We start from the raw sequence: 72,089 nt of genomic DNA, 5'->3' as shown, positions 1-72,089 counted from the left end.
AAGGTTTATTAGTAAAAAACTATGAGCAATATTAAAAATATGAGATATTTTGGGAATAATGATTTTATTATGACACATATGTAAGGAAGGGGAGTCCCTTAAATGCTCACATGAGATGAAGAGTTGAAAATGTACAAGGTTTATTAGTAAAAAACTATGAGCAATATTAAAATGATTCCATTATGACACATATGTAAGGAAGGGGAGTTCTTTAAAGGAGGTGCATATTTCACATAAGATGAAGAGTTGAAAATGTACAAGGTTTATTAATAAAAAACTATGAGCAATATTAAAATGATTTCATTATGACACATATGTAAGGAAGGGGAGTTCTTTAAAGAAGGTGCATATTTCACATAAGATGAAGAGTTGAAAATGTACAAGGTTTATTAGTAAAAAAAAAACTATGAGCAATAGAATTTTGACACATATGTAAGGAAGGGGAGTTCTTTAAAGGAGGTGCATATTTCACATGCTTGAATGAGTTTTAAACTCATAAAAATTGAGATATTTCATCGCTCCTCTCTCCTCATTCAAGTCTAGCTCCAAAAAGTTAGCTTAACTGACCTAAAAATGGTCAAAAAGTGACCTAACTGACTTGGAAAATTATAGAATCAGTTTGTTTGGTTAGGAGCTCAAATTTTCCTATAAATAGAAGCCTCCCCTTGTTGAAAAACATATAGTGTCTTATGCTTTGTTACTCTACTCCACCTAAGCCAAACATATAGTGTCTTATGCCTTGTTACTCTACTCCACCTAAGCCAAGAACTGTGAATTCTTTAATAATTCACTAGTTTCTGATACTTCTCTCTTTCTTCAATCCCCATTGGTGGCTCCATCAACATACTAAACCAATTGATTGGTTGGGGGCCTCTACCGTGAATAAAGAATCAAGCAAATCATAAGGTAAGTATATTGAATTTTGATCTTTTCTATAATTTCTCAATGATTCTCTCTTCTCAACCCCTCTCAAGCTTGAGAAGCTTAATTGGTATGGTTTTTTTTAAATGCTATTGAAATTAATTGGTGAATAGTAGTGAAGAGTTACATAATTTAATAAATGCTATTGAAGTTAATTTCCATTTATGTTTAAATTCTAATGGTTTTTATGTAATTTCTCTCTCTCACTCAAGAAATGGTCATACTCATGACCCCTTTCTCAATCCAAATGAAGCTTTTCATAAAGCTTTTCCTTAATCCAAGATTAAGCTATGCTTGAGGCCAAATTAATGGCTTTTTTCTATACTTTTAGTTTATGCACATTGATGATTCAATCCCTTATGGATTGATGACCCAATTAGAGACCATTCTAATTATATCCTTAATGATAAGCTTTGTCCCTTAGAAAAAAAAAATTGAGATTTATCAGTCATAGTAGCGGAGCTATGGCAAAATTTTTATAGAAATTATGCATAAAATAAATTCATTCAAAGCATAAAAAGAGGACTTCCTACCATATTCTAGGAACTATCATCCTCCTAGATTAATTAAAAGAATTTATTATGCATGGAGATGTGGATGTATGCATGTAGATGTAGATGTATGGATGTGAGTGTGAATGTGGAGGTGGATGTATGCATGGAGATGTGGATGTATGCATGTAGAAGTAGATGTATAGATGAGGATGTAAATAGAGATGTGGATGGATGCATGTAGATGTAGATGTATAGATGTGGATGTGAATGGAGATGTAGATGTATGCATGTAGATGTAGATGTATAGATGTGGATGGGGATGTATGCATGTAGAAGTAGATGTATAGATGAGGATGTAAATAGAGATGTGGATGGATGCATGTAGATGTAGATGTATAGATGTGGATGTGAATGGAGATGTAGATGTATGCATGTAGATGTAGATGTATAGATGTGGATGTGGATGTATGCATGTAGATGTAGATGTATAGATGTGGATGTGGATGTGGAGGTGGATGTATGCATGTAGATGTAGATGTGGATGTGGATGTGGAGGTGGATGTATGCATGTAGATGTAGATGTATAGATGTGGATGTGAATGTGGATGTGGATGTATGCATGTAGATGTAGATGTATGAGGAGAATGTGAATGTGGATGTGGATGTGGATGTATGCATAGAGATGTGGATGTATGCATGTAGATGAGAATGTACGCATATAGATGTGGATGTATGGATGTGAATGTGCATGTAGATGTGGATGTATGGATGTGGATGCATGAATGTGCATGTAGATGTGGATGTGAAATTAGATGTATGGACGTAGATGTGGATGTGTGGATGTGAATGTGGATGTGGATGTGGATGTGGATATATGTATGGATGTGAATATACGATATGTGATGTGAAGGAATATGAAGTGTTGAGATGGAAAATGATGTGATGGGATGAGTATACATATAAATGGAATATGGAATAAGTAATGTGGATTGATGAGGGATAATGCGAAAAAATGAAAGTAAAAATAGAAACTGTATTGTAAACTGTTTGTAAATGCTGTTTGTAAATGACTGTTTTATGTCAAGATTGCTGGGGGAGCATTGTGACTATCTTGTGATTAAGGTCGTGAGACCTAACTGATAATGTTGCAAGTGCTGACGGAGAGTCAATGAAGGACGTCTCGCGTAGCAAGGTCGGCCGAGGTCTTGACCAGCCTCGGTGCAATTAAAATGGTGAGCTTCCGGTACGGTGGATGAGGGGCCAAGGAAGCGGCCTATGAGTGAAGCGCTAGGTCACCTGCGAAGGATCCTAGAGGGTGCTGACCATACGGTGCTCGGGCTCTGGGTCGCCTAGGATACCCACGCGTGCGTCGAGGAAGATATTGGAACAGAGTTGGAGTTGTTTTCTGAAATCGAGCATGGATCTGGTTGATTGACCTTGCTGGTCTTCAATGGATGAGTCCATGGCTCCTTATATGGATCCGTTGGTTGATCTTGCTGATCTTCAACGAGAGTCCATCTTGATAAGTGATTATATTGCCGAGTATTAAGGGCTAGGAACTAAGAAACGGCCCCTGTGTGGACAGGTGGTGAGCGTCCTAGTTGCCAATGATGCCATAGATACTCTGATGAAGGAATGATGGGAAAATTAAGAATCAACTGGAATAATTGGAAGATGGTGATCAGAGATACTATGGTTTTATTAAAGGATTGTTTTAAACTGGTTGAATCTGTGAAAAGGTAATTTCATATTGGGTGTGTGAGTGGTGTGACTAGTTTTATTTTGCATGAACATCCGGCTAGGGGGCCTTGGAACTCTTTTCCTTGGTACCCGGGACAAAACCTAACCAAATTCTTAATTGGATCCCATCACTACAGTGGTTGGGCGGTTGGCTAACCCATGGGATCGGATGGGGTTAGGCTGGACTGATGGATCCGTAAATCAAGACTCAAACTTTTGTTTTTACGATAGATAAAATAAATCTTGGACAGTAACTGTTCTATGGATAGGAATCAACGGCTGTGCCTCTTGAATGGGGAAAAAAGCGTTGATCCCAATGATCCAAGTGCAAGTTTCTTCCTTAGTCTGACCAAATATCTTATAGATGTAATTGGCTCAGCTCGATCAGAAACGATCTTGACTACGTTAGAGTAAAAAGTTATCCTGGTGGAATCGCCCGTGCTTTCCGGTAAAGGAAGTTTTTCCGGGTTCGGTTTTGGAACAACCGACGGATTAGTCTCTTATCCGGATATCCGTGGGCGAGGCCCCGAATGTGGGACCCTTGTCCCGCGCGAGAAGTGCTACTTCCGCTGCTAGTATCCCGAATCTGTTGCTCGGTGGGAACAGGGATCTTACTATTGGTATCAGAGCGTTTGGTTAATAAAGATCAACTGAGAAGACAAATATGTCAAAAATTTATCAAGAAACACAAAAAGGTTATAATTGTGTGATATAATTCATACAATTTGATATTCAAACTGAAAGTCGTAATTTAGTAATTGGATCTTCAAATGGAAGTTTTGCAATTATATAGAACCCTGACTTGCTTGAGGCCTAAACATGATGGTATTTACCTTATAATTCCAAGGGCCGTGACTACCCGTATATACCGAGAGTATATTGCAGCTCTTCACTGACAGTATATACGAGTAAATCTAAGACTTGAAATTATAAGCGTTAATGCTATCTAGATGATGATTTCGAATGTGATTGATATGATTTTAATTTTGTTTGAGAATTGATGAATTGATTTGGATTCTGATTGAAAATGCTGATTGGAAAATGTTGATTTCTAAAAATTAGTTGAAATATAATGAAACCTCAATGAGGGGGAATGGGACGAGTTCCTGTGATGATATTCATAACTAGAATGATGATAATGAATTCAGCCAATCACTATGATGTTAGTGGGTTGTGTTGTTAGATTGCTACTGTTAATACTTGACTGGTAGATCAAGTTAAGGGATGTCAAATTGAGGACTAGCTTAACTAAAATTCTCGTGAAGGAATGTTCAGAAGGAAATTTTTCGGTCTAATGGACCATTATCATGTTAAAGATATGAATGATAAGATCTGAATGAATTGATATTTAATTATGAGTTCTATATAAGGGATATTTATCCCAGTATTCTGTTGGGTTGACCAGAATATAAGGAACCCCAGAATAAAATTGGATCTTAAGAAAAAGAGTTGTCCTCTACCTTGCGAGATGAGGACATCTCGCACTTTTTAAGTGGGGTAGGATGTAAGATTCCTCCCCAGCCTTCGAGGTATACAGGAGTAAGAATCTCCCTTTCTGATCTTATAATTATTCCCTCTCTAAAATAAAAGAAAGTTTCTGTTAAAAAAAAAAAAGGAAGACCCTTTTCCTAGAATACTTCTCAGGAGTCACGCCTATTTTAAGGATTCAAAACAATGAGTTCAGAAGTGAAAATCGGTGTTTTGGATACCAAGATTTTGGTTTTCATTCGAGTACGGTCCAAAAGAAGTTCTTTATCTCTTGGGGAGTATAAGAAGTTATCCCCCAGATATTGTGATCCTTATATCTAAATTCAATGAAAGTAGGTGACTTAGCCTACAAGTTTCTTTTATCTCCTCATCTCAAAATTCTTAATGCCTTCTATAGAAAAATGTGTCAAACTCAAATCATGGAAAGACGGTAAAACTTTAGTGGCAAGTTACCGATGGCTTCTAGGTTACGCTAGCTCCTTCCTCTATATAAGTCGTAACTTTTACTTGTCGCTCACAGTAATCTTACTCCCATCAATCTCCTTTCTTTCTTAATCTCCTTCATGGCTTGGCAACAAGAACTAGTTTTATCCATGATGATTTCTCACCTTCAAGACGCAAGAGAGTCTGTGAAGAAAGACTTTATAGAACAGTATGAGCGCTCACTTTTTCCTCACCTAGGAACTTCTGTAGCGCAGACCAAATGGCGGACCTATCAAAACATAACTAGGGTAACACCCTGGGGTCAGCAGCACTTTCGTAACAATGTCCGCTTGGCCATGGTTATCGAAGCCTTGGGTTTGGGTCCCCGATACTACTGCGTCATGAGATCAAGGCATCTTGGGTTTTCTGAGCGGGTCTTCTTACTGGCGTGTTTTCTTCCTCATGAGAAGATATGCCTTTACCCCGTTTTTGGCTTGCCTCTCAGAGGTCCTTTTGTTGGATCACCTCATACCACTAAGATAGGTGCGGCAATAACCAGCAGAATCATTCCCATAGATGAGTTACCCTATACTTGTGCAGCTTGTGAGGACTGCTTTTGTGACCATATGATGGACGGGCTTATGGAAGTGTAAAGAGTTCTTCTATCTTTACTGTATAAGTTCCGAGAATGAATAAAGTTCAAATCTTGTTCTTATCTTGCCCTCTTTAAGACTTTTCTTGGTGGTTAATCTTGATTAAAATTTTTCTCTAAGTCTCATATTCGTGCATCTTGCGAAATTATCCCAAGTTGCGAGATGAGGACATCTCGCGTTTTTTAAGTGGGGTAGAATGTAAGATTCCTCCCCCAACCCCTTTTTGATGTCTAGTATCTTCCCCTGTAATCAATCCCTCTTCAGAAATATAAAGACCTTGTTTCTAACTGTTTTAACCTAGAGAGAGAAAATATTCTAGAGAGAGAATATTCAGATTTTGAATATTTTTGGATAGAAAAATATCTCTTATAATTCAGATGAGTTCCCCTGAAACAGAAATTTAAAAAGAATTTTCCAATGTGCAATTGGAATTAATTGGAAATAGGTATAAAGAACCTTAGCCTAAGGGTCTAGATTTTCAGAAATCTTTAGACTATGGTCCAATTAAGGTTTCTATGGGCCAATAGCATCAATCCATGTGTAGGGAGGAGATAAATCCAAATTGTAAAAAGAAAATACCCAAAAATGAGTAAATGCTCACATGAGGTGAAGAGTTGAAAATGTACAAGGTTTATTAGTAAAAAACTATGAGCAATATTAAAAATATGAGATATTTTGGGAATAATGATTTTATTATGACACATATGTAAGGAAGGGGAGTCCCTTAAATGCTCACATGAGATGAAGAGTTGAAAATGTACAAGGTTTATTAGTAAAAAACTATGAGCAATATTAAAATGATTCCATTATGACACATATGTAAGGAAGGGGAGTTCTTTAAAGGAGGTGCATATTTCACATAAGATGAAGAGTTGAAAATGTACAAGGTTTATTAATAAAAAACTATGAGCAATATTAAAATGATTTCATTATGACACATATGTAAGGAAGGGGAGTTCTTTAAAGAAGGTGCATATTTCACATAAGATGAAGAGTTGAAAATGTACAAGGTTTATTAGTAAAAAAAAAACTATGAGCAATAGAATTTTGACACATATGTAAGGAAGGGGAGTTCTTTAAAGGAGGTGCATATTTCACATGCTTGAATGAGTTTTAAACTCATAAAAATTGAGATATTTCATCGCTCCTCTCTCCTCATTCAAGTCTAGTTCCAAAAAGTTAGCTTAACTGACCTAAAAATGGTCAAAAAGTGACCTAACTGACTTGGAAAATTCTAGAATCAGTTTGTTTGATTAGGAGCTCAAATTTTCCTATAAATAGAAGCCTCCCCTTGTTGAAAAACATATAGTGTCTTATGCTTTGTTACTCTACTCCACCTAAGCCAAACATATAGTGTCTTATGCCTTGTTACTCTACTCCACCTAAGCCAAAATATATAATGTCTTATGCTTTGTTACTCTACTCCACCTAAGCCAAACATATAGTGTCTTATGCCTTGTTACTCTACTCCACCTAAGCCAAGAACTGTGAATTCTTTAATAATTCACTAGTTTCTGATACTTCTCTCTTTCTTCAATCCCCATTGGTGGCTCCATCAACATACTAAACCAATTGATTGGTTGGGGGCCTCTACCGTGAATAAAGAATCAAGCAAATCATAAGGTAAGTATATTGAATTTTGATCTTTTCTATAATTTCTCAATGATTCTCTCTTCTCAACCCCTCTCAAGCTTGAGAAGCTTAATTGGTATGGTTTTTTTTAAATGCTATTGAAATTAATTGGTGAATAGTAGTGAAGAGTTACATAATTTAATAAATGCTATTGAAGTTAATTTCCATTTATGTTTAAATTCTAATGGTTTTTATGTAATTTCTCTCTCTCACTCAAGAAATGGTCATACTCATGACCCCTTTCTCAATCCAAATGAAGCTTTTCATAAAGCTTTTCCTTAATCCAAGATTAAGCTATGCTTGAGGCCAAATTAATGGCTTTTTTCTATACTTTTAGTTTATGCACATTGATGATTCAATCCCTTATGGATTGATGACCCAATTAGAGACCATTCTAATTATATCCTTAATGATAAGCTTTGTCCCTTAGAAAAAAAAATTGAGATTTATCAGTCATAGTAGCGGAGCTATGGCAAAATTTTTATAGAAATTATGCATAAAATAAATTCATTCAAAGCATAAAAAGAGGACTTCCTACCATATTCTAGGAACTATCATCCTCCTAGATTAATTAAAAGAATTTATTATGCATGGAGATGTGGATGTATGCATGTAGATGTAGATGTATGGATGTGAGTGTGAATGTGGAGGTGGATGTATGCATGGAGATGTGGATGTATGCATGTAGAAGTAGATGTATAGATGAGGATGTAAATAGAGATGTGGATGGATGCATGTAGATGTAGATGTATAGATGTGGATGTGAATGGAGATGTAGATGTATGCATGTAGATGTAGATGTATAGATGTGGATGGGGATGTATGCATGTAGAAGTAGATGTATAGATGAGGATGTAAATAGAGATGTGGATGGATGCATGTAGATGTAGATGTATAGATGTGGATGTGAATGGAGATGTAGATGTATGCATGTAGATGTAGATGTATAGATGTGGATGTGGATGTATGCATGTAGATGTAGATGTATAGATGTGGATGTGGATGTGGAGGTGGATGTATGCATGTAGATGTAGATGTGGAGGAGGTGGATGTATGCATGTAGATGTAGATGTATAGATGTGGATGTGAATGTGGATGTGGATGTATGCATGTAGATGTAGATGTATGAGGAGAATGTGAATGTGGATGTGGATGTGGATGTATGCATAGAGATGTGGATGTATGCATGTAGATGAGAATGTACGCATATAGATGTGGATGTATGGATGTGAATGTGCATGTAGATGTGGATGTGAAATTAGATGTATGGATGTAGATGTGGATGTGTGGATGTGAATGTGGATGTGGATGTGGATGTGGATATATGTATGGATGTGAATATACGATATGTGATGTGAAGGAATATGAAGTGTTGAGATGGAAAATGATGTGATAGGATGAGTATACATATAAATGGAATATGGAATAAGTAATGTGGATTGATGAGGGATAATGTGAAAAAATAGAAACTGTATTGTAAACTGTTTGTAAATGCTGTTTGTAAATGACTGTTTTATGTCAAGATTGCTGGGGGAGCATTGTGACTATCTTGTGAATAAGGTCGTGAGACCTAACTGATAATGTTGCAACTGCTGAGGGAGAGTCAATGAAGGACGTCTCGCGTAGCAAGGTCAGCCGAGGTCTTGACCAGCCTCGGTGCGATTAAAATGGTGAGCTTCTGGTACGGTGGATGAGGGGCCAAGGAAGCGGCCTATGAGTGAAGCGCTAGGTCACCTGCGAAGGATCCTAGAGGGTGCTGACCATACGGTGCTCGGGCTCTGGGTCGCCTAGGATACCCACGCGTGGGTCGAGGAAGATATTGGAACAGAGTTGGAGTTGTTTTCTGAAATCTAGCATGGATCTGGTTGATTGACCTTGCTGGTCTTCAATGGATGAGTCCATGGCTCCTTATATGGATCCGTTGGTTGATCTTGCTGATCTTCAACGAGAGTCCATCTTGATAAGTGATTATATTGCCGAGTATTAAGGGCTAGGAACTAAGAAACGGCCCCTGTGTGGACAGGTGGTGAGCGTCCTAGTTGCCAATGATGCCATAGATACTCTGATGAAGGAATGATGGGAAAATTAAGAATCAACTGGATAAATTGAAAGATGGTGATCAGAGATACTATGGTTTTATTAAAGGATTGTTTTAAACTTGTTGAATCTGTGAAAAGGTAATTTCATATTGGGTGTGTGAGTGGTGTGACTAGTTTTATTTTGCATGAACATCCGGCTAGGGGGCCTTGGAACTCTTTTCCTTGGTACCCGGGACAAAACCTAACCAAATTCTTAATTGGATCCCATCACTACAGTGGTTGGGCGGTTGGCTAACCCATGGGATCGGATGGGGGTAGGCTGGACTGATGGATCCGTAAATCAAGACTCAAACTTTTGTTTTTACGATAGATAAAATAAATCCCGGACAGTAACTGTTCTATGGATAGGAATCAACGGCTGTGCCTCTTGAATGGGGAAAAAAGCGTTGATCCCAATGATCCAAGTGCAAGTTTCTTCCTTGATCTGACCAAGTATCTTATAGATGTAATTGGCTCAGCTCGATCAGAAACGATCTTGACTACGTTAGAGTAAAAAGTTATCTTGGTGGAATCGCCCGTGCTTTCCGGTAAAGGAAGTTTTTTCGGGTTCGGTTTTGGAACAACCGACGGATTAGTCTCTTATCCGGATATCCGTGGTGGGCGAGGCCCCGAATGTGGGACCCCTGTCCCGCGCGAGAAGTGCTACTTCCGCTGCTAGTATCCCGAATCTGTTGCCCAGTGGGAACAGGGATCTTACGTGTGTGTTCACCGTCCAAGAATTATCGCATGTGGCGTACTATGTTTTAAGGTCAATGGAAAATGTTTTGTGCTGTGGAGCATAAATAACGTTCCATGGATGTACAAGTATATGACTACAAGAAATTTCATGTGTTTTATATTGGGCACCCCACTACACAATTAGGGATCATGATTGTAGTGAAATATCAGTTTAGGCCATCATTGGTTATGTAGGATGTCCGAGGGTCATTGTTGTGGAAGTAGAGTTTATGGATGAAACATTATGGCTTATGGGACTGTATGCACCTAATGGTGTTGCACAATGTCATCGATCATGGGACTATTTATTGTGTTTGTGCAACGCTAAGCCTGGCTTTGTGTTGGGCGATTTTAATGTATGTGAATTGCCGGAGCATGCCTCTACACCTCACTCTATTATGGATGGGCCGGAGAGGCTCAACTGGAATGTATTTTTGCCAATAAATTTTTGAAACAAGATATGTGGTCATGGCTACACCTGCATGAGAGAGGATTTACATATGCGTCTCAATAGTATGTGGGTATAAGAGCTTGTCTCTCTGGACCGAATGTATATTTTCCAACATGATTTGTTTCTCCTAGAGATATTGTCCATGCAAGTGAAATACAATCATATTTTGTTAGATCATTTCCCTTTGGTATTGAAGATGCATAGGCATATAGGCCATTATTGGGAAAGGCTCCTCTTAAGGTTAACCAGACTTTCTTGGAGCATACATGTCACGTAGGCTGTAATGCCTGTGACCGACGGCGGCAGACCGGATGGCCATGTCCGGGGTTCAGTGGGAGAGGACGCCCATGCGGAGTCATGGGCGGCCAGGCTAGCGTGGACGGCAAGCCACACACTATATAGCCTGGGGGATGAGGGGCAATCCTCATTCTTCCTCTATGGCTGGGTGGTGAGCCAGAGGCCGTCCCCTCTTGTGGTAACGCCCGTAGCGGCGTTACGGGAATGTAACACTGGTATCAGAGCGTGGTTCGAGGGAATCGTGAGAGTCCGCGCATGAACGGGGGACAAGAGCCCACTCGATGGTTTTCATCCACAATCTTCTCACCCTTATCTCGAATGGAGGGTGTGGAGGGAGGCAGCCATGGAAGAATGGAGGGGAAGAACTCTCTCTCTCTCGATCTCTCTCCTCGTCACACAGCAAGCAACATTGGAGGTAAGCAATTTGTGTATTTTGCTGCGTTGAAGCTTGTGTGCAAAAGAATTAAAAAAAAAATCGTTTTCTGTGTGGAAAGGGCAGCACAGCCCCGCTGTCTGTGAATGGCGTTGAGTGTGGGGGAAGGCAAACAGCAGCCCCGTACCTCACAAGGGGGGGGGGCTTGCCTTGGCCACACGTAGACTGTGTGTAAAGGTGGGGGGGCGAAGACCACTAACCCACGAGCCCCACGGCTGCGTGGAAGAGCCTGGGGGGGGCGACTTGCATTGTGTGCGGAAACGCGAAGCAGCAGCCCCACGGCTTACTCCAGCCCCCTCACGACTTGAAGATGCTGTGCCCACGACTGGCATGCTGTGAATGACCGACGCTACCAAACAAGGCTGTATAAGGCTTGAATGCCAGGCGCCGCCGGCAAGCGTGTGGAGAAGGGCCTGCGCCAGACTCGAACTGTGCTAGAGCCTGCTTTAAGGTGGACATGGCTGTGGAGGAGACGAACTGGCAGGCGTTGACTTGGCTACTCCTACAGGCAGGCCAGGCGGCCCAGCCTTGAAGGCCAGCCAGGCGGCCAGCCAGCCAACCAGGCGGCGGCCAACCAGCCAGGCGGCGGCGGCGGCGGCGACCAGCCAGGCCGGCCAGCCAGCCAACCAGGCGGCGGCCAGCGGCGGCCAGCCAACCGGCGGCAGCGGCCAGCCAACGCCAGCCAAGCCAGGGACCGGCCCGCCAGCAGCAGCAGCCAAGCAGCGCTGCAACGGCCAGGAAAATTTTCTAAAAAAAATGTAAAAAAAGGGTTTTAAAAAAAACCATTTATTTTTTTAATATATTTTTAATTATTCATTTTTATGAATAATGAAAATATAGGCGGCCAACCCTTGATACCACATATGGGCATGCCCAGCGAGCTGGCACGGACGACCGGCCAGAATAGGGCCTGTTGTGAGCACTCCCCACGGCGGGCGGCCACGCCCGAAGCGGCGAGGGCCGGCCCGGCCCGTTATTTTTATTTTTATTTTTTTATTTTTTTTATTTTTTTAAAAATAAAAATAACACCCAAAACAACGGCACACCCCACGAAACCAACCCAAACGACCGTCGTGCAGTGTGGCCGTAGTGCCTGTTTTCAACGAGAGAGACCCACCGCATACGGCCGTAGCGCCGCGTGCTAAGAGAGAGACAAATCCCACGGACGTAGTGCCGAATCCTTCGAAAGAGAGCCGTTCTATGGCCGTTGTGCCTAGTGAACACGTCTATGACCGTAGCACCTCGACAGTAGCACATGTGGTGATCACACATTTGGTTCAGAGAACTAAATTTAAGCTGAGCATAGACTTAGTGTTGACCATCAAAGTCACGTAGTTTGACTAGTGTAAATCAAAAACTGAGGTGTGTTTTACTTGGGCTAAGAAAACCAGCAATGGCGTCAGTTGTGCCCAAATTAGACGAAGTGCTTATCACGAGAAATCAAGGTAAGCCTAATTGAGCCGTAGTGCTCATAACCCTTCACAATCTTTTCACAGATGCTAGAAGATTGTGATAAACTTTGGCAAATGAGAACCATGTACAAGCGTAGTCTTGATGTGGTTATGCCTCGTGTCCAAACAAGTTGCTTACTGTTTGTAGCAACAAAAGGCCTTGGCCCGTAGAGGCAAGCTAGCCCTTGTTAAAAGTAACACAAAAGTGTCACTACTTGGGCCTCGAGATTAGTGACTAGTTTGATTTAGTCACATACATTGCCTGGTAAAAGTAATCCCTAAGGTGTGTATTACTTGGGATAAAGGGGCTAGCAGTGTTGCTAGCAGTACTCAATTTGGTTTATCTACGAGTACTAATCTGAGTGATTAGTACATGCCTAGATATAATAGCAGATTTAAGATTGATTTTGTAGGAATCAAAGGTAAATCTGAAGGGGTATAGTCTTGAGATGTAATGCTCAATACCCTTATACAATTTGATCGAAGAGAACTGTTCTTAAACTTACAAGCATGGTTTTCTCTTCTTTTTATTGCCATGCGTTGACATCCCACTGCTCGAGAGTTTGTGGTGATCTTTCGAGGAGGGAAAGAGCCTTTTTATATGTCACATCAGTTGGTTGAGTGGTAATTTGATGGTATGGGACATCAAATTCTCACGGAATCAATTGTAGTCTTGGTGGAATGGGACGCCAAGGCTTTTGCATGTAACTTGACTCTTTGGCAGGTCTGTATGTACACTTGTCTGTAGTGATAAAGTGTGCAAGATAAAATTTGAACTTTGAAAATTACCAAATATAGCCATAAGTTGGGATAAAACCCAGTTTTACAGAGTTCGGAGAAGCTCTAGGTAGCAAGACCATGATGGTGTGCTAGTGCTAACAGAGTGATTTAGTTCCGGAGTGATCTAAATCTAGAGGTTAGCAGTAAGACTAGTTTGGTTGGACAGTTTCATGCATGGGGGACGCCCTATAGCATTTTGCAAGTGTAGTCTTGCCTATGTTCAACATAAGTGTGCGATTGTGAGCACATTTTAGTTGCTACCATATGAATTTGGGAAATATATTACTTTCCTACATAAGCAATTGTAATATTGCATGACCGGCTATTTTGCTTACAAAGTTCATGTGCGTGTAAACCCTATGAGTCGTATGACCCCTGGGAAATGAGTGGAGCATTTCTAGGATTTAATAAGGTTTTACATGGCAATAGTGAGTAGTATCTCACTCCAGATTAGCCTGGTTGTTTTAATCGGATCCGACATCTGAAGTGTACAAACTCGGGCTGAGTTAGGATAGAAAGCTAAGCCGGAGAGCTTAGTGGTAAATCCTACTGTATCTGGTGAGTTTTGACTTAACCGGAGTGTTAAGAAGTAAACTCAAAGTCTGGGGCTGAACTGGAATGTTCGGAGGCAGACATATCTTTTGTTAAATCGGAGAATTTAGCAACAGATGAGCTTGGGGTGAACCATGGTACCCAGGAAAAAAGCTCTTCACACTAAAATAGTGCACAATGATTTTAGGGTGATAAAAATCCATCTCGTAGGAATGTTTTACAACTTTCCATAGATGATAGATGAAGACCATGTACTTTACGGAGTTAAAGTACATAGGTGGTGACTTCGGCGCCACATTTTTTGTAGGAAGTCACCAGTGGTGTGGTTAGGTCAGCCGATACTCCACAAGACCTATGCACTGGTTTTTAAGTTGACCTCTATGATAAGGACGTCCAAAAATTCGTGTTATAATACAAAAAATTGTACTGCAATGTGCAATGGAGGGGTCAATTTGTGTAGTCACTTCTTAGCAGCAAGTGACTTAAGCATCTTGTTATAGATGGCTGTATATCGTACTCCCACTCGGGGGAGGTACGCCATTGGGTACGGAGTTACTCACAAACTAGTATGGAGCTACTAGTGTGATGATAGTGGGTACGTAGTTACTCACTAGTGTGATGATAGTGGGTACGTAGTTACTCACTACTAATACATAGCTGCTAATAAAATTAAGATCCTCGAGTGAAAGATACTCTAGATCAACATTTTAAATTACCGAACCACAATCCATGAGTATCGAGGTACTCATAAATATGTTGACGTTGCTCAAATCGAGGGACCGATTTGTTCGATGGTATGGAATAAGCAAGGAGAATGGAGTAACTTAAAAGTTACACATCACTAGTCCTAGTGAGTTGTCGAGGTCATCCGTAGTTTGATGATCCCCTCTACCTATCAGATAACATTCAATTTTGCAAGCCCTGGCATTTAATCCGTAGTGATTATGAGTCTGGTGTGAGATATGGTTATGAAGTTCTTACAAGAGTACTCGCTTATTTGCTTGTCATTGATTATAGCTTGGTAGAGATTGCCACCTGTGATGGGTAGGTAGCTTTGCCGCTATAATGAGGAGGCAGCAAATAATGTTCTCATAGTTATACTTCATACCAACACCAAACAGGGACAGGATGAAATTCCTAAGTTTATCATCACGAGTACTGTGATGTTTGCATTTATATTGAATGTATGATGTAATGAGACATTGAATTGTGTAATTACCATCAATTATCTAGCAACCTATGGCTTCGCAGCAAGCTCAGTCATTATTTGTGGATTGATAATGTGGTTATTAGTAGTTTGGAGTTTTCTTGATAGATGGTACAACCCACCCAAATGATTCATAAGTGTGTAACCACTTATGAAGGGTAGTAATATGCAACAATTAAGCACTTTGTTACAAGTGTGAAACCATCGATCTGTTGCAAAGCAGTTTATCAATAGTACCACTATATGTGCATAGACATTATACCACATCTTCGTTGCAAGATGTTTAAAAGTTTCTTGGAAGGACTCAAGAATATAACATATGATATTAAACACGGTCTAGATTTGTTCTTGGACCTATGACACTAGCGCGTAGTCCGCTTGAGAGTACAGTTTTTGAGGACAAAAACCTTTCTGAGGGAAAGGAGGGATATCCTCAAATATCACATAAACTGGAATAGTTGTGTGAGTCCAGACAATACCTGAAAAGATGTGTCTGGTAATAGCAACAAAAAGTTGTAAGTGATTGGATGTAACTCCAGACACCCGTAGTGGTGCAAGAATCCTTATCAAACATCTCCACATACTATATGGTTTGCTCGCATATATAGTATGGCATAAGAGATAGGAAGTTTGATTGTTATATTTGAATGGAAATTTTCAAAACTTACATTTACTCTGAGTTGGAGTGGAGTTTAACCATCCGTAGATTGATGGTAGTTAGAAACTCAACAAGATTCTAGAGCATATGCTTGTGCAAAGATGTTACTCTGAGAGGAAGTATCTCTCAACTGTGGAACTAATCCTTGTGATGCATGATTAGATTGGCTGTAGAGCTTTCCAAGGAGAAGTTTTAACAAGTTGGTGAAGCAACATGGTAGCGTAGTCTACAAATATCTAGTAGCATGGTCTAAGAACTTGCGCTACTAGAGTGCTCTCCAGTACATTAGCTTCTGTGCTAATGACATGATGCAAAATCAAGGCATGAATTTGCCTTAAGGTTTTGGTTGAAATACCAAATCATGGCTTGTGTGAGCATGATCCTATCTTTACAGAGGTCTGGCGTGCTGTACGCGTACGCACTTTGTCACAGCCGCGCCCACCTTCCTCGCCGGCACGTAATGCTAGTCGGGAGAGACTGGCCGTAGGTGCGGCGGGTAGCGAATGGAGAGTTAGTCCGGAGAGGCTAGCCGAGCCTTCGGGGTATAGTTTTGATAGTCCAAGTATGGGTCATCCTGGGATTCAGAAGACCTATGCACTAGTAAAAAAGACAGTTTTATTGGCCTAGTTTGTTTAAGAATGTCCAGACTTATGTGCTGAAATGCAGTAAGTGCGAGGTCAATAAACATGAACGTCTTAAGGTTGGAGGACTACTCCGTCCACTGGAGATTACTCAAGGGAAATGGGAAACATTTCCATTGATTTCATTACCGGTTTACCCAAGACGAGTCGAAGGAATGACTCGGTGTGGGTGGTAGTGGACAGGTTAACTAAAATGGCAATGTTTATTGCCACGAAGAAAACTGTAAAAACGCCAGAGTTGGCAAAACTCTTTATTGAACATCTCTACAAGCTATATGGCCTGCCCGCAGATATAGTGTCGGATAGAGAAAGAAAGTTCAACAGTCATTTTTGGAGGGAAATCTTCAAAAAGCTGGATACTACTTTGAGTATGAGCATGGCAGATCATCCGGAGTCTGATGGTCAAACTGAAAGAGTTAACCAAATTCTAGAGGATATGTTGCATTCTTATGTTAGTAAGAAGCAATCTAATTGGGAAGAGTACTTGCCCTTATTGGAGTTTGCCTATAATAGCTCCAAACACTCATGGATTTACACCATTCATGTTAATGTATGGATTCCAGCCCAGATCTCCGATGGTTGTAGGCCTAGAAAAGGAAAAGATTCAATCTGTCAAGAATTTCCTTGAAGATATGAATGATATGCTCAAAGCTGTACGTGAGAGCATTCGTAGCGCACAGGATCGCGCTAAAACATTTGCCTATAAAGGACGCAGACAAGTGACCTTTGCAGAAGGTGACTTTGTATTTTTAAAGGTTCCTGCGTAGTCAGCAACCATGAAAACGGAAAAGCGTGATAAACTTTCTTCTAGATATTGCGGTCCTTTCAAAATCCTTAAGAAGATTGGGGACGTAGCCTACAAACTTGAGTTACCGGAGAGTTCTCAAGTTCATCCTGTCTTCCATGTTAGTAAACTGAAGAATCAGTTCGCGGGTTAGAGAACGTAGTTTCTCTAGATATTTTGGTGGAATTGATCACTCCACCACAGATACCACATGAACCGAAAAGGATTCTTGGGTATCGAGACAGACAAACCCGACATAAAGTGTACCAGGAGGTACTTGTTAAATGGATAGATAGGGATGAAAAGGTAGCTACCTGGGAATGCCGTAGTGCAATTTCCAAAAGGTCTCCCCAGTTTGTTTTCGAGGACGAAAACTCTTCTTAAGGGGGGGGTAATGTCACGTAGGCTGTAATGCCTGTGACCGACGGCAGACCGGATGGCCATGTCCGGGGTTCAGTGGGAGAGGACGCCCATGCGGAGTCATGGGCGGCCAGGCTAGTGTGGACGGCAAGCCACACACTATATAGCCTGGGGGATGAGGGGCAATCCTCATTCTTCCTCTATGGCTGGGTGGTGAGCCAGAGGCCGTCCCCTCTTGTGGTAATGCCCGTAGCGGCGTTACGGGAATGTAACAATACAGTTTTCCATCAGTTTATGTTTCAAGTGCTACAAAACTTTTGAGGCCATGTAATCTACATTGGGATGTCAGATTGGGAGTTTTGTATATTTAATATTTAAAAGCTTTCTCATGAATATGGGATTCATAACGCATCATATTACAGGTAGAAGTTGCGAAACCTAGAATCGTTATTGGTTGATTTGAGCCAGGTGATTCAAGAGGATAGTTCTTGCCCTAACATTGAGATAGCTATTGATTGGTTGTCCCATCAAGTTGCAACATTGCATGATAATCAATATGTGAGATAATCAACATTGCATGATAATCAATATGTGAGATATAAGCTTATGGCTCGAATGGATACTGATGGCTATGCAATGGAATACAAATCTTAGCTTCATTATTCATTGCTTCCGTCATCTCGAAGTGGGGGAGTAACTTGAACCTTGGTGATCAACGCCCCAATGATCCAGCCACCACCATCATGCCACTTGGTCTAGAGGGATGGATTTAATTCATTTCCCTCAAGTTTATTTTTAAATTTAAAGACAAATGTGTAATTTCCAAACATCCAATTTCAAACATATACATCGTGATGTAGTTTTTGCACTTGAGGCAAAGTCCTCATTGTTGTACAAGTTCATTGGTTTCCCATACTAGATTTTTCTCTAGATACCTTGGCTACTTGATTTTGGTGTATGACCATCACATAAACACTTGATAAAGGAGTTCAATCCTAGAAACAAAGGCAACCATTGTGATTCAATTGGATATAATAATCCCTTTGTCCCCATAAATCCACATGCCTTTTCCCTGCATATGTCTTTTCTTACATTATTAATTATTGCATCAAGGAAATCTTTGTCCTCTATACATAAGTGGTTTAAGTTGAAGTTAATGTATCTTTTCTTACTTTGTGTATTCTGAATTCATTACAATCATTGGTATACATAACTTGTAAGTCATAACAATAAAACCATTCAGTTATAAAAAGATAAGTTTTTTCCTAAAAACTTTGAAAACATTATTCATACTATATATCATTAAACAAATTATTTTGTTAAATCCTTCAACAAAACATAACATTCAGATTTTCTTAAGATTACAAAAAATATAGAATATTGACCTTAATAGCTTTGTTCTTCTCTAAACTTGTCGTGACAAAAAAGAAAAGATCATTTGTTGGTTCTAACATTTTGGCTCGAGAAAAACAAACACATTATGCATCTTTAATAAATTTTCTAACCCTTATCTCTACTAATTGGAAAATTCTATCACCATGAATGTAAGAAAAGAGTGAAGAGAGAGAGAGAGAGAGAGAGAGAGAGAGAGAGAGAGAGAGAGAGAGAGAGAGAGAGAGAGAGAGAGAGAGCTGCCCACCACTACAAAGAAAGGAGGGAAACTAGAAATTTGTATGACAAAGTTGATAGTATTTTGAAACCCCAAAAAAACATGATTACTGAAAATAAAGCTTGCAATCAAAGAATACTTGTAGAATTGCTTAAACTACCAAGAAATTAAAATACTAAGCTACATAATATTATTTGTTTAAAGCAAACAAATTTCAGATAGTTAGAATGGCAATAGCATTATAAGTCGTTAGTTTCTTTTGGATGTGGCCATGTGGCCATGTGGACAAGAGGTGAGTGGTCGATCACAAATACATTTATTATAAGTCGTTAGTTTCTTTTGGATGTGGCCATGTGGACAAGAGGTGAGTGGTCGATCACAAATACATTTATTATATGTAAAATTCAAAAACCTTTTACATCCTTCTAGCAAAAAACAAAAAGGATTATTTAAATTTCTCTTATCAAAAGAATGGTTCTACTTAATAACATTTATATAAGTCTTAGGTTTATTACATTTTTTAAGGAGCACTTTTTAAGACCTTTGAAGGATTGCACTAATGTAATATCAGTAACTCGCTCATTCTCATTAGTTAGTCTTTTCTTCTTCTTCACCATCTTGCAAGCACTATAGGCATTGGGCTGAGGTTCAAATCCCCACATCTCTCTCCCCTTTGCTCCCTACCCCATGTATAAGGTGTGCGAGATACAAGACCGTAGATTCTCCACAAGAGAGGGGTTGTCTTTATAGATGTTGAAGGCTATAAAGGGAAACATATCTCTATAGCACCCTCTACTCCCTCACAGAAAGGCAACAAATTGATCAAGAATGGAGCACTCCCTCACGGAAAGGCAACAAATTGAGCAAGAATGGAGCACTCCCTCTACTCTCATCATAGTTCTCAACACACACAACTCAAACCATTAAGGAAATCTCGAGAATAGTTAGTGAAGCACAACAAACTTGTAGACTGAGAATGGACTAAGTTAGATGAAGAGAGAAGAGATAAAACTCCACGGCCATCATCTTTTCTTGTTGTATATCCTTCCTCTTTATTACTCTTGTTGGGGCTAGACCAAGCATGATAAAAAATCTTGCTATTCTTGCTTCCCATATAGAGATTCATAAGACAAACACATGGAGTAATTTTAAGAGATGCTCCTTGCTTTTGGAACACGAGGAGGTAGGCTAGCTTGAAGAAAAAACCCACATCAATGTATAGAAGCAAGTGCCATTATTGACTTTTGTATTATACTTTCTTGTCGTCATGCTTATACTTAAATCTTCCATTCTAGTATTAAGAAAAAATACAGATATTGGATATAAAATTCAAAAAGATTTTACATGTATATCCTTCCACCAAACAACAAAAGGGATTTATTTTTCCTGTCAGAAGATTGGTCCAATTATGTAACATATTTATATAAGTCCTTGTTTTATCACACTATAACACGTCGGGGGCACAGCAGTGTTTTCTAGCAGTGCTTTTTTTGTAGGGATGTCGGGGATTACATTCGCTACTGCGCAGCAAAATGTCACTGCTCAGCAGCACCGTTAGCAGCGAAAGTTTGCTACTATACTGTGATTTCACTGCTGAACAGAGAGGATAGCAGTGAGATTACGTTGCTATTTTTGTTGCAAGAAATTCCAGAGAGTTGTTAGATGCTGAATTATGAAAATACATGTCACATGCACATAGAAAATGATATATAGTTTTAAAAAATCATCCATTAAAACCCTTGGAGCCATGTTTTGAGCAAAAAAAAAGATAGGTAAAAACTTTTGAGAAGCGAAACAATTTCAAGATCATGAATCTATCCCATCTTGTAATAAATCCATATGTGTTGCTTCATCAATATCTATATCTAATGGAAGCTCAACGAAAAGATGGGGTTCTATATCAATATCAATATCACTATCATGATCCAATGAAGCATTGCCATGATTGATAGGTGACTCATTACCTTCTTCCGATTGATGTTCCTCATGCTCTTCATTGGCCTCGTCCCAAAATGTTTTCTTCATCATCTTCTTCCAATGAGCCGATTTGAGGTAGTACTTGCACCTCATCCAGAGATTTGGCCTCCACATCTTGATCTTGAAAGATACGTTTTGAACGAGGGGAAACTTGTATAACATATCACCACTTTGGATCAATTCGATCGGCGGCATGAAACATAACCTAATATCACAAAAGCAAAGGGGTTACACTTTTATTATACTAGATTAAGATTTAATTGGGGATTGGTTGGATTACGAACCTATTGACAGTGTTGAGGTAGTATGAAGGTATCTTCCTCATTATTCTAAAACTTGGTGGAGTAGTTCACAATACTCAAGATTGTCCTTTATGACATTGGTATCATGTCTACTGGCTTGATTTTCTTGCTCAAAAGTTACCAACACACCATAATCAAATGTACTTCTTTTAGAATCCACACGCTCCGTGCGAAAGTGTCTTCCCTCTGACCATATTGCATTATATAGTTTGTACTAACATTAAACAAAAACATGATAATTAGTATATATATTGCATTAAACAAGGTATATACGTGAGATAGAGATGAAGAATGTACTTACTTGAGGTTCACATACTCTTGCATACTCGTGCTCTTCTCTTGTGATCATCTCTCCATTTTACAATGCCATCAATATTGCCATACGAAGCGATTCTATATTGATCACATTTGGTAGAGGTTCCAAGCTAGGTGGGAATGGCAAGCGTCTATTTTCTCTTCTGAAAGCACTTCTCTCATCCTTTCGTCTATTAATTGCATCCTTGTATCTCCCAATCCACTTCTCCATGATGGGACTATTTAGAATGTAGAATGTATTCACCTTGTGGTGTAATGCTTCATCTAGTCTTCGTTGCCTTCCTTTTCTCTCTAAGGCACATTAGTGATTGGTCCGTCATCCTCCTCATTGCTCCATAATCGTGGCATTGAAGGATCTATGCGAGATAGATATTTTGAGATATACACAAGAGACTCTTGCATAAACCATCCCTCTGCCATGCTTGCGTCTAGCCTTGCTCTTTGTCTTACAAAGTCCTTCAAGGTTTTCATGAACCTTTCAAGGAAAAACATCATTGAACATGAACAATGCCGCATAACGCCACTTCATCAACCAAATGCACCACAAGATGCAATTGGCTAGTGAGAATTGTTCTAGGAAAGTTGTCCCCCTAGATCATACACACATCCTCAATACCATTGAGACCTGCCATTTTAATGGATCCTTTAAGGATATGTACCTACCTACATAGCAATTACGTGTACTATCTACCAATATATAACTTGTGAGCGCATAAGAATTCCAAATAAGTAATATAACTTAGTAAATTGAAGAGAAGATTCATACCTCACCAAGCCTCCCATTTTGTAAATAGCCTCTCTCATCTTCTTATCTCCACAACCAACTATAGCAATTGGAATAATAAACTATGCATAGAAAAAAATGGAAGTTATTATATGAGCTTACAAATTATGTACCACAGAGAAAAAGAAAAAGTGAATATTTATATCCCTGTAATATCTTGTGCCAATCATGTGTGTCTCGAGGCCATATAGTTGTTCCTCTCCTTTCTTTTTGGTCTTTGTGAAGGTATCCTTCAACAAATGCATTACTCCCGTTGGTGTACGAAAAGCGGCGATCACACTTTTCACCTTATTGTTCTCCCTCGTAGTTAATATCCATGGCACCTTTCGTAGGACTATTTTACCACTCTCACTTTCAATTGGCCAAGCACGTTGAAGACATCCAATGTTTTGTAAGTCATCCCTTGCACCCTTTGTATCTCTTTTACCAATTAAATGGTCCCAAATATTTGTTGCCACATTCATATGCATGGGATCTAAGAGATGATTGATCTTCATCTTACACCAATATGGAAGTCAAAAGAAGATTGAGTGTCTAGACATCCCATTTGGTGGTGGATTGGGAGTGCTTCTCCATGTCTCAAACCAATCTCTACCCCTCACCACAAGTGGTGAGACATCATGTGGCACATACTTGGGATGTGAGGGAGGAAGAAATCGATGATGTTTGTCATACACCACCTTCTTAAGTGTAGAGAGTCTTTCCAAAACAAGTGATGGTCCACAAATATCAAATATGCATGATCTCCAGAGGTTGTTAGAACTATTTAATTGAGATGATTGAGATAGAGATATAAACTTAAAATTTAAAGGCTAAAACTTATGCATATAAGGTTCAAGTAGGTACCTGAGCACTCCGAGAACCTGGGATAGTCATGCATCATCCAAAGAAAAACTCCTTTCACCAGTGCCTCATGCCTAGATTAGGGGAAGGTTGAGGTCTATAGGGGCCCTTTAAGATGCCATGTGATTAAAAGGTTATTAAGGAAAGGGCCAATCATGTGATGCCATGTATACAAAAATGTTGGGTGATTAAAGGTGGTCAAAAGATTCTCTAGAAGATGCGGTTTTATACTTTTCATTCCCAAAAAGTGGGGGAGGGGGGAGTTTTTGAAATTTCGGACATCCATAACTTCTACATATGAGCTCAAAATTTGTCGGAGATTAGAGATCCAGAATCTACTCGCTGAGCTCTTTCCATAGATATGCCACATGATATGGTTTTGCCCACTAAATTTTAAATTCAATTTTGGCGGTAAACTTTGAAATTCAAACTTCTAGCCATTTGAAGAATAAGAAGGTATCTAAAGTCAAAGAAACTTAACATTTTAACAAAAAGTCATTAAAATCATAATATGGCAGCTTAAAGGGTCCCTATAGACCTCAACCTTCCCCTAATGTTTATTGGCCTTGAAACATCATGTACTTTGATACCTCGCCATAGTGTCTCAAGATCCTCAACCAAAGGCTCGAGGTACACATCCATTTTTACCACCTTATATTTGTCTCGTATACAAGGAGAGTAAGCATGATATGACCTTTATTGATTTCCACCCATTGAGGGAGGTTGTAATTCACCAATACAATAGGCCAAGTAGACCATGATGTGGACTTGAAGCCAAGTGGGTTAACACCATCCATGCCCAAGCGAAGACGTAAGTGATGAGGCTCATCTTTAAACTCTAGCCATTGATGCTTCACATGTTTCCATGCCGATGAATCAACTACGATCCTCATGATGGCATCGATTGAGCGATGAGTAGCATGCCACATAATGAGTTCTACAATCCCCTTACATTTAAACATGTGTTGGATGTGAGGAATGATAGGGAAGTGTCTCAAAACCTTTCGGCGGGGAACTTTATCACCTTGTAAATCATTACTATAGTGTCTCTCCCCACATTGTAGACATTGTGTTGCATTTTTATCAACCCCTCTAAAAAGCATGCAATCATTGGGACATGCATGTATTTTTGTGTAATCCATACCTAGCATAGAGAGAATTTTATGACACCCATCTCATGAGTTCGGTAATAGATTTTGAGAGAAAAGAATCTTCTTGAGAAGACTACAACATAGGGTAAGAAATTATATGTCAAAATATTAGCATATAGAACATAAAATATTTTCAATAAAATGAGGCAGTCTTACCAAAGAAGACTTGTGACACTTGCATCACTCCATCCATAAAATTTTTGCAACTTCAATAGCTCCAAGTTTGCTCACAGTGTGGAGTACGAACATCCCTTATACAAAGGTGTGCTTGCCTCTCTATGCAAGGTTTCCTCTTCTTGTGACATTGGAGCTTGCTCACTACATCTATGACCTCCCGTCCCAACGAAGTCATTCACCATATCAACCATGATGAGATTCTCTTCCTCCTCATGTGGCAATGGTGGAGGCACTTCATTCATTGGCTGGGGAAGATGAGTCTCAGCCATGCTTTCCATATGATGCCTTGCTACCTTCCACACTCTACCTGATGTCACTGAATGGTGTGGCATGTTACCTAGAACTCTCCTATGGTTCTCCTCTTTGTTATCATCCACACTTGGTCATGCCACTATCTCAAGACCATATGTTCGGACATGCTCAATTATTATACAACATTATCGTATATACTGGTCCTTAGCGATCACTCCCCTGAAATAGAAATTCAAAAAGAACTTTCCAATGTGCAATTGGAATTAATTGAAAATAGGTATAAAGGACCTTAGCCTAAGGGTCTAGATTTTTAGAAATTTTTGGATTATGGTCCAATTAAGGTTCCTATGGGCCAATAGGATCAATCCAAGTGTGGGGAGGAGATAAATCCAATTTGTAAAAGAAAAATACCCAAAAATGAGTAAATGCCCACATAAGACGAAGAGTTGACTGAGTACAAGGTCTATTAGTAAAAAAATATGAATATTACTAAAAAAAAGAGATATTTTGGGTACAATAATACATTTTTGACACCTTGGTAAGGAGAAGGGGGCTCTTCAAGGAGGCACCTATTTCACATGTGTGGTGGAGTTTTAAACTCAAAAATAATAAGATATTTTTATCTCTTCTCTCTCCTGGATCAAACCAAATAAAAAAGGGAGCCAAATTGGTCCAAATCTTGTGAACCTAAAAAATTCTAGAAACTAGTTGGACTTGGTTAGAGGCCTCCCTCACCTATAAATAGACCCTTAGCCCTTTGTAAAAAAATATGTGAACTATACCATGCCAGTAATATACTGAAATAATGATATTTTCTATTATCCTCTAAAATTTGGAGAGAATGGAGTTTCTCTCTCTCGTCAACCTTCTTTGGAGTCTTCATCAACATACTAAACCAATTGATTAGTTGGGGCCCTCTCCTTAGACTAAAGAATCAAGCAAAAAAAGAGGTAAAGTGTGATTTATGGTCTTTTTCTTAATCTCTAAATGTTTCTCACTTCTCAACCCCTCCCAAGCTTGAGAAGTATTCAATTGAATGGCTCTTTAATGCAATTGAAACTCTCTAATGAATTTTAGTGATAAATCTTATAAAGTTTCCATTTATGCTTAAATTAAAATATTTTTTAAGCATATCTCTCTCTCTCCCAAAGAATGGTCATTCCTATGATCTATTCTATATTCAATTAATGCTTCTCATGGAGAAATTCTCTATTCACAAGTCAAACTCTAGACTTGTGAAGCTAGACGTTTAAAAAATGGTTTTTATACTTATATGCTTGAAAAATATGATAATATTATGGGATAAATCCATAAATTGGATTTAATGCTAAAAGATAGTTATATTATCATAATTATTTTACTATGTCTTATTCTTTTCATAAAAATTAAAAATTGCTGGTAATAGCAGTGGAGCTATGGCAAAAACTTTAAGAAATTGATGCATAATTCATTCTTATGCATAACGTGAAAAGGGGACTTCCTATCATATTCTAGGATTCAATATCCTAGGTTAAAAGAATGGTTTTTGTCACATTCAATGGAAAACTAATTTTTAAGTTTATGTGTAATTAAATAATTAAGAAATGAGAAAATTATGGTTAAAATATTTAAATGGTAAAAGAGGAATTCCTATGACATTTGGAAGTCAATCATTTAGATGAAAAAAGAGAAATTCCTAGCATATTGGAATTATTGGATATTTTATTTAAATTCAAAGATAAATTTTAGATAAATTTATTTTATCTATGAGAAATATTTAAATGGTAAAAGAGGAATTCCTATGACATTTGGAATTCAATCATTTAGATGGAAAAAGAGAAATTACTAGCATATTGGAATTATTGGATATTTTATTTAAATTCAAAGATAAATTTTATATAAATTTATTTTATCTATGATAAATATTTAAATGGTAAAAGAGTAATTCCTATGACATTTGGAATTCAATCATTTAGATGAGAAAAGAGAAATTCCTAGCATATTGAAATTATTAGATATTTTATTTAAATTCAAAGATGAATTTTAGATAAATCTATTTAATCTATGAGAATTATTTAAATGGTAAAAAAGGAATTCCTATGACATTTGTAATTCTATCATTTAGATGGGAAAAGAGAAATTCCTAGCATATTGAATTAATGGGTATTTTATTTTAGACGAATTCATTATATGAGAAATATTTGATGATAAAAGAGGAATTCCCATGACATTGGAATGCAAATAATGAAATGTAATAAGAGGAATTCCCATGGTATTTTAGATCCATGAAATCAAATGGGAAGAAGAGGAATTTTTAGTATAATTCAATTTATGATTATTCATCAAATATGGAAATATGGGTAGAATTGATTTTTGTAAATCCTACGAATTCTTTTTTTCAAAAGAGGAATATTGAATATAATTCAATTGAGGAATTGAGAAGGAATATGAAAATAGTCATCGAGAAAAATAATCTTTATCTAAGCCAAGCAATTGGCAGAAATTTAGAAAAAAGTCCCATTATCGGTATCAAAGTAGAAAAAGCTACTAAATAGGAATAGGATGTGGAATGGATGTGATAAGATGTAAACGGGATGCGATAGGATATGAATAGATATAATAAGATGTAAATGAGATGTGATAAGATGTAAATGGGATGTGATAGGATGTGGTCTAATTAAAATGAATGTGGATGAGATGTGAAGTAAATGGATGTTGATGTGAATGATGAGATGAGAATAAGAAGAGAGGATATGTGAAAGGGTGAGATGGGAAGTAAATGGATGTGAGATGTATATGTGATGAAAATGGATGTGAATGTGTATGTGAAGAATAGATCTGGATGTGTATTGAAAAGAATGGATGTGAATGTATGTGAAAGAATGGATGTGGATGTGTATATGATTAAAATGGATGTGAATGTGTATGTGAAGAATGGATGTGGATGTGTATGTAAAAGAATGGATGTGGATGTATGTAAAAGAATGGATGCGAATGTATGTGAAAGAATGGATGTGGATGTATGTGAATGAATGAGATGAGATGTGTATGAATGAGACATGATGTGGGTGTGATGTAATGTGGATGGGATGAATGAGATATAATGTGGATAGATGTGATGTGATGTAATGTGGATAGAATGTATGTGATGGGATGGTGATGAGAATGAATGCGATGGATATGAATGAATGTGATGTGATGGATGTGAATGGATGGAGGTGATGTGATGTGAAATGGATAAATGTGAGTGAATGAGATGTGATGTAATGTGATGTGAATCGGGATATGAATGAATGATATGGGATGTCATGTGAATCAAGATGTGAATGAATGATATGGGATGTGAATGGATGAGATGTGAATCGGGATGTGAATGAATGAGATGTGATGTGAAATGGATGTGATGTAAATTGAGATAGATGTGAATGGATGATATGTGATGTGATGTGATGTGATGAGATGTAATGTGAATGGATGAGATATGATGGGATGTGAATCGGGATAGATGTGAATGAATGAGATGTGAGGTGAAATGGATGTGAATGAGATGTGAGGTGAAATGGATGTGATGTGATGTGATGTGGATCGGGGTAGATATGAATGGATGAGATGTGAATGAATGTGATGTGATGAGATGTGGATATGGGTAGATGCGAGTGGATGAGATCTGATGAGGATAAATGAGAAAAGATGTGATGAGATGGAAAATGATGTGATTGGATGAGGAATGGGAATACATATGAAATGGATGTGGATTAAATAATGTGGATTGATGTGGAACAATGTGGAAAGATGAGAGTTCGTTATAGAAACTGTATTTATGACCTGTTTTTAAATGACTGTTTTATGTCAAGAATGCTGGGGAAGCATTTTGACCATCTTGTGAATGAGGTCGTGGAGACCTAACTGATAAAGTTGCAACAGCTGACGGAGAGTCAACGGAGGACATCTCGCATAGCAAGGTCCACCGAGGTCTTGACTAGCCTCGGTTCAATTTAAATGGTGAGCTTCCCGTACTAAGGATGAGGGACCAAGGAAGCGGCCTATGAGTGAAGCGCTAGGTGACCTGCGAAGGATCCTAGAGGGTGCTGACCATACGGTGCTCAGGCTCTAGGTCACCGAAGATACCCACACGTGCGTCGTGGAAGATATTGGAAGAAGGAGTAAGAATTGTTTTCTGAAACCAGGCATGGATCTGGTTGATTGACCTTGTTGGTCCTCAACGGATGAGTCCATGGCTCTTTTATATAGATCTGTTGGTTGATCTTGCTGATGTTGAACGGAGATTTCATTTTGATTTTTATAAGTGAATATATTACCGGGTACTATGAGCTAGGAACTATCAAAAAGGCCCCTGAGTGGACAGGTGGTTCACGAGCGTTCTGGTTACCAATGATGCTATAGGTACACCGATGAAGGAATGATTTGGAGGATTATGATCAGTGATACTATGGTTTCATTAAATGATTGTTTTAAAGATAGCTGAATCTGTGAAAGATAGCTAATACTATGGTTTCATTAAATGATTGTTTTAAAGATAGCTGAATTTGTGAAAAAGGTAATTTCATACTGAGTGTGTAAGTGGTGTGACTAGTTTTAAGTTTGCATGAATATCTGGCTAGGGGGCCTAGGAACTCTTTTCCCTGGTACCCAGGACAAAATCTAATCAAATTCCTAATTGGATCTCATCACTATAGTGGTTGGGCGGTTGGCTAGGGGTTAGGCTAGACTGATGGATCCCTAAAATGAGACTCAATTCTGTTATGGTACGATAGATGAAGTAAATTCCAGATAAAAATTGTCCTATGGAAAAGAATCAACGGATGTGCCTCTCAATGAGGAAAAAAGCGTTGGTCTCTATGATCCAAGTGTAAGTTTCTTCCTTGATCTGACCGAGTGTCTTTACAAGTTCGGTCGGATCAGTTTGGTTAGTGATGACCTTGACCACGTTAGAGTAAAAATATCATGGAGGAATCACCCATACTTTCCGGGCAAGGGAAGTTTTTCCGAGTTCGGTTTTGGAAGAACTGAGGGATTAGTCTCTTGTCCGAATATTCGTGGGTGAGGCCTCGAGTGAGGGACCCTGTCCCACAGAAGAAATGCTACTTCCGCTGCTAGCACCCCAAAATTCATTATGCGGAGGGGATATGGATCTTTCACTAGTACTGCAAACATAAATTTACCCAGGTTCTCGTTGCTAGACGACCACAGCAGCAAAAATACGCTGCCTAGCAGTGAAATTTTGCTGCTCAACAGTGACCTAAGAAACTGTCACTCCCGCCTAAATCGTTGCCGACGGGTGTCAATACCTACCAGTTTCAGATTTGCTAATTTCTTGATTTAAGAAGACTAGCAATGAAGTTCGTGTTAATAATTTTTGAATTTGTATTAATCACTATTTTCAGAATCCTAATCCACTTTACTACTTAAATTTTTAAAGTTCTCGATCTTCTTGATCTTGATTTTTTTAAAATTTTCTTGATTTTTTAAATTAAGATTTACATAAGTTTCAACAACCAGTTTTGAATGATCTCTTGCATTATCTTGCTTAGGGAGCATACAATTAATCCTTAGAGCTTGTATTTCTTCAATAGTGAGACCCAAGGTTATGAAATCTTTGAGTTCTAGAAGGAATATTGCAAGAAGAAGGCTGTTGTGGAAATTTAATGCAGTTTCAGGAAAGTGTGTAGAACCTTGGTGTAGTTTCAAGAATTTGGTGCAAAAATTTTAGATTTATGTGTAAGATTTTGGTGTAAAATTTTTAAATTACTCTGCAGATTATTCTCAGCTATTGTGTAGAGATTTTTTGGTTCTTATGCAGAGTATGAGGTCATGGGAGCATTTTACAGTTTTCAAAGGTTGCTCTGCATAATTTCTTTTCAACGATTTTTGTGTGGAACAATGTAGAGTATTGAAGACTATGTAGAAATCAGTTTAATGCAAAGATTGCTGGAAACAATTATAAGCATCTAATCCATATTCTCATCTTTATCATTCTTCTTATTTTTTATGCAAAGTTTATAAGATCTTTAACAATATTAAGGCACAAAGAAGATCGAACATAGAAGTGTTGGAAGACTTGTGGATCTTGCTAAAATTCAAGCAAAAAGGGATATTTACATGTAGCCTTGGTGCATGTAAAACAAAAGGATTGAATCAGTGCAAGAGTTTCATGCAATCCTGTGTATTCTTGGTTAGGTTTGATCAATTTTTATGTATTGCAACCTTCCTAACAATATTCTTACAACTCCCTTATCCACAAGAAGTCATCTCACGAGTGAGGTCCTCATCAAAAAATTACCCTCTTTAGAATTGGTATATTTAATCTCAATCGATCTTCATTGAGGCATATATGGGCCTCATAAACCACAAATAGACAAAGAAGCCAATTGTTCTTGTGAGCTCAAAAAAGCAAATGGAGATGATAATCATATAGCCATATTACAACACACCAGACACTAGTTTTGTTATCTCCAACTTGGTGAAGTAGAATGTGGGATAGAGTAAAAGATAGAGTGCTGAAGATGTAGAGGTCATACATGCCCTCCATTACTAGTGGTAATCTTCACTGCAGAGATGGAAGTAGCAAATCATAATCGTAATCTCTTCACAAGTCATGATCAGTATTAAAAACACAATGATGAACAAGAACCCAAAGATGTAGAAGAATTGGTTAGGCCATATTGAGGTGAGGATGAAGAAGAGCTCCAATGGAACACGGCCCTAAATGGTAATATGATAGCTGCATGTAACAAGCTTGCTCTAGAATTTATCTCGGATTCTTATTTGTTCTTACTAGATATTCAATAACTATTTTTTAATACCCAAAATAACTTTAAAGACCAATGGTACAGAGATTCCAAACCACAAGAATACCACTACAAACATGGTACCAAAGGCACTGCTCTAGAGGACTTTTCACCCCAAATCAACGCATTAAGGATAAAGAAGAGAGTAAAGGAAACATGAGTAAATATGAAGGTTGTCTTCAATGTTCTTTCATGAGATAAAAAGGCAAAGCAACTAACATCAAGACCAGCATTAACTATGATACGCTCTACAGAACCATCAGGCAACATCGTGAATGTTGAGATATCGAGCTCATCTAGTGAGGCGGCGGTGGACACTGATGACCTGCCTGGGGGATAGGCCCCACACTTACACCACTGCCATGGTTGGTTAAATCATGTGTGATATGTAGCCAGTGGGATGACAGGCTGTGTGTGATAGCCATTCTAGAGACTGGCATAGTTATAGCGCCAGCTCATTTAGTTGGGTTCACACTATAGAGAACCCTAGTATGTATTTGGTTGAGTACCTTTTCATATTGTGTGTACTCTTATCTTTGTATATGGTGTGTTGAGTGTTGTGTGAAGAAGAAGAAGATTTTCAGCCTCTCACCTTGTGTGTTCTCTTTTAGGGTTTTGTTATTGTGTGTGTGCTTGCAAGAGCTCAAGCTCTCTTCTCCCCTGCATCTTTTCATGGTATTAGAGCCTGGTTCATGCTAAGGGCTGAGCTGCAAGCAAGAGAAGCACAGGAAGCGGTATGAGGGTAAGAGCTTCAACTACTCTTCCCTATTTGTGTTGGCGAGTACACCCTTGTCGGGAGCTCTATGGGAGGTACCAATAAACGATCTCTGATTGAGGAGCTTTCTTCACGGGAGTAAAGCTATAGGGCAACTATTCTGTCCTATCAGGCTAAATGTTTTGTGCTAAAAACACGTTTCGGGAGCGTTAGGACCTCCGTTTTTCAGAAAACAGGCGATTTCGAGCACTGTTGTGGGGTAAGTCATCGATTCTATGTACAGAACTCTATTTTAAGAACTGCAAGAAGACATATTGGTTGTGCTGCAAGGAGGTCGACAGTTGCCATTGGGTGTATGTATGCACATTGAGGTCATTGGTTATGACATTTGAGTATAGTACAGTACCGCTGCAGAAAACAGTTTGTGCAGGAGAAACCAGAGTGCTGTTTCTGGTAAATTTGTGTGTTTGGCAAGATGTCAAATGATGGCATAAACCAGATTGTTGCTCATCAGAAGCTTGACAAGAACAACTTCCATGCTTGGAGGTTCAAGTTGACAAATTTCCTGATGGGAAAGGGTTACTGGGACTACATAGAAGGTGATCATGAAGAGGCACTGGGGATACCGGAGATCAATCCGACTACTGCAGATGTGAAAGAGTTCAAGGATTGGAACCAAGGAGCCATAAAAGTTATGTATTGGCTCTCTATCAGTATACAGGACACCATGATTGGGCACATATAGGATGCCAAGTCCCCCAAGGAGGCAACCTTAGTAAAACTCTATGAAACGAATACCAAGGCACAAAAGATACAGTTGAAGAATGAACTTCATACTGTGGAGAAAAAGAGTATGTCTATGAATGACTGTGCAATGAAGATCAAGGGTATTGTGGAAACCCTTGCATCTATTAGTGTTTCAGTAGATGATGATAAGGTGAAAGTCTGTCTACATGGCCTCGGGCCACAATACAAGGCGTTCAAGACGTCTATTCAGACTCGGGAAAACATTCCCAATTTCACAGATCTGGTGTCTATGTTGATTATAGAAGAGAAGAGCTTGGGTGAAGACCGACAGTCTTCACAAAACAAAAACAGTTCAGAGCAACAGGCCTTCTATACAAGTTTAGGAAGAGGACAAGGTAGAGGAGGCCGTGGACGCGGCCAAGGAGGTGGCTGAACAGGTAATCAGAATTATGGCTAGCAGCAGCAACAACAACAGTCCCAGAATTCATAACAACAACAACACACAGGTGGAAGAGGCCAATTCAGAGAGGCAGGGGGAGTCAAAGAGGTCGTGGAAATTGGCAAAGGCAGTATAATGATACACATGGATGCTTTTACTGTGGTAAGCCTGGACATGTGCAGGCTGATTGGTATAAGAAGCAGGCTGACATGCAAAATGAAAAATTGCGGCAAAACAACTATGCATCCTCGAGCAGAAACAATGAGGATAATGAAAGGTTGTTTGTTATGCAGCATGTCGTTAATACCATGTCTGAAAATGTTGAAGCAACACATAAAGATGATGTATGGTACGTTGATTCAGGTGCTTCGAACCACCTGACAAGTCATGGGGAGTGGTTCAAGGAGATGAAAAACCTTGAAAGACCAGGTTTTGTGGAAACAGGGGATGACACTGCTCATCCAATTTCCCATGTTGGAGATGTGCCATTATCTATGCAGGATGGCAAAGTGAAGTACCTTGCAGATGTACTTCATGTTCCAAACATAACAAAGAATCTGGTTTCAGTTGGCCAGATGATAGAGCAGGGTTTGTAAGTTTGGTTTAACCCTGATGGTTGTTATGTTGAAGACTTTAGAGACAAGTGCAGGTTGGTTGCAAAAGGCAACAGAGTGGGCAAAACGTTTACATTGAATGTAAACATGCCTGAAGTGAGTGCTGCAATGTTTCCAAATGGTTCATGAATTGTTACAGACACAGACATTTGGCATAAAAGAATTGGACATGTGAATGTGCAGAGAATGAAGTCTATGCAGACTAAAGGAATTGTGACAGAGCTGCCAAAGTTTAAAGTTGAAGGTATGTAGAAAATATGTGAAGCATGCCAATTTGGAAAGCAAACAAAGCATGTATATCCACGTGACAGAAATGTGAGCAAAATGCACTAGATGTTGTGCATTCAGATGTATGGGATCCTACGAAGACCATGTCTATGGGAGGCTGCAGGTACTATGTAACATTTATTGATGTGACCACACAAGGAAAGTGTGGGTATACTTCATGAAAGAGAAGGGTGAGGTGTTCACTCATTTTTCAGAATTTCAAAGTTATGGTTGAAAAGCAAATAGGGAAACATGTAAAGTGCCTAAGGTCAGATGGAGAGTACTTTTCCAATGCGTTCTCTCAATTTTTGAAGAAGAATGGTATTCAGAGATAGTTTACATGCAAATACACTCCGTAGCAAAATGGAGTTGCTGAGCGGAAAAACAGGCACATTGCTGAGATTGCGCGAGCATTGATGGGAGAGAAGAATATGCCGCATAGCTATTGGGCTGAGGCTGTTTCTACAGCAATTTACATCATGAACAGGAGAGAAGAATATGCTGAGATTGCGCGAGCATTGATGGGAGAGAAGAATATGCCGCATAGCTATTGGGTTGAGGCTGTTTTTATAGCAGTTTACATCATGAACATGACTCCAACTGCAGCCATACATGATGTAACTCCAGAGGAGAGGTTTACTGGCAGAAAACCTGATTTGTCTCATCTCAAAGTCTTTCGATGCATTGCATATGTGCATGTGCCAGATGACCTGAGAACTAAGCTGGATCCAAAAGCTAAAAAATGTGTGTTTATTGGGTATTCCCTTGAGCAAAAGGGATAGAGGTGTTATAACCCTGCTACACGTGAGTTGAGGGTAAGCAGGGATGTTGTTTTTTATGAGATGAGCAACTGGTATGCTGCTGGAAAAGAAGCTGTTGTTGGGGCTGATGTAAGTGGAAATGTGGTTGCACAGAATGCAAGTCAGCAATCACAGTCTTTGAGTGGACCAGAAAATGTTTTCATCTAGTGGTTCAGTTGATAGACCATGGAGTGGCAGGCTGCATCATAATACTAGTCCTGCAAATGTGATTAGTACATCACATAAAGGCAAAGACAAAGTGATTGAGTCCCTTAGTATGCCTGACATTTCCAAGGAGCATCTAGGTGTCTCGAGGGTTTACCATTGTCTTGCATTGAATCGGGTTTCACCTCAAAGGAAGCGCTTCAGAGCAGGCTACCTCAAAGTAAGCGCTATCTAGAAGCCGAGAGCGAGCTTACACCGCCCTTAAAGCTATGCATAAGGAAAGAACAAGGTCCTCTCTCGGCTCTCTCTCGTCTCTTCTCTCACACTCACACAGACGCAATGGCTCGACCCAAGAGGACGTATAGGGGAGTTCGACAGAGGGACTGGGGCTCTCGGGTTTCGGAGATTCGTCACTTGTAATAATCTAGCTGAGTGTTTATGGTTTGGTGCAGCACTATTCGCAAGAGGTTGGTTCTGATGTCTTTGTGTGTAGGAAGACAAGGGTGTGGCTGGGCACATTCCAGAGCGCTCGGGAAGCTGCCAAGGCCTACGATGAGGCAGCCCGTTTGATAAAAGGGCCAGATGCCAACACCAACTTCCCATCATCGTCGTGCAGTGCATCCTTGCTCTCTCCATCAGTGAGATCAAAACTGCAGCGACGTTGCCACTGCACGGCTATCCTACAAGGGGCAAGTAAATACAAGAGGTTAGCAAAGGTATCATCAAAGCTGGTCAATGCAGCTGCAGGAGGTGGAGCCTCTGAAAGCACCACCCTTCTTGAGTCTTTGTCTTATGCAAGGGCTCCAACTGCCGGCGTGATGACTCTCAGCACCAGCAATCATTGGTTTGCCTTCGGCTAGATGACTCTCAGCACCAGCTGGGTGTTACGTGGCAGGCCAGCAGGGACTCTAAACCTGAGTGGGTCACCATCCTCGACCACGTCCAACCTGCGCGCCACGTCAACTCTCTTCTAGAGCAAGTTTCCACGTCTGATATCCACAACCAAGAGGTGATAACCTCTTGTGCTCCACTTTCTCAAGAGCCTCTTCAAGCTGATGAGCTACCCATCTCCAACTGCTCTGCCACTGCCCCAGCAGCTAACACCATAAGCTACTCTACTGAACTGGATGCTACAGCACAAGCTCATCCCCCGGACTATAGTGCAGTATGCCGTTCTAGCCCTCTCCTGCACAGCGATGCAATAGCTTTGTCTGCAGCCTCTGGGTATTTCGCACGAGATGACCTGGACGCGGCCGTTTCATATAATGACGGTGCTGCCTTCCTTAACGGTCTCTGCGACCAGTTGCACACGTATCCGCTCTACCCCCCCACCTCCGAGGTCTGCCAAGGCTTGTACGCGCAACAGCTATGGCAATAAGGGAGTCGTGTTTCAACCAAGGGCAACTGGCCACCACAACTTACACTATTGACCAAGAAGAACTTACCCACCCACTCACACTATTGACCAAGGACAACTGCCCACAACTTTAACTAATGGATGATACATCCATCATCTAGAAGTTTTTCACACACCCAATATATCATCTAGAAGTTTCTTACACACCTTCCTCATGTGCCTACAAAATCATTTTCATGAATCCACCATACTGTAACAAGTATATTTTAGGATGCACATGTAAATGGGATGGGTTAGGTGCATGGACTTAGGGTCATGCACATGTAGAATTAGGGCAGATGGGCCTTGTGACTATAAAAGGCATGTGTTCTAGGACTATTATAGCTTTTAAATGATATCTTTGGACTATCATTACACTTTACTTTTTGTTGTTCTTAGTGTTAATCTCTCAAGCTTTTGTTAATCCAAGTTCATTAGGTTATTCCAAGGCTAAGCTAGATGTTACTTTCTTTTATTGGTATCAGAGTTGTTGGCTTGGATCTTAATGCTTTGATTAGGAGAATAATCATTTTTGGATTATTGTGAACTCAATTTTTAGAATGCATTTTATTGATCATGATTAGTGTTAATCATTCAGAATTGTTTTTTACACAATTTTCAGATTTGTTAGTTTCATGATTTAAGAAGATTAGTAATAAAATTTATTTTAATCATTATTGAATTTGTATAATCAATCACTATTTTCAAAACCATAATCCATTTTACTCTTTGATTTCTTAAAGTTCTTGATCTTGATTTTTTGAAATTTTCTTGATTTTCAAAATTTAGGTTTACATAAGTTTTAGCAATCATTTTTTAGTGATCTGTTGCATTATCTTGCTTAGGGAGCATACTTTTTAAGAGATTAATCCTTAGAGCCTGTATTTTTTCAAGAGTGAAACCCTAGATTGCCAAACTTTGAGTTTTTAAAGGTATATTGCAAGAAGAATATTGTGCAAAAAATGCAAGAAAAAGGTTGTTATGCAAAAATATGATGGAGTTTCAAGAAAGTGTACAAAATCTTTTTGTAGTTTCAAGAAATTTGCAAAATTTCAGATTGTTGTGCAAGATTTGGTGCATAAATTTTAGATTGATGTGCAAGATTTGGTGCAGAAAATTTTCAGATTACTCTGGAGAGTCTTCAAGGTTACTCTGCAGAGATTTTTGGTTCTTGTGGAGAGTGTAGGTTGATATACAGAGTCGTGGAAGCAGTTTACACTTTTCAAAGGTTGTTGTGCACAATTTCTTTTCAAAGATTTTTGTGTGGAACAGTGTAGAGTATTGAAGACTATGCACAAATCTATTTAATGCAAAGATTTATGTGCAGATTGCTAGAAACAGTTTGCTATATCAATCTTCTTAATTTTTATGCAACTTTAGTTTAAAATATCTTTTTCAAGATTAAGGCACAGAGAAGACATAACATAGAAGTGTTGCAAGATTTGTGAATCTTGCTATAATTCAAGTGAAAAGGGATATTTATATGTAACCTTGGTGGATGCAAAGCAAAAGGATTGAATTAGTGCAAGAGTTTCATGCAATATTGATCTATGCAATACAATCTTGTGTATTCTTGGTTAAGTTTGATCAAATTTTATGTATTACAATCTTCCCAACAATCTTTTTACAAGTCCCTTGTCCACAAAAACTCATGAAGAGTGAGTTCCTCATTAAAATTTTCCGTGTTCTTAATTGGTACATACAAACTCAACTGATCTTCAGTGAGGCATATATGCTCCTCACACAAACCAAAAATAAGCATAGAAGCCAATTGTGCTCAGCACAAAAAAGTAGTAGGAGATGATAACCATGTAGCCAAAATACAACACACCAGACACCAGCTTTATTATCTCCATCTTGGTGAAGAAGCAGAATGCGGCATAAACCAATAGATAGAGTGAAGAACGAGAGGTCAAACATGCCCTCCACCACCACTAGTAATATTCACTACTTTTTTATTCTTATCAACAGAAAAAAGTAGCAAGACATGATAACCATGTAGCCAAAATACAACACACCAGACACCAGTTTTGTTATCTCTAGCTTGGTGAAGAAGTAGAATGCGGCATAAAGCAAGAGATAGAGTGCTCAAGACCCAGAGGTCAAACATGCCCTCCACCACCCGTGGTAATCTTCACTATAGAGTTGGAAGTAGTAGAGCACAATTGTGATCCCTACACAAGTCATGATCAGAATTAAAAAGATGATCAACAAGATTAACCCAAAGATGTAGTAGAACTAGTTAAGCTATATGGAGGTGAGTATGAAGAAGATCTCGATGAATACGGACCTCAATGGTAATATGTTGGCTTCATATACCAAGCTCTAGCATATGTCTTGGAATCTTATTTGTTCTTATTCAATCTTCAATAGTTGGTTTTTATACCCAAAATAGCTTCCAATAAAGACAAGGGTACATAGATTCCAAATCACAAGAATACCAATGCAAGCATGGTACCAAAAGGCATTCTCTAGAGGACTTTTCACCCCAAATAAACGCATTGAGACAGTGAAGGGAGCACAAAGAAATAAGAAGGTTGTCTTCAATGTTCTTTCATGAGACAAAAAGACAAAGCAACTAAGAGTAAGACCAACATCGATTGTGATACACTCTACAAAACCATCAGGCAACATCTTGAAGTCATCTACTAGTGTGTCTCAGCAGCATTGACTATGATATGGTCTACAATACCGTCAAGCAAGGTCATGATGTTGTTTACCAACGTGTCGCAGCAATGTCAAGACCACTGTCGATTGTGACACGCTCCTTTGCAACCACCATAGCTATAAATCTTGAGAGAGAAATGCATCCAACACTCCCTCAGGGTGTATCCATTGCAGTCTCTCACCCCTCTTGTGGTCTCTCTAGCCACCGCTCTTGTCTATGTCCAAAAAAACGTTTCTTTTTCCCTCTTGAACCACATCGTCATCCTTGATTCTTCTAGCAAGTATCACTGCCCGGCTTCCTTGGGTTTCCTATATGCTTTCTTTTTTCATTCTCTCACCTGGTTGCCATGCACTATTTTCTCCACTATGGACCCGCTACACCCTATCTTATTTATACAAATTACATCTACCTATACAGTGTGTTTCGATTGTGCTCTGGATTTTCCTCACAATGTTTTGCTAAACTTGATGATGGGATGGACATTTTGTCATCCTTCCTCCCTGGACTGCTACCTCTGAACTAATACTGACTTTGACCTTCTACTTTAGTGACTTTTATTTTAACTGATATTTTTGTTTGAACATGGATTAGGTAGACTACACCGGCCTCACATTTTGCCATTTGTGCTCATTATATTTTACCATTTTTAAACATTTGATCAATTTATATACTTTTTACTCTTATATGCTTACATATATTTACATGAGCTTTTATTTTGGTTCAACTTTGTGCATAAATGTAAATTGTTGTAGTATAATTATGTGCTTACCAATGTTATAATCCACCATGTTGAATTGATCTTTGCTCACTTGTATGCTCAACCTTTGAGAGAGAGAGAGTTCTTTAATGTGTTCTCAATCCAATTCGAGTCTAGAGAGGGAGAGAGAGAGAGAGAGACAAAGAAAAGGAGTACTTTGGTATTGTATGTATGTGTGTGAGAGATAAAGGAGTATTTTAATGATATAGTGAGAGTAAGAGAGGGAGAGAACCATCACACTATAATGTGTGAGAGAGGGAGAGAGAGAGAGAGAGACAAAGAAAAGGAGTACTTTGGTATTGTATGTATGTGTGTGAGAGATAAAGGAGTATTTTAATGATATAGTGAGAGTAAGAGAGGGAGAGAACCATCACACTATAATGTGTATATGTGTGCATGAGAGAGAGAGAACTATCGCACTATTACACCAGTTTTTAATTAAGTAAAATAACGATTAGGTGTCACTTACGCATTGCCCATCATCTCTTAAGCAATGCACTAAAAGTACCTTGTTTGAGTGATACCCATGGTGCAGGTGTCCCTTATGCCATGTTGCAGGCATCACTTAAGAAATGCCTATACATCTCTTAAGCTACGTCTAGTAATCGTTCCCTATGGGTGCCACATCAACAACACACAGTAGGGATGCTCAAAGTGACGCTTTTAGTAGCAAAACACACATCATTAAAGAGATGGTGTGGTGTAGTGGTTAGTGCATGTTTTGGATCGTGCTTCTACTAGCATCAACGCATTGGATCATGCCTTTGATTGTTTGAGTGGTGCTTAAGTGGATGATGCCATTGGTTCACACTTTATCCTACACCACGCCCACTTTGAGCATGTTCTTTTGACTCCCACCACGAGTGTTGACACGAGTGTTGACATGAGCCTATGTTCTTTAGGCTGTGATATTTTTCTATGGGTGCATTCTATGCCACTTTTGGCACATGGTTACTAACTATGTGGCAAATAATTCTGATGCACCTATGACACATCTTAGTCGTGGCATACATGATGGTTCTTTTGCATTGAGACAATTCCACATTCATGCTAGGAGCATTGATTCCACTTGATGGATACCTCAGGTTTTAGATTCATACTATAGTCATGTGGACGGGCTTAGGAGCTTTCCCTTCGACCCTTGCACTACCACGACATCAATATCAAGGATCCCTAATGTGTACCTTTCTATTTGATCTTGGAGGGTACACGAATAGCTACACCATCAAGGGTGGTTCGTTAGCCTCTCCATTTACACTAGATTAGCACATGACCACTATCTTGGATTCAGAGTGCCTTGGATTTACATTCATCCATACAAGAGTCCATTGACCTTTCCATTCGATCCGGGTACTGTTGGAGATTACCTTTTGACAGTGGGGTGGAATTACTTCATTTTTGACCTAGTGGCCATACGACCTAAAATTGAGAGGTGTGCCATAGGTTCTGACCTTGTGATTGCAATAGGGTTTCAAAAAGAGTATTGCACATTGCTAATATATTCCTTAAAGCAAAGATTTGTAGCCAATGTGGTCTTGGCCAACTTGTTTATGTCCATCTTCATTCCTAAGTGGGAAGCTTTTGAAAGTATATGGGGTTGATGAAATGAATGTCTTGGTTGACTTTTATGCATGGCCAAAAGAGACACTCAGTGAAGAAATGCGTTTAAACCTTGTGGATGAGAGCTGCATAAAAAAGGAATTTCAAGTGTTTAAAGTGCAAGCAGATTTGGATTGGAAAAAACTCCCTTTGCATGAAACTTGGACATGCAAAGGTTGGAATACTTTTCTTAAGGAAAAATATGCAAACTTATTGTTCTTGAGTCAAATTGCCATGATCGAGTGTGCTGTAGTACGACAATTTGTGAAAGGGGTTTTTCTACACAAAGTAAGATCAAAATACGTTGAAGAAAAAAACTTTAGATGAGAAGTTTGGAATCATTGTTGCATATATCAATTGAAGGTCCAAATGTGGAATATTTTGATGTTGTTCAAGCTATGGAGGCATGGAAGGATGCCTCCATACAAAGTTTTTGAATGCTTATTTTTTGAAATGCAAAGCGATGTTAGATATTTAAAAAAAAGTTTTAAAAATGGTTGATACTCAAATGACATTTTTTTTCAAGTGTGAGATTTTGAAAAAGAGGTTTTGAATTATTCATCTAATTGAAAACCTTAGGATAGTTAAAACCAAAGGTTTTTGTATTGGTTGTAAAAAATGTTTTTCGTGAACAGTGTTCCATGTTCTAGTAACGCCACATTTCATTGAATCAGTTTACCATCGTCCGGATTGGAAATTGCATTGAATCAGAGCTTTATTGTTTCAGTAAGGGCAGGCAGCCGAGAGCATCCGCGCGTACACGGCCCTTAAAGCTAGCCACCATAAGAAAAGAACAAGGTACTCCTGAGGGGCTCTCTCTCGTCTCTTCTCTCACACTCACACAGACGCCAACTCCACCCACCAAGAGGGCATATAGGGGAGTTCGACAGAGGGCTCTTGGGTTTGGTGTAGAGTTTCTGATGTCTTTCATGTGTGTGTACTACTACTTTGTGCGCAGGAAGACAAGGGTGTGGCTGAGCACATTCCAGAGCCTGCCAAGGCCTACGATGAGGCAGCCCGCTTGATGAAAGGGCACCCCATGCCAACACCAACTTCCCTTTACTTTCCTCTTCCAGCTACAGTGCAGTTCAGTGCATCCTCCATCAGTAACACCAAATTGCAGCGACGTTGCAACTGCACGGCTATCCTAGATGACAAGGGCCCTCCTCAGAACTAGCAAAGGTATCATCAAAGCTGGTGAATGCAGCAGGAGGAGGAGCCCTTCTTAAGTCTTTGTCTTATGCAAGGGCAACTGCCCACAACTTACCCTTTTAACTAATGGATGATACATCCATCATCATCTAGAAGTTTTTCACACACCCAATATATCATCTAGAAATTTCTCACACCCGATATTTCCTCCTGTGCCCACAAAATCACTTTCATGAATCCGCCGTATTGTAACAAAGTATATTTTAGGATGCACATGTATATGGGATCGGTTGGGTGTATGGGCTTAGGGTCATTTACATGTAGGATTACGGTACATGGGCCTTGCAACTATAAAAGGCATGTGCTCTAGGACAATTAGGCTATGTTAATTAGATTAGTTAGGTTAATCTAAGATAATTAGATTAATTAAGCTAATTTAAGACTAATTAAATCAATTAGGCTAATCCAAGGCTAATTAGATTAATTAGGCTAATCCAAGATAATTAAGCTAATCCAAGGCTAAGCTAGATGTTGCTTTCTTTCATTAGTATTAGAGTTGTTGGCTTAGATTAGGATAACAATCATTTTTTGATTGCTGTTAACTCAATTTACACAATGTACTTTCTTGATCATGATCATTTTCAGAATTGATTTTACACAATTTTCAGGTTTGCTAATTTCTTGATTTGAGAAGATTAGCAATAAAATTTATGTTAATCATTTTTTAACTTGTATTAATCACTATTTTCAGAACCCTAATCCACTTTACTGCGTGATTTCTTGAAGTTCTTGATCTCCTTGATCCTCAGTTTTTGAATTCTTCTTAATTTTGAAAGTTAAGATTTACATAAGTTTCAACAACCAGTTTTCAATGATGTCTTGCATTATCTTGCTTCGGGAGCATAGTTTTTTAGACATTAATCCTTAGAGCCCGTATTTCTTCAAGAGAGAACTCCTAGGTTGCCAAATCTTTGAGTTCTTGAAGAAATATTGTAAGAAGATGAGTGGTTGTGCAAAACTTTGCACTGCAATTTCAAGAAAGTGTGCAGAATCTTGGTGTAGTTTCAAGAACTTTACAGAATTTAGTGTAAAAATTTCAAATTGTTGTGCGAGATTTGGTGTAGAAATTTTAGATTGTTGTGCAAGATTTGGTGCATAAATTCAGATTACTTTGCGAGTTTTCTAGGTTGTTGTGCACAAATTTCTGGTTCTTGTGTAGTGTACAAGTTGATATGTAGATTTATGGGAGAAATTTACAATTTTCAAAGGTGGTTGTACACATTTTTTTTTCAAAGAGTTTTGTGTGGAATAGTGAAGCAAAGATTTATATGCAGATTGATGGAAACAGTTGTAAGCATCGAATCTCTACTCTCTCCTCTATCAATCTTCTTAATTTTTATGCAAAACTTATAAGATCTTTATTAAGATTAAGTCACATAGAAGAGAGAACATAGAAGTGATGCAAGATTTGTGAATCTTGTTAAAATTCCAGAAAAAAGGGATACTTACATATAACCTTGGTTCATGCAAAGCAAAAGGATTGAATCATTTTGCAAGAGTTTCGTGCAATATTGATGTATGCAATGCAATCTTGTGTATTCTTGGTATTTGATCAAATTTTATGTATTGCAACCTTCCCAATAATCTTTTTACAATCCCCTTGTTCACAGAAAGTCATGAGGAATGAGGTTCTCATGAAAAACTTTCCCTCTTCAGAACTGCTACATTCAATCTTAACACTAAGGCATTACTAGTTCTCACAAACTAGTAATAGGCAGAGAAGCCAATTGTGCTTATCAGCACAAAGAAGCAGTAGGAGATGATAACCATGTAGCCAAAATACAGCACACCAGACATTAGAAGTAGAATGGGGCATATAGCAATAGATAGAGTGTTGAACACCCAAAGGTCAAGCATGCCCTCTACCACCAGTGGTAGTCTTCAATGCAGAGTTGGAAGTAGCAGAGCGCAATCGTAACCTTTTCATAAGTCATGATCAAGATTTAAAAGACAATGAAAAAGAACCTAAAGATGTAGTAGAACTAGTTAAGCCATATGGAGGTGAGTATGATGAAGAACTCAATGAACATGGTCCCAAATGGTAATATGCCGGTTGCATATACCAAGCTTGCTCTAGAATTTGTATCAAAATCTTATTTGTTCTTACTAGATCTAATACCCAAAATAGCTTCACAGAGATTACAAACCACAAGAATACCAACGCAAACATGATACCAAACGGCACTACTCTAGAGGATTTGTCACCCCAAATCCACGCATTAAGGATAAAGAAGGCAACACTAGGAAATAAGAAGGTTGCCTTCAGTGTTCTTTCATGAGACAAAAAGGTAAAGCAAATAACATCAAGACCAGCATTCGATTGTGCTACGCTCTATAGAACCATCATGCAACGTCATGAAGTTTTCTACTAGTGTGCTTTAGCAACTTCAAGAATAGCATCGACTATGATATCTTATGCAGAACCATCAAGCAACATCACAATGTCGTCTACCAACGTACCTCAACAACGTCAAGACCACCATACACTTTGATACACTCATTTGCAATGTTCCAAAGCTATAAAGCTTGGGAGAGGAACATATCCAACACTCCCTCAAGGTGTATGTAACACCATAGTAACAAGCGCGCACGGCATGCATTCAAGCTCAAGCTTAGACTGCACCACAGCACAACACATTGCTTTTGCATTTCCAACCATGCAAAACAATTGTTTCATGTTGGTGAGCACCAGAGCCACGCAAAATTGCATCGTCTAGCTATAAAGAGGGTAGCATGATCTCACTAGCATAGCAGCGCTTCATCGCATTGTCTAGCTATACAGAGCATAGTAGGATCTCAAAAGAACTATTTGGTTAAAAATACATATAATAAAAAAAAGCATTCTGACTGGCCGTGTTTTTCACCATGAATGGCCCTATCCATCGGATCTTGAATTTTTCGGGGTGCAAGCCCAACTTGAAGTTGTAGACCAATACCAGGTCCCCTTGCTTGAAAATTTTGTCCTTGAGATGCATGTTAATCCAGGCTTTCCTTCTCCATTGCACTATGTCACCTTGTAGCGAATTGTGTTGTCTTTCGTCCTCTAAGATTAGGAGCTCATGTATTCCATGCTCCCAGGATTCCTCCATTGGTAGCTTTTCTTGGATGGCCACTCTCAAGACTGGGCACCACAAATTCAATGGGCATTACTACCTCCAGCCCATAAACTAGTTTGATTGGCATTTGAATGACTTTCTAAGATGTGCGGAATACCCATAGGGCAGCATCTAGCTTCTGGTCGTCCCAATCATTTTTGTTGGCATTTATGATCTTTAAAATTTTGGTCAGAAACTTGTTGGTAGATTCTGCTTGGCCATTGCATTGTGGGTAATAGGCTGAGGACTTCTTGTGATAGATGAGGTATCTTTCCGTCAACCCTTTAATTACCTTGTTCATAAAACGGGTGCCCTGGTCACTGACTATTTCCACCGAAAATCCATGCCCTAGCAATAATTTCCTTGAAGAGTAACTTCACCACCTCTTTTACAGAATTTCTTTTCACAACTTTAGCTTCCGGCCATTTGGTGAAATAGTTGGTTGCCACTCATGAACGAAAACAATAGCAGTATGGGCAAGATGGCCAATCTATTAGAATCACTAGGTTGACCCATCTGCTAACAAACATCACATTGCTTTGTTGCGCTATTGGCATCTTGCACGACTGTTGGCCACCAGAGGCCTACTTGCAAAAAATTTCGGGCTGTGATTTCTCCAACCATGTGTCCTCCAGTTATGCCACAGTGTGCTTCCGTCAATACGCCTTTCTTCTCATGGTCCAGGACACACCTTCGTAGAATCTGGTCTATGCCTCTTTTGTAGACTTGCTCGGCAATCATTGTGAAGTTTCTTCTCCTCAAGGCGATCCTTTTCTTTCTATCAACAATGTAACTTTATGGGAATGTTCCATCCTCTAGAAACTGCATCATATCATAAAACCAATTCTTGTATGTGATTTCTTGAGATAACCTAAAATCTCCCAAATCAATCAACATGGTTTTTGGCCAGATCTATCTCCACCACATAGGCTTGTGTGTGCTACTATGGTTTAATCTCTAGCATTAGCTGGGTGCCTAGTAAGCATCCAAGAGGTTCTATAAGATTCTTGAGGAAGGGTGAAAGATGGAAGTGGAGAAAGCGGAGCTCTAGTCAGATAGGGCACTTAGCTAGCTTTGGAGTTGCCGGGGAGAATTTTGAGTAACATCTGAAAAAGGGACAGGGCAAGTTACAGATCATCCAAACCATCTCTTCCTCCTTAAACATAAATATGTAGTTGTTAGGGAGGAATTCCACTCTTTCCACCCAAAGACCTTGACTTTCCCAATTGTCACGAATCCATCTTTTGAGAATCACAACTAGGGGGCGAGCGCTGAAGAAGCAAACCCCAATGAGTGTCCTTGCTTACATCAGAACCTAATCTTAAACCAAATGAAGTATTCAGGAGATATATGAAAACAGATGTACCTTTGTTGGTTGAGTCATCGGCTCTTATGCGATCTTCCTTCTCCTTCTTCGTCACCTATAGATCTCTGGGTAGCTCAAAGCCTGATGGGAGCAAACTAAATACCATCTGTAGTTGACAGATTTCCTTCTCCAAAAGGGATGACAGCTCAGCCCCAATCATCCTCAAGAAGTACCGTGTGATGGGCCCCTTGTCAGACAGAGGTGTCAGGAGGAAGCTTGGGGGGGTTCTTCCATGATTCAACCGATAGAGACAAGGGCGAAGAGAAGGCAAGGGAACACAAGGCTTCTCTAGTTCCTTCCTCTGGCCCTTTGAGAGGTCTAACAAAAAAGAAAAAGTGGGGCAACCTTGTGCCATTTGTTCCTTCTGAAGTGACATCGGGTTAACATGCATCTTTAAGTGAGTCATGGTGGGCAAAAGGGGGGAGAGGTCTACTCACCAAATCACATCCTAGACCATGCCACACAATGCACCTTTCCTTTAGTCCTAAGTCAGAGAGAGGTCTAGTGGCCAAATCACATCCTAGACCATGCCACAGGGTGCACCTTTCCTTTGGTCCTAAACCAGGGAGGCTTTGCCAAACCTAGAAATTTCTCACCTAATGTGGGTTGCCTTGCCATGTGGGGGAATGAGATTGAGAGATCTTGACACGCAAGTGAGGGGAAGGGGAAGCAGAGGAGGGAAGGGGAGGTGATCAGCAAGACAACTTTCATCCATTTGCTCCACAACTGACAATCATTCCAAGTTCCGACCATCTGTTAAAAAGGCTTTTTTTTTCTTATATGAAGATTGGTCCAATTTTATAACATTTATATAAGTTGTAATTTTAAATCACATATTTCAAGGAGCGTTTTTTAAGTCCTTAAGAGTTTTGCACCAATGTAGTAACTCGTAATTTCACCACATTTGTCTCAAGGAGCATCTTTTAAGACCTTCCTTTGTCCGGATGGAAATTGCATTGAATCTCTAGGGTTGCACCTGAGACTAAGGGCCGCGGCCCTCAAATCTGGGAGCCGAGAGCTAGCCATACGACTGCTGAGAGGCACAAGCGGCTCATCACTCATAATAATCGCATGAGGCTGGGCACATGCGAGTGCGCTAAGGAAGCTGCCAAGGCTTACGATGAGGCCACATGCCAACACCAACTTCCCTTTACTTTCATCAAGAGCTGATCAGCACATGCAGTATGCCCTTCTAGCCCTCTATGGCTTGTACGCAATAAGGAGTCAAAGATTACATGAACCAGTCACACTATTGACCAAGCCCACAACTTACCCTTTTAGCTTATGGCCTCTAAGGCTTGTACGTAATAAGGCTTGTCGTGTTTCAAAGACAAAGATTACTTGACCTAGTCACACTACTGCCCACAACTTACACTTTTAGCTTCTGGATGATACATCCATCACGTAGAAGTTTTGAAACTTCCTCGAGTACCCAAATACTCATTTCCATGAATCCACAATACCAAACATAAGCATTACTCTATTCATTGGAATACATGTGTTCTTTGATTTTGCTATGTATACAATCTGTTGATGGTGATATCCACGTTCTCTATGACATGTAAGAGGGACCAAGCCACACCTACACACACACAATCAATACACGAGTTCCTTGATTTTTCTGTACAATCAATATAGGAGTTCCTTGATTTTTCTATATTCGAAAATTATTGATGGTGATACGATGTACGAGACACCAAGCCACAAATATATGCACACACCCACAAATGCACACATAGGCGTGGCCATTGCATTGTTTGTGTGTGTGTGTGTGTGTGTGAGAGAGAGAGAGAGAGAGAGAGCCTTATTAGCAATACCTTTTTCTTTTTTATGGCTAGCTTTAAGGGTTATGTACACCATGCAAGCCTTCTCTCGGCTTATTCTGTAAGGAAGTCCAACTTTAAAAAATTCAAATGCAAAAGATTTATGTTGCAAAATTTTGTTTTTAGTGATAATCTCGCTGAAGGCTACACCTTTTCAAAATGAGGCTCTTCTTAAGCCCTATGAGAGGGCCTGGCCTAGCTTCCTCCTCTTTTCTGATCGCCCTCATGGAAAACTCGGTGCCTCCCTCTTCAGATCCAACGAGACATCCCTATGAACCCAAGGGGGTCTCAACAAGTCATTGATAAATTTCGATCAATTTTATAACTTATGGCTAAGCAATGGAATGCCGATCTTAGCTTCATTATTCACTGGGAAGTGGGGGAGGAGACTTGAACCTTGGTCAACACCCCAATGATCCAGCCACCACCACCCTACCACTAGATCTAGAAGGATGGATTTAATTCATTTCCCTTAAGTTTTTTTTTAAAATTTCAAGACAAACGTGTAATTTCTAAACATCCAATTTCAAACAAATAAATCATGATGTATTTCTTGCACTTGAGGCAAAGTCCTCATTGTTGTACAAGTTCATTCGTTGCCCATAGTAGATTTATCTCTAGATAACTTGGTTACGTGACCTTGGTATGTCCATGGGTCTAATACCTGAATGTATCCTTCGATTTCTAAGCTACACCACTTTCAAAAATTTCCAAGAGTCATGGGTCACTGAATGATTCCCTCACCTCCTCATCTTTACTTCAATGAATGAGTCAATGTTATCATCGAAACGCTATCGCACACATAGGGATTAGTGTATGTCCCTCGGATTGGAAACCATCCCCTCCTAAACATTCTTACAAATTGCATGAATAAGATAATGAATGCAAATCAATGATACAAGTCTATTTATTTTGTTATACCCACATCTTCTATGTTTATGTGGCTCCATACTTAGGATTTGAGTCTCTGATGAAAGTTCATTTAAAGTCCTTTGGTTCTTTATAAACTCCTACATATGCAAAGAGTTTCTCCTATCGAAGAATCTTATGATATAGTTGAATAAAGTGCCGAAGACCTAAATTGTTGTTTATGCCTACATCATCCATTTTAAAGGATATATTCCCAAGAGTCTAATTTTACTTAATGGAAGAAGACTTAGAGAACACATGCACCCCATTCAAGGAAAACAACCCAATTCTTCACATTTGAACTTATTAGAAAAGCATGAATTTTCTCTTATTTATGATATGAGAATTCATAACAACTCTAATTCTATAACTTACTCAAATACCCTAGATTTGATTCTCATGCATTTACTTCATTAATAGTCTAAAATACTCTTGGGTTATCAATAGTGGAGTCATCATTTCTTACTTGAAATATGATTCCCATGATTATGAGTTAATACCTAGATGGCTCTAAAGTACTTCCCAAAGTACTTCCCACATAAAAATTTCAAGATCACTATATATTAGATTTACCTTAGCTAATATATTAGCAAAATAATACAATTTCCAAGAAGTGATCATTTAGGTTAGATTTAATCTTAAACAAATCATCCCCTAACTAAACATGATTTAGAAGCATATATTTGCTAAATCCACTATTAAACTTATTGTTTTAAGAATAAAGGAAACCCTACTTTTCAAATCTACGACTCTCTTTCCTTTTAGCATGGAAAACCACTTTAAAGCACTAATATACATATATATATACCTACTTAAATAAAGAAAAATTTGTCATAATTTGCATCAAAGTGATTACCTATGAAATTAGTCTAATTCAAAAGACAACTAGTTCACATGAGAAAATTAGTTAAAGCATAACAAGCTTAACCACACGTAACCTATCCCCTAAATCTAATTCTCACCTCTCCCTCTTTCTTTACATACTCAAAATAAAATGAGGGAGAATATTGGAGTGGTTAAGTCTCCATGACCTTGTAAAAAATGTGGAGTTCTACTTGCAGAGATCAATTATTCATCACTTGAGAAAGATTATTCAACAGATCACAACACCATAGTAGACACTTGGAATAAATACAAATGAAAAATAAAAACTGAGATTGAAATCAAAATTTACCTAAGAAAAAATGGGGGATTGTGGGGGGAGTGTGTTTGTGTTATGTACCTAAGGCTAAGGTTGACAAATCCTAGGGTTAGGTTGGCTAATATATGGGTTAAGGGCCCAAAAGGTTAGTAAGCAAGCTGATTTTAAGGGTCAAGTGCCTCATAAAAGCTTATAAGCTAATAATCCCATAAGTATAGCTTTTATTGGCTATTGACAAAAGGCTATCTAAGTATGGAAATTATATTTTTTTTCATGCAAATAAATACTACAATTTTATTTCAACTCAAGGCAACAAAATCAAGATTTAATTTAAAAGAAAGAGGTGAAAGAAAATACCTTGATAGGAGTAGAGATAGAGATAGAACTTGATAGGTCTTGAGAGTTATTGATGGTTTCCCATAGCTTCAGAAGAACAACAAAGAGCCTTGAAAATATTTAATTGATCCCACTTTAAGAATCTTTTTCCCATAATCTCCAAATTGCTAAAGCATATACTTTTCACTAAATTTGATGCTGAAACTTTATTTGAGCAAGATTAGTGAAGAGGTAAAGTTTTGGCATTTCTTTGAATTGGGGCACCTTAATCAATTGTGTGGAAGCCTCTATAGCAAGTAAATCTTATCTTATGGTGTGGAAAACCACTTGGGGCTTGCCCACTAATTTTAGAAACTGGATTGAAGCTTCAATAAAGAGCTTAAAAGCATGGCTAGGAAGATCGCATAGCATGGCATTCAAAGCTCAGTTGATAGGTGAAGTGTAAGAGAGGCACCAAAGGGGGACAAGCACAGGGTTCATTCCATAGCCACCTTCTCAACCTCCAACAAGCACCCATAAGTTTTACGATTATAAAAGACTAGTATATTTATGAACAACTATCATCTCTAGAAGTCTCCCTCCATCTGTGCAAGTGATGAACTAGCAGCATATCCTTTTCGATTAGCTGCCATCAAGGTATCACCAAACATATCTACTAAGAAAGCCTCCACAGCCACCTACAAAGTATCCTTTTCTTGTGTTGTCCATCGGTATGGCAACTACCAATCTCCTTGTGCGCCGAGCCCAAAATTTGTGGTTTCCCCTTAACCTTAAGCTGTTAGGAATTTCTCGTATGACTCTCATGAATGTTGTCTTAGGAATTAAGCTGTGTATTGTCTTTTAATAGTGCCTGATTTTCTGCAAGGCCACAGTACATGTCCTCCATCTCTATTTGTGGTGTCTTCGCTACGGTCAAGGCTCGGGATGAGGTTCATGTGAGGGCTTGGGTTGGGGCTCAGGTTCAGGCTGGGGTTGCACCTCATCTTCCAATTGGTGTGGTGCTTGGGTAAAGAGCTTAAATCTGTCAAATTTGATGGAATTTTAAAGGAAAAATCCAGGAGGTTAATCAAGAGAGTCACATCAACAAGCTACACGTTTTGAGTTCAAATAGAAAATATTTTTTGTTATCTTTAAAATCTAGTCCCAATCTTAAAAAATAGGTGAATCTATTATAATATAACAAAAACGTGATCTTTTAGATCGTAAAAGAGAGACAGAGCTAATATTTTATAGTTCTTTTTGCACTTTTCCTTGATTCATGGAACAGACAGAGAGCCCTTATAGGGCCCATTTTTGAGTCCATGTTTTTCCTAATGCCTTTTGTGTTATAGGAGTTTATTTTTACTTGACTCATTTTCTTTGAGTTTTGGAGGGGCTTTGAGTCTTTGTTTGCGAGAGATTCTTCTCGAGTGTGGTTAGGATTGCATATATTCAACCTGAGATTGCCTTCTATTGCTAAGGTACTAGCATTCGTTCATGTAGGTATCCAAGGATGCTTTGCCTTTAGTCACGTCTAAAGCCTTTGAGAAAGGGCTCTAATTTAGAATAGGATCTTCTCAAGCTTGACTAGTTTAGACATCACCAATAAAGATATCCTTCTTTTTAAAATCTATCACCTCTAACTCCTCCATAACCTCTTCTTCATCATCCTATTTATCAATATTTGGGGGAGAGGGGTCTCATACTTCCATCATTAATGTTGTAAGTTCACTTGAAAGCAAGCATTAGAGGGAGGTTCTTTTATATGATTTCTTAAGAGAAAATAAAATCTCCCAAGATTCAATCAACATGGTTTTTGGCCAGATATATCTCCACTACTAAGGCTTGTGTGTGCCACTATGGTTTAATCTCTACCATGGGCCGAGTATCTACTAGCGAGCATCCAAGAGGTTCTATAAGACTTAAGGAAGGGTGAGAGATGGAAGTAGAGAAAGGGGAGATCTACTCAGATAGGGAACTTAGTTGGCTTTGGACTTTCCTGAAAGAATTTTGAGTACCATCTGAAAAAGGAAGAGGGCTAGTTAAAGATTGTCCAAGCTATCTCCTCATTGAACATAAATATGAAGTAGTTTTTGGGGAGGAATTGCACTCTTTCTACCCAAAGACATCGAGTTTCCCACACTACAATAGAATGAGGGTTTAGCAGCAAAATTTGCAGCGCTTTTATAACTAGAAGGGTGCGGAGATGTCGGACCTATATCGCTCCTAAACACACTACTATTTTTGCTGCACAGGTTTGTTGCTCAACATCAAAACTAGCAACGATTTTTCGTTGCTCAACAGTGAACCTACTGCATAATAAAACAATCTGAAGGAGATTGAAGAGTCTGCACAAGACTCCCTAGTCTACCCCAACTCTTTTTTTGACATAGTAAAACTAACATAACTTCACATCATCATGGAGAAGTGTAATGTAAAACTTACAAATACCAAAAATAAAAGACATTTGCAAACCATGGTTTTAGGAATGTCAAAATTCAATAACAATACTTGGTGGATTACATAAGTCTATGTTTCCAAAAAACTCATATACAAGATAAAGCGTAATAAATACCTATGGAGCAAGGGGACATCTAGAACTCATGTCCGATTGGTATTGTTCCTTGCGCGGCTCCAACCCCTTTACTTCTCACATTTCCATTACTATTGGCATGGACATTGGCACCACCATTTCGAGTTATATGATCCTAAAACATAATAAAACTAACGCAAGTGAGAATCAATTTTGCAAAAAAAAAGAGGTTTAAGATTTAGGAATGTACTTACTTGCCATGCTTGCCAAGTATCTCCTCCAATAATAATAATCCATCCTTCATCTTGCACCCTATCAAATAGATCTTGCAAACCCCGTTGTAATGCAAAATTATATTCCTCTTGCATAGGGGGTGGTCCACTGCTTCAAGCTTTAGTTTTACAAACAAGTGAACATTTTAGAAACTTGTTATTTAAGATAACCTTCTTTAATTAAAAGATAAGATATAATTTGAGGCTAATATATACTTACAAATATTATTGGGATATCGACTCCTCCTTCACGTATAACATCACACCTCAAGTTATTTGCCATCTATCCAAGAAAAAACATAAATACTTCAAATTCTTATGTATAGGAAGCTGAAGAGCGGTTCTCTCTACCGTGCAATATAATAGTACTCAGAGAGTACTACTGATCAACAAATGTGTTGAGAAACACAATGTCAATCAGAGGACTCGACCCGATTAGTGCATGAAGGCTTATCCCTTGCGGGAGAGCTCACATACACGAACCACCACTTGACGATTCAACCATTCAACACCTCAATCAATCTCCTAATCCCTTAAACCCACTACACTAATCAAGAGAACAAGCAATGCATGGCAATCTCTTAATCCCATTCAAACATTGATTAAATCTTAGCTTTCCCTAATGCCAACAAACCCATAAGTGTGCATCTACTAACCCACAAGCTTAAGCAAGCATAGAATGTAACATTCACAAACCCACAAGCTCATAGAGAGAGTGTATCCATGAATAACTCATTGCCAATGAAGTGGGCAAGAGCTTGCATCAATGGAGACTACACACACACATAGTACAAGCATGCATACACAAGAGAAAGAAAGAAGCATTCAACTAAATATAGATTAATCTACTTCAATGATGCTAAAATAGATTAAGAGAAAGAAGTGGAGATTCATGCTCATTAGAGTACAATGGAGAGAGTTAGAGAGTTGCCATAGCTTGAGAGCTCAAGATCTTCACTCAATAGCTTATGAGAATGGCCAAAAAACGTCCCCTTTCTTTAGCTAACATCTCTTTTATAGAGATGTCACTAACCCTAACCCTAGGCCTCTTTCACACATGGGCGGACAACCCCATAAGTGAGCCTTGCTTAATATACTTAGAACTCTCATTTAGAACCCACATTGGCGTAAAATGATTTACATTGCACTTCGGCACAAAAATATGAAAAAATTATGTGCGTTTTTATGTTCCCATGGCTACAATCCTGCTCGCTCGCATTAATTGCTTCCGGCCTCCTTCCATAATCTGTGTTCCCGTGAGTGTTCCCATGGAACATTCCCCCCTTCCTAAATCATGCACGTCCTCAGGGGCGGTAGAAACAAAAGCTGCAAAAAACAATGGAAGACAAGTAAAGCCTTTTATTGAAAAAAAAATAGCAATGACAATCTCACACGTGAGCATGCAAGTGAAAGGCTGATTAGAGTTTTAAAGAGTGCTAAAAGAAGCGAGTAAAGACTAGTCAAAGTGAGACTAAGTGGTAGATAGTGTTATGCAAAGGCAAGTGTGTTTGTACACTACAGGTTATGACCGCAGTCTCAATGTCCTACAAGTGTTTAAGTTATTCCTAAGTGGCAACCCTACTCCTAAATATAAGCCATGGTGATTGGACCTTTCTTTCTTTCTTTTTTCCTTCTTCTTTTGTTTTTTTTTTGTAAAGAGCAGAAGATTAAAAAGAATTATTATTTTTAGCTTGATAATAAAGAGGAAGGTTCCATCCCCATGAGACCCAAGCAATGGCCAAGAGACCTCCGCCAAGAGAATCTAAAGACCGCTAAGTATCTCAAGGGCGATAGACCCTTTTCTTTCTTTTTGACATAAGGAGTACCCCATGAAGATGAGGGCATCGGTCTCGAGGGCCCATAATGTACCCAAGAGCCCTACCAGCATCTATCAAGGCGATAGAGTCCTTGTAGGTCTTCTTCTTAATCTTTTAGACGTCAGTGTTCACCCCATGGAAACCAAGGCATCGGCCCCAAGGTGCTAAAACAACCCAAGGTCCTACCAAGCATCTCACATGGCTGTAGACACGTCATGTCTCAAGTCACTTCTATATATTTCTAGGACATGTGTTTCGTAAATTATAGTTTATCGTAGCACCTAGTCCATACCTAAGAGGTAGCTACCACTAGGGATAACTAATATACTTCTAGAGCATAAGAACTTGGCATACTCCGTTGGTATATGTCTTACACCATCTTCAAATAGAAATACCTTCTACTAAGTCCTCTAAGAATCTAGAAATCACTCGCCACATAGTAACAACTAATTTAAAACTTAACCAGCCAACTGTGTGTGAACATGCAAACAATATATGCAAAAGTGAAAAGCACATAAAGAACAAAAGATTATGATTTGAATACACCTGTTATAGTGCTCGTTGATGTGGCGCGTTTGTCTTGATGCATTGCTGATGTGCAGATTGCTTCTTTTGCTCTTTGTAGGCATTGCATGTCTCCCCCCTTCCTAATTTATGCGCACAGTAGGTGGACTGTTGGAGCGTGTTTGTATGCTCTTGTTTAGCTGAGATCTCTGCAAAATGTCTTATTAACAAACAAGAAAAGAAAATAATAAAATTTATTATTGGTGCCAATCACCGAATATAGCCGAGGGAAAAACCGAGTGGTGGGAGAAAAGTGCCCTGGCTTGTTGATCTTATTGTGGAGTTGATGAGCTTATCTTTGCACTAGCGGTGGATCCGTGTCCACTTCTACTGGAAATATTGTATCAATCACTTCAGGATGCAAGGACAACCCTGTACAAAAGCCAACCTCTGGAGAAGGTGGTAGAGGAAGGAGTGCTTCCTCGCTAAAATATGGCATTGTTTCTATGGGAAGGTTAACCAGACAATGCCGATTTTGGAATTGCTCAATGTAGTTGCTCATAGTGATCCAAAATTGACATGTTGAGGCTGGGGGAAGAAGGGCTTGCAAGATAGGTGGTTGCAAGTCATTTATGCATGTATCCCTCCATTGTTGTGCTTGAACCTCCTTAGGTAATCTACGTTGATTTGGTCCTCGGTCTGGTACTCTCACATCAAGAAGGTTATGGCGCTGGGGTATAATTCCCACAATTTGTTTCATTAAGCCCGTGCCATATCGTCGTCGAAAGTAAGAGCGGCATAGCCAACAAATGTGTGAAGCTTCCCCTAATACGAGTTGTGCACACTCTTGACAATGTGGAAATGGATGATGCTGTTGATAGAATAAAGTGACAAAGTGATGCCCACAGCAAATTTCACCTAAGGGAGCATAAAAGTACCTAGAATGAGTTTGAAAAGGAGGAGCACCCTTAACCCCCGCGATATTCAGGTTGAGTACTATCAGGGTCAATGCATGATGGACATGTATCTCGCCAAGTATCGAGCAGGAGGTATCGGGCGTAGAACAATGAAATTTAGAAACTTCAAACTTTATACACTCATATCCATCATTACAATCCCTATCAAAAACAATGTAGACAAGATCATCTAAAAAAGAACACAATCCTGTAAAGGCATAAGGAACCACATTAGTAAAAGGGAGACTATTCAAACACTAATCTACCAAAAAGTTTCAGTTGTATTGTTAATGCCTTACCTTTGGTTTTGGGTATATCCTTCTTAAGATATGGGAAGGATAGCAATTGTCGAGGAATTTGAGCAAGATAAGAGGATTTAGGTAGTGAAGTTCTAGAACCTATGCTCAAAGGAGACTCATGTAAAGTTGGATTTGTCTTAGGTACACAAGTTAATGGTGGAAGTGTGTAACAAGAAGAAGCTGGGACAACTGGTGATTCAATACATGTTTGGGGAAGGTCAACACAAGTAGATTTGTAGGTGCTATTACAACGACCTATCCTATCTTGAAGAGGTTGTGTTGATTTCCTTTGCATCCACCACTGATGTGAAAAACCAAGAGTGGCTTTTGGAATCTTATTGATACACTCTTCTGGCTCTAGAAAACCATGGCATTTGGGAAGTCAAAGTGTTGTTGCACCCTCATAATAGCCTTGTGCTTTAAGAACATGCTTTGGGACCTAATGAGTAACAATCTGAGGCTTAGGCTTGGAAAAGATATGCTTTTTAGTAGGTTTAGCAACTAGGCTAGATGGTACAAGTTTGTACGCATCTTTGGGTAGCCAAATTGACAATTCCTTCTTGCCTGGCCTTCTTTGAGCAGGGACTAGAGTAGTTGGAACATGCCAGCCATGGCCCTCATTTGAGAACTCATCGATTATCCACATCATTTGTCTTGGAGCTCAAAGAGCAGATGTTGAAATTGGGTTGTGTAAGGTAAAACTACTACCCTTTTGACATGATAAAACTCGTGGAGCAGCAGATCCCAAGATGCAATCAGAATCAATTTGCAATTTATATTGTCTATTCTTCCAATCTAATGAACAATTGGTAGCACTTAACCATGATCGACCAAGAACAACCTCTACCACTGCCTTGGACTTACTAGCCACATAAATGGGAACTGACATCTGGTGATCCTGAATGGACATCATAATGACACATTTTTCCTCTATAGGGTTATCTTCACCTGAGAAGCTTCGTAAGTCAATAGGAATGTGTCGGTTGTCCCAAGGCTACCCATGTGTCAAATGAGAGAACATTATAATCTCCACCAGAGTCAATTAAGGCAGAGACAATGTACGTAGTCTCATGAAGATGAAGACACACGTGAATATTGAAAGGATTGACATATTGTTCATCAGTAGCCAACTGTAAGGTCAACACAGAAGCCTTGTGACGCTCCTTGGCTTTTGCAACTCTAGCTTTAGCTTCTTCTTGAGCCTGACGTTTAAGTAGGTCATGTGCTTCTTTTCGTGTGTGGGTAGCATGCATTTGTTGAAGCATGGCTTCAGTTAATGGTTCATTATATTTCTTGAGACAACTTCCATTAATGAAGTTAGGCATTTGCTCACCTTCTAGTGTCTCTAAATGCACTGCACCACTAGGAGTAAGCTCATTAATCACAAACGGTCCTAGGCCACGTTTCTTGAGCTTTTGCTTATGCTTCTTAAGTGTGTACAAGAGCACAAGGTCCCCTTTTTTGAATCGGCCAGTTGTTACATTTCGATCATACCATTGCTTTTGTCTCCTCTTCTCGGCATACATCCCCATTACCGCCAATAAGCGGGTCTCATCAAGATTTTCCAATTTATCAATGCATTGAGAAAGCTCATGACCAGTCCAGTCCAATTGTTTAGCAACTCGTAGAGTAGGTACAAGAAATTCAATGGGAAGAATTGCATCTAACTCAAAAGCAAGCTCAAATGGGGTTGTGCCCGCAGATGTTTTATAGGCTATTCTATATGCCCAAAGAACTGAGTGCAACTTTTGCTCCCAATCAGTCCTATTTCTCTCAACAATCTTTGTGAGTGTTGTGCAGAGAATCTTGTTAGTACTCTCAACTTGACCATTGGTCTGATAGGGTGCAGAACGCTTGTGAATTACCATAAATTCTTGAAGTAGAAACTCTATGACCTCATTCACAAAGTGCACACCTTGATCACTAATGATTTCAATAGGTAAGCCATAGCGTGTAAACACGTACTCATACAAGAACTTGGCTGTGATTCTGGCATCATTTTTTACTGTAGCCTTTGCCTCTACCCATTTGGTCAAATAGTCAGTTGCGACTATAATATATTCGGCATGCATGTGACGAGCTCGAGGTTTAATGGGACGGACAAAATCAATACCCCATTTGGCAAAAGCACGTGTGCTTAACATAGGCCGCAATGGCATATTGTCCTTTGTGATGGGAGGTTCTGTCCTTTGACAATCGTCACAACGTTTTACATATTCTTCGACATCCATTTGTAAGGTTGGCCACCAAAGCCCAGACCACCTAATCAACTTAGCTGTGGTATTGCCCGAAAAGTGTCCACCCCCAACACCTGCATGTGCATGAGTCAAGATTTTCAAGAAGTCAGTTTCACATACACACTGCGCAAGTTGCCATCCTTGTCCCTCTTGTAGAGTTGGCCCTCTATCAGCATATATTTGGCCGCTCCAACTTCAATAGCATGCTTTCGATATTTAGGAATGGTTCGATCAGTATGACCATGCTGAAGATAGTCCACAATATACTTACTCCAACTTGGTGTAGTTGAAATTTGGAATAATGTGACATACATATCATCATCCACACCCACAGGAGCTTCTCCAGAGGTGATTCGAGACAAATGATCTGCCCTAAGATGAGTTGTTCCTTTTCGGACTGCCATTTCAAAATCAAACTCAAGAAGGATGACAAACCACCTCACAATCCTTCCAGTTTGCAAAAGGCTTATTCACCAAATATAGCAGTGCTTGATGGTCCACAAAAAATATAAATTTGTTTGCCAGAAGGTAATGGCAAAACTTTTTCACTGCATATATCATGGACAAACCTTCTCTTTCTATTGTGATGGTATAATTCTTCTCAGCATTGTTCAACTATCGACTAGCATATGAGATTGGGAAATCCTTATTATGTTCTCCCGATTGAGCCAAAATACATCCAATTGCAAAGTTTGAAGCATCAATATGGACATGAAAGATTTGGTTCCAATCTGGTGCCCGTAAGATGGGTGCAGACACTAATGCTTGCTTCAACTTTTCAAAGGCTTCCTCACACTCGTCAGTCCAATTAAACTTTACAAGAAGAGCATATAATGGTTTGGCTAGTACAGCGTACATGTAGATAAATCGACGATAATAGCCACAATGTCCCATGAGTATTTGTACCCCTTTAGGGTTGATAGGCTGAGGTAATGAGACAATGACATCAATTTTATCCATATCTGTTGAAATACCATTGCGAGAAACAATGTGGCCCAAAATCTTCCCTTGTCTTACCATGAATTTGCACTTGTCAGGACTCAAGCATATACGATAAACTTGACACTTTTGAAACACAAGTCTGAGGTGTTCTATATGATCATCACGCTCTTGTGAGTGAACACATAAATCATCCATGAAGATCTCAAGAAATAGCCTAAGGTACTCCTTGAATACATGACTCATTAACCGCTGAAAGGTTGCAGGTGCATTTGTTAGACCAAATGGCATAACACGATAGGCAAAGATGCCATCTTCAGTAGAGCAAAGGATGTCTTGTGTTGATCCTTTGGATCAATTGACACTTGATTGTAATGGGAGAATCCATCCAAGAAACTATATGCCTTTTTCCCTGCAACACATTCCAAAACATGATTCGTGATTGGAAGTGGGTAATGATCATGTACAGTAGCTACATTTACCTTCTTGAGGTTTACACATACTCGAAGTTTTCCATTTTTATTGGGCACCACTACAATAGGGGAGCCCCATTCAGTGTGTTCAATCTCATAGATAAATTTTACCTCTAAGAGCTTGTCTATTTCTTCTTTTATCTTTCGTGCAAAATTCTCATTATAAGGACATTGCTTGGAAGGCTTTGCATCCTCTCGCAATGGAATTGTATGCTGACATATGCTTGATCAACTCCTTTGAGGTCTTTATAACTCCAAGCAAAAACATCACGATACTCCTTTATTGTTTGAATTAATAACTTCTCCTCATCTAAGGACAAGTCTGTGGCAATCCACACATAGCGAGGCTCTTTTCCTGGCTCAACGATATCAAATTTTTTTGCATCTTCTGGACCATCATATGAAACCCCTGGCATGCTTGGCTTTTGTCGCATGGGCTGTTGAAGAACAATCTTCCGATCTTGAAGAGTGTACTGTGTGAAGTTTGGGGGAACATTGAGACCTTGTTCTTGTTCACTTGAGTCATCACTAATTGAAGACCATGCGGTTTTGAGCTCTCTTTTGCAATCTTGCATCAGAGTTTTTCGTTCAACCTTTATATTTGCACTTCCGACACTCTCTTCTGAATCTGTTTGAGACTTGAGTTTTTGTTTTGGTTTCTTTGTTTTTTTGTTATTTTTGCTAATAGTTTTTAGCTTTTCTCCTGGTTGGAATCCATCTGATCGTTTTACTTGGTCTTTGATACTATCTTGTGCTTGGACATAGTATAGATATCCATTCTTTCCTGAGAAGTGAGGTGGTGGTCCAGAGTGTTCATTCTTAAACTCCTCGTCTTCTTTTTATATTCTCTCACATCGTTCCCTCTCATCTTGTTTACGGATTCTCTTATGGCTCTTATAGCATTTACGTTTAGGTCGGCTTTGAGAGGGATCTCTACTTGAACCTCCCTTCCTCTCAAGAGTAGGCGTGCCTTTCCTAACTCTTACTCCAGGATTATCACATCATCATCAAAATCAGAGTCCCATCCATCTTCCTTATCAGCATCATTAGCAGTTTCGAGTGTTAAATCCTCCATCGAGACTTCCTCTACATGCAGTGCTGTGGATGCACCCCCATAGTACAAATCATCTAGAAGGTCACGTGGTTGTACCATTCGTATAGGAATAATGTCATATCCATCTGAGTCACAAAATTAAATTGGCTTAGGTAAAGCACATGGCGATAATGTTGCAAGGACATGACTCCATTCTAGGGGATCAATTAAGTGCTCAGGGAAGGGTTGTGGAATGTATGCCTCATCTGATACACTTTGATTACCCTTAAGTCTCTTAGTGTTGAAATCCGTACATGAGGCTCCACACATCCACAGATCTTCTCGCCCATCTGAAAATGTAACTCTTGAGCCCTCAGATGAAGCAGAATCAAACTCATCTATTGGAGACCTTGTTACATCACGATATGAGTGATTCTTTAGGTTGACCCTTATGACAGAATCATGTCGGAGGTACAAATAATTGTATCCCCAATATTGAATCATTTGAAATTATTGCATAAATGGTCTACCCAATATCACTTCATAGTTTGGATGCTTTCCAAAATCCACTACTGCAAATATGTGCTCATATTCAATCCCACATGTGGTGACCAATATGTTCTCTAGCAACCCAATGGGATGTTCTAAGCTTCCATCTGCTAGCTGCAAGCGCATCCTTGTACTCCTAATAGCTGGTTTTACCCACTTTTCCCAAATGGACCTTGTCACAATGCCCACTCCTACACCACTATCAAGTATTGCAGTTGAAGCTACTTTTCGCACTTCTAATGGGAGGGTAGCATTTCCTTGATCGTCCTCACAAAATTTTCCTACTTTGATGATAGAAATTGGCATAACATGCTTTGTCTCAGGGTGTATAGCACATTGATGGTGACCCTTTTGTAGCAATACCTACTCTGACAAACATGTGGCAATATTTTTCCACAACTCTGGTCGAAGCTTTATTAAATCAAGTAAAGGTAAGGTACAAGCCACTGGTGCTGACAAAATAGCTTGCACGATACCCATATCCATCTCCTTTGTCAACCTTCTATGCATGGAGGGTATCCTCAAGGTTTGAGAACAGTTCTCATATTCTCCCAAATAAGATGGTAAGGTTTTCATTGTATGCTTACTTCTAGGAGAAACAATTGTTTGAACTTCCTCCTGAGTGCTTGGGCGTCTAAAGTTGTTTTCTGTGCCCCTGGTAAAATCCACTTCAGAGAATGGAGGTGAAATAATAGAGGACATATTCTCATTAACTTTCTCATGAATTGCTGCCCATATCTCATTTGCCATGTCCTCATTAGCATCAATAACTTCATCATTGCATGGGAAGGCAAGACTAGGTGGTGGCAGAATGCCTTCTTTCAATGGGGTGTCAATTGGTGCAGACTTCTCGCTATGTGAGATCAGCTCACTTTTCATTTCCCAACTTGATGACACTTCTGGTATGGTTTCTAATGTTGGCTTAAGAGAAGTGGGGCCCGAGGGATAGGTGGAGGTGAGCCCTCAAGTATTGATTGAGCTTACCTAATGAGTTGCTGATGTACAACTAGATTGATCTTCTCCTTCACGAGGATTTGGGTATTCTTGAAGCTTCTTGGGTAGCTCAGATAAAGCTGCAATGGGACTTCTATGAGCATCATGATGGCATCTAGAGTCTCGTTCACCTCATCCACAAAAAACAAAACCCCCTATCCTCGGTTGTAATAGCCTCATCTTGTTTAGCGCTAGTCCAAGGTTGAGGTTCATGCTCCTCATGCACTTCTTGGGATGTAAAAGCTTGATCCTTCATGTTTTGTTTAGAGACTTCTTGGGAGCTAGAGGATGCACTCTTAGTTTGCTTGTTGCAGTTCTTTTTCCTCCTTGACTAAGTGGTCCTTTTCTATTGGAATGTAGGGTCTTGTCCACTAGATTTGCCTTTGCATCCCTAGTTCGAGGTGTCTCATCAGTCTGCATTTTGGCATTTCGTGTCTGTGATCTAGTTATGACTCTAAGTGGCACGACATCCTCATTCTCTGATGAAAGTGGCGATGGAACTGCCTCTATAAAGTTGAGTGAGACCTTTGGTTGAGAGGTGCCTTCCTCATGTGGTTTCAGCAAACAGTCCTTTGGAAAGTGTTCTACACAACACCCTAGACAATATCTTTCAATTGGTGAAAACTGTGGTACTGTTGTATTGGATCGAGTTGCTTGTTGCCTTTGGCGATGTGGACAAGCCCAATGGGATTTTCCGCACTCATTACAGGGGCCCATTAGTTTGGCTTCTACTTTCCTTTGCTACCATTGACCTAAGGGGCCTGGAGTCCTAGGTTGGTAGCCGCCTAGCAACATCAAAGAATTTTGTTCCCCCAGTTGAGGCACCAGTGCTTGTCTTGGATATGCAGGACTTTCAAAGAGATTTTCCTTGGATGAATATGATGCATATTCCTCCTCCACATAGCTTGGGTTTACCAAGTCTCTACACATATTTGAATTGTCGTGGATCAAAAATTGCCTAAAATTTACCAGTTTTCCATACTGAACTCACTATGGAAAAATGGTTCCGGGACCAAAATTTCGATGATGGGTGTTTTCTAACTCCTCTCGGAAATTTAGAAAACCTCCCAATTTTTTTGCAAGCAAAAAATGAAAAATTTTTCAGATTTTTTTTTGGCACCCCTTTATCCGGTGCGCTGGTGGTCTTTATGCTGCGGTGTGTGGGTCTCTCCGTGCGGTGCGCTATTCACGCACATGCGCCTTCTTTTATTATTATTTTTCTTCTTTTTTGAAGTGCGTGCTCAATGCGTGTGCAGGGACTTCAATGCGTGTGCAGTTGTGAGATTTGTAGGGAAATCGAAATGTTCAATCTTCATGTGTGTGTACAGATTTCAGTTTCTCTACAGGTGCAGGTTTAATAGAGAACTAAAATGTACAAAATTAAAGATGCAGAAAACTAAGCTAAGAACAGAAAATACAACGAACATGCAGAAAATTGAAACTGTAAAAATTAACCTCAGACAGCAAAAATTATCCTCAAACAGAATGACAGAAATGCAAATCAGGCCTCTCTCTTTCGCACACAAATTGAAATTGGCAGGTGTAGTGCCTACCTCCAATCCTTCCCGTGTGTTGAATCCTTGTCCTGACCTCAAGGGAGAGGCATAGCTAGCCAATCGCACTCAAATTGCAAGAGCATAAAGAGAATTTAACAACAGATTAGTCTTAAATAAGTACCAAAATTAGTCCCAAAGCCTGCTCTCCTATCCAACGGTTTTGCAACCGATTGGAGCTTAACAAGGAGTGGTTGTGTGTGTATGCTGCTCAACTAATGTAGGCACTCGCTCCCCGACAGCAGCGCCATTGAAGAACGGTTCTCTCTACCATGCAATATAGTGCTCATAGAGTACTACTACCGATCAACAAATGTGTTGAGAAACACAATGTCAATCCGAGGACTCGACCCGATTAGTGCATGAAGGCTTATCCCTTGTGGGAGAGCTCACATACACGAACCACCACTTGACGATTCAACCATTCAACACCTCAATCAATCTCTCAATCCCACTACACTAATCAAGAGAACAAGCAATGCATGGCAATCTCTTAAATCCCATTAAAACATTGATTAAATCTTAGATTTCCCTAATGCCAGCAAACCCATAAGCATGCATCTACTAACCCACAAGCTTAAGCAAGCATAGAATGTAACATTCACAAACCCACAAGCTCATAGAGAGAGTCTATCCATGAATAACTCATTGCCAATGAAGTGGGCAAGAGCTTGCATCAATGGAGACTACACACACACACACACTACAAGCATGCATACACAAGAGAAAGAAAGAAGCATTCAACTAATCATAGATTAATCTACTTCAATGATGCTAAAACAGATTAAGAGAAAGAAGTGGAGCTATACTCATTGGAGCTTCATGCTCATTAGAGTACAATGGAGAGAGTTAGAGAGTTGCCATAGCTTGAGAGCTCAAGAGCTTCACTCAATAGCTTATGAGAATGGCCAAAAAACGTCCCCTTTCTTTAGCTAACATCTATTTTATAGAGATGTCACTAACCCTAACCCTAGGCCTCTTTCACACATGGGCAGACAACCCCATAAGTGAGCCTTGCTTAATACACTTAGAACCCACATTGGCCGAAAACGATTTACATTGCATGGCTACAATCTCGCTCTCTCGCATTAATTGCTTCCGGCCTCCTTCCGCAATCCGTGTTCCCGTGAGTGTTCCCGTGGAACATTGGTTCCACGGGAACACTCACGGGAATAGAAGCTACCAGCATGCATAGGAAGCTATCGACATACGTAGGAAACTAACGGCATGCATTGGAAGCTACCCGCATGCGGAGGAAGGTACCGGCATGCAGAGGAAGCTACCGGCATGTGTTGGTTGCTGTCGGCCAGTGTTGGTTGCTTCCGGCCTCCTTCCGCAATCCGTGTTCCCGTGAGTGTTCCCGTGGAACATTGGTTCCACGGGAACACTCACGGGAATAGAAGCTACTAGCATGCATAGGAAGCTATCGACATACGTAGGAAACTAACGGCATGCATTGGAAGCTACCCGCATGCGGAGGAAGGTACCGGCATGCAGAGGAAGCTACCGGCATGTGTTGGTTGCTGTCGGCCAGTGTTGGTTGCCTACCGGTGTTCGTTGGTTGCTACCGGCATGCGTAGGAAGCTACCGACATGCATAGGAATCTACCGACATGCGTAGGAAGCTACCGGTCAGTATAGAAAGCTATCAGCATGCGTTGGAAGCTACCGACATACATAGGAAGCTACCGCCATACGTAGGAAGCTACTGGCCATGTATAGGAAGCTATCGCATGCATAGGAAACTAGCGGCATGCGTAGGAAGCTACCGGCATGCGTTGGAAGCTACCACCATGTGTTGGTTGCTACCGTCATGTGTTGGTTGCTGTTGGCGTGTGTAGGAAGCTACTAGCATGTGTTGGAAGCTACCGGCATACATCAGTAGCACCCGGCATGCATAGAAAGCTATCGACATGCATTGGTTGCTATCGGCATGCGTTACCAGCATGCATAGGAAGCTATCAGTATGTTGGTAAGTATCGGCATGCTTAGGTAGCACCTGACATGTAATGGGAGCTTCTGATTCATTCCGATATCTATGTGCATGCCTACGTAGCACTCGCCTAATGCATAAGCCTTATGCATAAGATTCATGTATACTATGCATAAGGTTTATGCTTGCATAGCACTCATAGCTTGCACGAGGCTACGCATTCATAGCCTACATAAAGCAATGCATAAGCCTCATTCAAAACCTTACGCGTAAGCCGCCGCATACATGAGGCTTATGTATTAGCCATATGGATAAGCTTAATACATAAGCCTCATATATACGGCTTATGCATGAGCTTATACATAAGCCTCATGTATGCGGCTTATGTACCCAGCTTATGCATAAGCTTTATACATAAGACTTGTGCATACGGCTTTATACATGGCTTATGCGTATGGATTTATACATGATGCTTATGAATATGGCTAATACATAAGCCTCATGCATAAGCTTATGTATAAGGCTATACATAGAGGCTTATTGCTAATGCATAAGCTTTATACATGAGGCTTTATGCAAAAGTCTAACCTTATGTATAAGCCTCATGCATGAGGCATATACATTTAGTAATGCATAGGTCTTATGCATGAGGTTTATGCACTTATGTATTAGGCTTATGCATAAGCTTCATTTACTAGCCTCATACATGAGGCTAAGGCATATGGCCACCTCTAGAGAGGAGCTATGCTATCCATGTAGGGGAGAAAAAGTAACAAATCCTAAAACTTACAAACCCTATAACATGTAAAAGCATAAGAGAGGAAACATAAAAGGGAGAGATCTCTTACCTTATGAGACTTGTATGTGTGGATAACCTAAAAAATTAAACCAAATAAAGAAAAAAAGTGTTAGTAACCCTAATCTTAACCCTAATAGAAAGCATATACAAAACCCTAATCTTAATAAAAATCTTAATGAAAGATTTTGTATAACATAGAGAACTTATTGAATCTTTCTTTTTTTCTTCTCATTATAGCTTAACCCTAACCCTAGCTTCTAAATAAGAAACATAATAGAGAGCTTTGATGGAGATCTCTCCATCAATCTCTTTATTAGGGTTTCTATGTAGAAGCTAAGTATAGGATCAAGCTTCAATGAGAAGGAAAAAAAAAGAAAAGAAAAACTTAAAAGAGATTACATCACGGCCACATCTATCCACATCACATCTCATTCATTCCATCCACATTACACATCACATCCACAATGTTCCATACAGTATTAGCCTTCTCAGTGAGATCGAGCGCTTATCTTCTACCATCATATGTTACACTTGATTTAAAAGAAGGAAAAAACTCACAAGAAAGCTTTAACGGAAAGCTTGTTTGCATAGGAAATGAAAGAAAATAGTAGACATACCTTGCTTGAGCTTGAGGAGGATAGGGTAGGAGAGGTAGAAGTGATAGACAAGGCAAAAACCTGTTAAAAAAAAAACTTTGATTACAAGTTTATTGTATTTCGGATCTTATATGATCTTCCTTTTCTCCTGCTTCGTTTACTAGTAGACCTTTGGGCAGTTTGAGGCCTAACGGGAGGAGGACAAGAGCATACAAAATACCTTCTATAGTTGATGGATTTTCTCTTCCAAAAGGGATGGCACCTTAGCCCCAATTGTACTTAAGAAGTACCGTGTGATGGGCCCCTTGTCATATAGAGGTGTCACGGGGAGGTTTGGGGGGTTCTTCTGTTGAAATCATGGATCGAGCTCTCCTAAGCAATCAAATATCTAATTAGATACTAATCCTAATCTAATCCTACACTAATGATGATAACACTAATCTAAGGTGAAAAAAAATGAACAATACTCATGGTGATTTGTGTGTGCTAATTAAGTTTAGACTCAAGTTCAGTTACGTCACAAGATGAAAATTGTACTCATAAAATGACTTTAGATGTTGTGCTTGTATTCCAACGCTTCAAATGTCCTAGTTTTATATGAGGAAAGTACAATAGAGCTATGATAGCTCATGTGGGATAAATTGGCTAGGTGACGGCACTCTAGCATCACTCGTTTCAACACCCCCCCTTGATGCTAGATTGGGTACAATTTTTAGGCTCACTCTTCCTCTCTCTCCCCTTGTGCTAGGCTACTTTGGCATTATAGCTACTTTGGCTATGAATTTTAGCTTGAGTGCATATCATAGGCTGATTACATCACACTTTCTGTAGAGACAAGAGGGATGAAAAGAATAATGGTAGCATGTCTTCAGCTGTGGGATAGCTTTGGACTCGGTGTAGTCGCCTTCTTCTTTTTTTGATAGAAATCTTCTTTTAGGTGACTAATTTTTCCACAATAGTCACAAACAAGCTTTGGTTTATCTTTATTACAACATTCATTCTTTGTATGACCAAGTTTTCCCTAAGGATAGCATCTTGGAAGTTGAGATGTTGATTGATTTGTCCTTTGAAATCTCCCACCCTTTGTATACAGTGCATGCTCACTTGAATGTGATTTTAATGATTCTTTATTTTTTAATTTTGATTCTTGTTCAAGTAGAGATGATTCTACATCTTGAAGTTTAGTGTTGGGCACATTTTTAAGTGTAGCAACAATTGATTCATAAGATTCTTTGTAAACACTTTTTAGCGATACAGCAATAGATTCATCTTCCTCAATGACTTTATTTAATGCACTAAGTTGTTGTTTGATGCCTTTGAATTTATTGATGTGTTGTGTCATGGTCTTGGTCTCCTTTTGTCGAGCTTATAAAACTGCATGAGAAGGTTGATCTTTGAGCTCTTAGAGTCGGTGCCGAAAATCTTGTTGAGTTCCTGCCATGCCAACTTGGCATCCTTGATGCCAAAAATGTGACTAATCACATAATCACCAAGATTTTGAGCGATGAGGCCCAATGCTTTGTTGTTTTGAAGTGGCTCAACCTCTACTTCTTCATCCTCAATAAGGTGCCAAAGCCCCTTATGCATAAGCAAGTACATGGTCTTGCTTTACCATGTGAAAAAACCATCACCATTAAATCTTGAGACGAATTCTACATGCTCCATGATTGGAAGGGAGTCTTACCTTGAGCCTTGATTTTAGTGCTCATGCAGTGTCTAACCCTTTTACAAGTGTGCAAATTATATGCTAGAGATAAACTCAATGCGGTGAAAAAATCACTTAGGTTGAGCAAAGCAAGTGGTTAAGATGGTTTTTGATACAACATAGAATTTTCCACAATGGAATATCACTCTAATTTTTCAATTTTGAATTTTGGTTGGCCCAATTTCTGCTAATATTGCACTACTGATAGAGATTAGTGCTTAATCATAATGATTAAGAGAGCTAAAATTTGGAGCCTTCAATTGAGCACCAAGGAGCAAGCATTGAAGGGGATTTTTGCTTAAGGATATAATAATCCCTTTGTCCCCATAAATCCACATGCCTTTTCCCTGCATATGTCTTTTCTTACATTATTAATTATTGCATCAAGGAAACCTTTGTCCTCTATACATAAGTGGTTTAAGTTGAAGTTAATGTATCTTTTCTTACTTTGTTTATTCTGAATTCATTACAATCATTGGTATACATAACTTGTAAGTCATAACAATAAAACCATTCAGTTATAAAAAGATAAGTTTTTTCCTAAAAACTTTGAAAACATTATTCATATTATATATCATTAAATAAATTATTTTGTTAAATCCTTCAACAAAACATAACATTCAGATTTTCTTAAGATTACAAAAAATATAGAATATTGACCTTAATAGCTTTGTTCTTCTCTAAACTTGTCGTGACAAAAAAGAAAAGATCATTTGTTGGTTCCAACATTTTGGCTCCAGCAAACCAACACATTATGCATCTTTAATAAATTTTCTAACCCTTATCTCTACTAATTGGAAAATTCTATCACCATGAATGTAAGAAAAGAGTGAAGAGAGAGAGAGAAAGAAAGAGAGAGAGAGAGAGAGAGAGAGAGAGAGAGAGAGAGCTG

The 72,089-nt window shown here is 39.3% G+C and overlaps 2 pseudogenes; both read right to left on the bottom strand.

Annotated features, from left to right (window-relative positions):
* Positions 1-31,497: 31,497 nt before the first annotated feature.
* Positions 31,498-32,249, bottom strand: LOC147606498 (transmembrane 9 superfamily member 7 pseudogene; annotated as a pseudogene).
* A 12,813-nt stretch (positions 32,250-45,062) lies between these two features.
* On the bottom strand, positions 45,063-47,194 carry LOC147606497 (transmembrane 9 superfamily member 8-like; annotated as a pseudogene).
* Between the last annotated feature and the right edge of the window lie 24,895 nt (positions 47,195-72,089).

This window comes from Cibotium barometz, chromosome 57 (assembly GCF_041138505.1).
Source record: "Cibotium barometz isolate CiBa-2024 chromosome 57, ASM4113850v1, whole genome shotgun sequence".
NCBI classification, from domain to species: Eukaryota; Viridiplantae; Streptophyta; class Polypodiopsida; order Cyatheales; family Cibotiaceae; genus Cibotium; species Cibotium barometz.
This window is presented reverse-complemented; position numbering and strand designations above follow the sequence as displayed.